Source organism: Petromyzon marinus, chromosome 43 (assembly GCF_048934315.1).
Source record: "Petromyzon marinus isolate PM22_M1 ecotype Great Lakes invasive population chromosome 43, UKy_Petmar_22M1.pri1.0, whole genome shotgun sequence".
In the NCBI taxonomy this organism is placed as follows: Eukaryota; Metazoa; Chordata; class Hyperoartia; order Petromyzontiformes; family Petromyzontidae; genus Petromyzon; species Petromyzon marinus.
Genome location: NC_133709.1, coordinates 13,926,356 through 13,998,444, shown reverse-complemented (window position 1 = coordinate 13,998,444; position 72,089 = coordinate 13,926,356).

Sequence of the window (72,089 nt, the reverse complement as noted above, 5' to 3'; positions counted from 1 at the left end):
TTGTGTTGCCGGTATCGACGTGGCGATGTAGACAGAAGAGAGGCGTTTTACCCTTTCCGGCAATAACGCAGGAGGTGTTAAGACGCCCAAAATGGACTCACCGATTGCAAGGCATCGAGTCTGCATTAGCCGCACATTCACGGATTGGTGTTTGCATCGCCTCTGTGCTGCCGTTCGCCTCCTCGTGTCGTTGTTCTCTGGCCTGACAACTTGTGGGTGGGTCAAGGCCATGACGGAGGACGTCTCTGCTGGAGGCCAATGTCGTTTCAGGGACAAGGCGTGCATCATCAGAGCACGTCGGTTTGGATGCTTGACCACGAGCACGACGTGTGGTCAATGCAGACTCGATGCCTTGCAGTCGGGGTGCCTATTTGGTGTTTGCGCATCTTAACACCTCCTGTGTTACTGCCGGAAAGTGTATGAAGACTTTTATATTTTAATCATCACCATGATGATAATAATTAAATTTTATTGAAGCCGTTGAAGTAAACAGTGGTTTAAAATGAAAGGGACCGTCTGTGACATTCAATATATCACTTCCAGGAGACAGAAGCACCGACACGCATTCACAAGGAGCGAAGCTTCTCCAATGCACACGTGAATGCACATTTGAGCACACTGCACAGAGTTACACACTTCTGCCAACCTTGCACTTGACACACACACACACAGAGCAGCATTATAGGATACAGAGCTACTATTGACCACCGTGGGAATAGTAATAAGAATAATAATAATCAGAGGTACTCGCTGACAGTTGAGACGATGGGGCCACGTCTATTAACTCTCCCTCCTCGCCCCGGCCGCCTCTGTCCACCCAGCAGTGCGCCAAGGCGCGGTGGGGTAAAGTGTGGGTACCGCCGCCTCTTCGAAGTCGGTGTGTCCGTGGTGGGAGAGCCGGACAAAGACATCCCTCGAGAGGTGAGACTCTAGAGAGCTCGCTGTAGGTGGAGGCCGGTGCGTCCACAGTGGAGCGAGCAAGCAATTGCAGGGCTGCGCCTGCAGCAGCTGCTGCTGCGTCATCACACTCAACTTATTAAACTATTTTTTATTCCGCCAGGTAAGGCGCTCTGAGCTGCGTAGCTCTTTTGTCGGAAGCGACTTTGGCCATCACAAATGAGAGCTCACCCACGTGGCTTATCATCGTGTGGACATTGACAGCGGCCACATACTTTGTACTATACTTTGATTCAACGGGTATCGTACAGACAACACCGTACGATTGGGATAATCCGAATCCCGTATGACCAGATGGTCAAATATTCAGCAGGAAGATTGTTGCAACATCAGCTTTGAGAGAAACGTCAATCAAACACCAACACACACACACAGGTGCACACACGGACACCTCATGACGCACCCCATACATTGCCATCTACGCGGCTTGTTCAATCCACTGCTGGATGAACGCCTCTCACGCACCGTGTGGGTGTGGCTGTGTGACCATACCTCGTCACGCCGGCCACGCGTGGATGAATCAACTGCTGGATGAAGGCCTACCCCTAAAATAAAAGTAAAAATAAATAGAAAATAATAAAAGCAAAAAACCCACGACGTTTCGATCGCAACACAAGCCGTCTTCATCAGGCAATGAAGCGATGAAGACCACTTGTGTTGTCATGGAAACGTCGTGGGTTGTTTGCTTTTATTATTTTCAATTGAGAATTTTTATTTTTAAAATTTTTAAAATTTAATTTTAATTTATTGTCATTTTAATCTTATTTTTTAATCTTCGTGACTTTACCGAAAGAACCAAGAATATGAAGATGTGGATGATGATGATGATGTAGATGATGATGATGTGGATGATGATCATGTGAATGATGATGATTAAGTGACTGATGCTGATGTCCTCACCCTGCACGTGTTCCCCACTCCACGTCTTCTTCACCTTCTGCCGCTCAGAGTCTCACCCCAAGCTCGCCTCGCTCTCCCCTCGCTTCTTCTTCTTCACTCTCGAGGCCTCTCGTTCCAACCTCGCCACGCGTCCCCTGAGCCCCCGATCCACGTCGATTTGGGTCGCAGCTGCTGAGCGGAGAGGCCCAAAACGCCGAGCGGCCAACAACTCAGAGCACTGCTCAAGATCCCTCTGCGTGTGTGTGGTTGGGTTCGGCCAAGTGGTCATTGTAGGTCGTGATTCGTGTCGGGGTTAAGCGGTCGCGTTGACCAACCTTCACTCACGGGGTAGTGGACCCCCCGTGAGTGACCAACCGTCACTCACGGGGGGGGGGGGGGGGTGGCACTAGCCCCTCCCCCCTCGTGCCCCCACGAGCCCCTCCCCCCTCGTGCCCCCCACGTGCCTCTCGCGTCTCCAACGTCGTAACGATGACGAGGGACCACGTGCCGAGTTTGAATGTCGCCAAGATGATGATCGTGGTCGTTGTCAAGGTGACACAATGGTCACGTGAGGCCCGTAACGGTCACAGAACTCCAGCACGGCGAGAAGACCAGACGTGTTTGTGTGATTCTGCGTCGTCCCTGCTCTCTTTAACGGGAACAGCGGCGACACTTTCAACAAGCTGAGAATCCCATCGACCGATTATGCCAGGAGAGCTTCTCCAAGGTGAGCGTCGGACTTTTAAAGGGAAATTATCAACATTTTTACCCCAAAAATGTCAATTTCTTCCCGACACACGCACAACACATACGAGACAGGCAGCACAGTAGAATAAGCTCAATGTTTAATTATATTCTAGATTTGAAGTTTTCGTGACTGCAGGGATCCATACTCTTTGGTTCTGTCGAAAAAGTCACGTACTTCAGCAATTGTTCCTTACTGTGGTTGTCCCACCTGATGACGGACGCTTGTGTTGCGCCCGAAACGTCGTGATTTAATTTATTACATTTTATACCTACGTGACTTAAATTATATTGTACTAGCTTTACTACCCCGCTCACTTGTGCAAAATATATCCATTATTGCGCCCCCCCCCCCAAAATACAAAAGTCTATTTTTATACTTATTCCATTGTGTACTGTCTGGAAGTTACCCACATCCCAAATTTCAAGTAGGTTGCATGTCGGGAAGTATGTTAAACATTTTGAACAGACACATATTCACACATTTCCCTTTTATATAGAGAGAGATGAGGTTAAACGATCGTTAAAGTATTTATTCGTCCATATTTGGTCAAAAGACGCCGTGATAATAAATCTACACCACGTCAACAGCACCGCTGCGAAGGGAAACAAATACAATAGATGGGGCTGTTGAAGTCGGGCCATGACAGACGTCCACCTGCACCTATGGAGGCCGCAGTGTCGCTATCGACACGGAGAGTGCCGAGTGGTTGTGTTCTGGTCCAACCTGTTCACCACTGCCGACGCAGTAGCACCACCCGTATGGTTTAATTGCGTGATTGGTCGCTTTAAATAACCAATGTCGCGATAAATAAGCACTCAAAAGGCCCGAAACGCCGAGCGGTCAGCAACTAACAGCAACTTCTAAAGATCACTCTGCGTGTGTGTGGTTGGGTTCGGCCAAGTGGTCATTTTAGGTCGTGATTCGTGTCGGGGTTAAGCGGTCGCGTTGACCACCATCACTCACGGGGTAGTGGACCGCCCCGTGAGCGACCAACCGTCACTCACGGGGGGGGGGGGGGGGCAATGGACCCCCCGTGAGTTACCAACCGTCACTCATCAATTCAAAACCATAAACTTTATTTTTCGTGGAAAAATCCGATGAGCTATGAAGCTCTTTTTGCACAAATGTCCAGTAGAGACGGGTTCAGAAAGTTGCACCAATATAAAAAAACGATACACATGAAAAGTATAAGAGAGGTAAGCAAATCCCGAAAACGAAATTAATTACACTTTTTTTAATTAAACCAGATGAAGCCCACTGAGCTATTGAGTTCTTCAGAAGCAATAGACAGGCCCATATCTGTCTACAGTGGGAAATGTAGAGCCGTGTGATTGTCCGTAGTGTAAAATGTGATCGCTGTGTTCCTCCTTCTTGTTGCAGTTGGCGACCCCCCCGAGGGATCCCGCGGGGCTGTGCCCGGGACCCCCTCCCCGGATGAAGCCCGAGGCACGGCGCGGGTCGCCGTGCCGGAGCTGACGGGAGCCGCGCAGGCGGCGGCGGGGCCACGTCTGAGGGCGGAGCCTCAGGTGAGGGGGAGGAGCCCCGGGTGGTGGGCGGGGCCCGCTGGCGCTAATCACAACGCTGGGAATGCACGGGTGTGGGGAAATTGTTATTGGATCATGATCGGCGACGTTTCGGGCAATGTTCCTTGTGCAGAGCACGTCAACAGTTGTTAGACCCTTTCATAACGTGGACTACAGAGGGTGGCCCAAAAGTCAGGACACGCAAAGTTATTGTATGTTTCTTAAGTAATCACAAAGGGTTATTTAGTTTAATTTTAACAAATGTTAAAACTGATATCCATGACTCTTTTGAAATGCATTTAGCACCTTTTTAAAATTACAGCTACCTTTTTCTGCATGCATAACAACGAACTGAACTCGTTCGTCTTTAGTCAATGGCCCCTTCTTAGAATATTTTGTGAGTTGTGGGTTCCTCTAAAAATCAATAGTCTATATATATTTCTGAGACATTTTATGCAGATCGATTATCTTTTCATGGACTAAAATTGTATTTCTTTTGGTGATAAAACAGTCCCACGTGTGTTGGAATCCCTGTCCGGATGGGAGGAATGATTGTGGATGTGTTGACTGCGTTGCTGTGGCAGGACCCAACCACGACTGTGGCAGCTGGAGCGGAGGGCACCTCGTCGGGTAACGTCACGGTCTTGGCCCCCACCTCGTCCAACGAGGTGCCGGTGGCGGCCGACGAGAGGCATTGCACCCAACCCAGCTGCCTTCCCCACGGCCGGCCTGAACCCTCCCCGGTGACAGCCACAACACGCGAGAACATCGGCGTGTCTGTGCTGCCTGCACCCCAAGGTGAGTGTGCGGCCACGCGACCTCGTGACCTCTCGTTAGGGTGGCAGCCACCAACGCAAGGGCCGCGTTGGAGCCACTGCTGTTGCCCTTCATGAGTAACACGAGGAGCTCAAAACACCCAGCGGTCCACGTGACAGGCACATCACATTTGTCACTAACTTGAGTCTTGCACTTCAATGTGGGGCAAAATGTCTGGTTAAGAGTAGCAGCACGGGTGCTGGATGGGGCCACTGAATCCAGTGCCATGTTTATCTTCAGTGGGAAATGTAGAGCCGTGTGTTTGTCCGCAGTGTAAAATGTGATCGCTGTGCTTCTTATTCTTGTTGCAGTTGGCGACCCCCCCGAGGGATCCCGCGGGGCTGTGCCCGGGACCCCCTCCCCGGATGAAGCCCGAGGCACGGCGCGGGTCGCCGTGCCGGAGCTGACGGGAGCCGCGCAGGCGGCAGCGGGGCCGCGTCTGACGGCGGATCCTCAGGTGAGGGGGAGGAGCCCCGGGTGGCAGGCGGGGCCTGCTGGCGCCGCTCAGCCAATCACAACTCTAGGAGTGCACGGGGGTGGGGGAATTGTTACAAGAAAATGATAGGCAACGTTTCAGGCAATGTCCCTTCTGCAGAGTACATCAGTTTTTTTCCATTTTCATAACGTCGCCTATAGAAGGTTGCCCAAAAGTCAGGACACAGGTATCGTATTTATTTGAACAAGTCACAGAGGATTTGTTATCGATATTAATAATGATAATAGTTAAATTGTTAACTTTAAGAATGATGAGAACGGTGTAATTTCAGTATTAAGTTAAATTGCACTCCTATTATGTGTTTGTGTTGTTCGTTGTTGTAACGTTCTGACCCGTGCCAATTGGACATGTGAAGAATAGCTTTATAGCTCATCGGATTCCTCCAGTATAAATATTCTGACTCTGATAATAACGTGCAATACATATATAAAGTATTATTAAATATAGAAAAACGACGTTTCAGTCAATGCCCCTTCCTCAGAGCACATCACAGTTGGCTCTTCATAACGTCGCCTATAAAGCATGGCCCACAAGTTATGCCACATAGAGCTATCATGTTTATTTCAACAGATAACAGAGCTTTATTTGATTTGTTTAATAAACGTTAAAACTTACATCTATTAACATTAATGCACGATGGACGAATTTATTATTTCTTCAAATTAATTTAGGCCTTTAAAAAAATCAATCACAGCTGCCTTCTTTTGCATATGTAGTGGGTTTGTATGGAGACTGAGTCTTCGTAGGAGGCAACACGTATTTATTTATGACAACAATAACAGTAACACTTAGGTCCCTAACACGGAGGGGTAATGGCCCCTTCTACCCACCACCTAAGGAGGTACGGCCTCTGGGCTAACGTGCTCTAACTACTGGGGCTAACCACTCCTTAGCCCTCCGGCTAGCGGGACCTAGGGGAGGCTGACCCGACACAGCCAAGGTCCTCGGGTCTCGACCGCTGGCCCACACAGACCCGGCCCTGAGAAGGGCGTCGGGTCGGGGGATCCTCAGGGTCCTAGCCTATTGATCACTGGCCTCACTGAGCCCCGGCCCTTATAAGGACGGCGGGGCTTGGGGTCCAGGGTCCTATCTTCAGATGGGCTTCTGGGTCTTCGGCTTGAGGCGAACTGCCTCAGCCGCACTGGGGTCCGGCTTTTATGGGGCTCCCAGGGTCACCCCGCCCCTGGTCACGCCCACCATCTGGAACCTTCTCGAGGGACCTGGATTGTTGCGCAATCCTCCCCAGCCCCCCACCCGGGGACCTGGGGTGTCCCCCTCCGGTTCCCAACCGTCCCCCCCCCCCCCGGGATGCCTGACCCACGAGTCCTACTTAGCACAGGCCGTACTCGCTATTGCCCCCTGTTGGTCGCTGACTGGAAGTACCTGCTCAACCAAAGTGGTGGCGGCGTATGACGTCCAACAATTACCCACCACACATACAAATGACAATCGAACTCGTTCGTCTTTGGTCGATTACCTTTCCATTTTTGAAAAATGTCACCTGAAAAAGCAAAATAGAAATTAATAATAACGTATAAAAGTTGCGTAATTGCCCGTCACGTGACGGGTATTTTCACTGCGTAAACGATCCAGTGTGTCGTGACTTTGTCGATGACGCCATCTCTGCCGCCTTCCTCCGTTTAATCGACGTCTTCTTTCGTCTGCGACTCTTCTGGCTTCATCTGAATGAACTAAAGTTACGGAATGTGACGTACCGAATGTAATTTTCTCTTCTGAGAGTAATATATAACAAACCTGTAAATAAAGAATGACAATTGTAAATCACCTTCATCGTTCTAGCAGCTGTTTGAGTTGCCTTTCTGTCGGGAAGTAAACTAAATGTTGTAGGAATGATTTCGTTCTAAGTCTCGACTTACTGGATTCCCTATTGATGTGAATACTAAAAAAAATAACTATTTATAAACCGGAAGGACGCGTTGGTGTGTTCACCAATTTTCGCTCAAAACGTGAGCAGAAAGTCGCTTTTACCAAAATGAATTTGAACTCGGTGAGAGGGGTGGCCCTAGACCAGCTGCTGTCAGCAACTGGCAACGCCCTCGGCCAACCTCGCAATGGGCGCCGCCACCCCCAAACCCCAAGGGCAGATCCAGGCTGAGGTTTCTGGTAAACTGGGAAACATTTTGCCACGATTTTACATTTAATGTTTAATTAAGCATATTTTTTTAAACAGAGGCAAAATTATTCGGTTTGTCTGTCCGTCCGTCTGTCCAACCAATACATTCTCAGGAATGTTGAGAAATGAATTATAATTCATAGACCCTCTGTACGTTGCACGGGAATCAAAATGACATCGTCGTTATTTTATTTGTATATTTTTTCCTCGAATTGTTGGCGCCCCAGGCGACCGCCTCGTTCGCCTACATGGACGGGTGTCCGCCCCTGTTTAGTTACAATAACTTACTGGATTCTGATTTGATGTTAATTAAAAAATAGTGACCGTTCATTATTGATCGCAAGGGGAGATGTCGGTGTTCACCAATTGTCACAAATGTTCACCGTAAGTGCGAGCAAAAGCCATCAAAGTGAAACTGCACTGAGTTCAAATTAAAAGCGGATTCTGCTTCTTTATTTCAACTACTATTCGACGTTCAAAAAATAAATATTATCACGCACAAATTAACTGAATGGGTTATTTATTATTACTCACTAATAATGGTGTACAAAACGCAAAGATAAAATACAAAAACAGAGGGCAGACGTGGCTCTTATCATAAGAGGCGCTGGTATATTTTGGGATAAAATCTATCGTGCTGGTGACAACAAACTAATAATTAGTTACATTTTTAATCTAAGCCTTTCGTGAAAGTCAAAAGAATTGCATGGGAATCCACGTAGCCAAGCCAGCGTTACCCGCAGCGTGTGTCAGGCGTTTGGCACAGATCATCAAAACTATAAATATAAAGTTGACTTTAAAAATAAATAATAAAACGTTATGTGAGGGTTAATATAAATGAAATAACCCTGTCTTAACTTTTGGGCCAACCTGTATAATTATGTTTATTAAATATATACTGTATGATGAAAGATATAAAATCGACGTTTCAGGTAAGGGGCTTTCTTCAGGGCACATCACATCATGACGTCGTTTGTAAGAGGGTGGCCGAAAAATCAGGACACATCGGGTTATTGTGTTTATTTGAACAAATAACGGAGGGTTATTTCGTTTAATTTTAACAAATGTTAAAAATGAATTTGATTAACATGAATGCACGATTTCTCTTCTGAAATGCATTTAGGAATTCTTTGAAACTACACCTGCCTTCTCTGTAGCATGCATAACAATAAATTGAACTCGTTCATCTTTTGTCAATGGCCGTTCATCATAGAGTATTTTACGAGTTAAAGTGAGATTGGGGTTCCTTTAAAAATACTATATATTGATCTTCTTTGGTTCTTTCGGTAAAGTCACGTAGAATGAGAATAAAATAATAAATTGATAAAATAAAATAACACAATAATATTCTCACGACGTTTCGGCCACAACACAAGCGGCCTTCATCAGGTGAAGGGAGCGAGACTGTCTGGTAGGACTCCAGCGCTGTCCTACCAGACAGTCTCGCTCCCTTCACCTGATGAAGGCCGCTTGTGTTGTGGCCGAAACGTCGTGAGAATATTATTGTGTTATTTTATTTTATCAATTTATTATTTTATTCTCATTCTACGTGACTTTACCGAAAGAACCAAAGAAGATTAATCATTGCAGTCACGAAAGCTTTAAATCGGAACTATATATTGACTTCTGAGACATTTGATTGCCCATCGGTTCATGGACTAAAATTGTATTTCTTTTGGAGATAAAACAGTCCCACGTGTGCTGAGATCCCAGTCCAGATGGGAGGAGTAATTGTGGATGTGTTGATTGCGTTGCTGTGGCAGGAACCAACCACGACTGTGGCGTGCGGAGGAGAGGGCACTTCGTCCGGTAAAGACCTCACGGTCTTGGCCCCCACCTCGTCCGACGAGGTGCTGGTGGCGGCCGACGAGTGGCTCTGCACGCAGCCCAGCTGCCTTCCCCATGGCCGGCCGGAACCCTCCCCGGTGCCAGCCACAAAGAACATCGGCGTGTCTGTGCTGCCTGCACCCCAAGGTGAGTGTGCGATCACGCGACCTCGTGACCTCTCGTTAGGGTGGCAGCCACCAACGCAAGGGCCGCTTTGGAGCCACTGCTGTTGCCGTTCACGAGTAACACGGAGAGCTCAAAACACCCAGCAGCCCACGTGGCAGGCGAATCATGTTTTTCGCGAACTTGAGCCTAACAATGAAATGTGGAGCAAAATCTTTGTGGTTAAGAGTAGCAGCACGGGTGCTGGCTGGGGCCACTGAATATCCACGCCAGCCCCATCGGCAGTGCAGCGCTCTGCGATGACGCCGGCTTCCGCCACCACCGTTCCCTTGTGCAGAGGAGGACGACGGCATTCCGGCGGCACGGCTCTCGCTGTTTGCGCCGGAGCGGCTGAGCCTCAGGTGGGAGAACGACGTGGGCAAGGGTGCCGGCCTGCGCAACCTGGGGAACACCTGCTTCCTCAACGCCACGCTGCAGTGCCTCGCCTACACGCCGCCGCTCGTGAACTACCTGCTGCTGCAAGAGCACTGCAGCACCTGTAAGTACCCCCCTGGCACTCTCGTTTACCCATGGGCTAGGTTATTGTCACGGTTAATTTGGCTGCTATGAATTTCACACTTGATAAGCCACTTCGTTGAGCTATCATTTGTGGTTCAGGTCGCTTCTGAAGAAGCTAATAGCTCAGTGGGCTTTATCTCGTAAGATCAAAAAAAAGTTTAGTTATAATTGTAGATTTTTTTAAAGTGATTTGTTTACCTTACCAATACTTTGTACTCTTATCGTTTTTTGTATTGTGCCCTCGTTCGCAGGCCAACAGAGCGACTTTTGCCTGATGTGTGTCATGGAGCGTCACGTTGTCAGCACGTTCAACAACTCAAAGAGAGTGCTGACACCCAAGGTCATCACTAAAAACATCACGCGTGAGTCCCACAACTACGTTCACACTGTACTCGGAGGAGAAGTTATCCCCGCGATCTTTCACCATCTGTGTTCCAATTCCTTTGCACTGCTCCTTTTGACATGTTGGGGAGCTCTTGAAGGACGTCATCAGATCCTGTATCTGTCACTTTGTCCCCATGTCCATTTCTCTGCAGGCATCGCCAAACACCTGCGCATTGGGAGACAGGAAGATGCCCACGAGTTTCTGCGATACGTGGTAGATGCCATGCAAGCCTCATGCCTCCATGGCCACAGCGAGTGAGTACCACGCGCCAGTCAACTTGCGGCAGTCGTTCTGCAGTTCGGTACCTCACGGCTCCCTCTTGGTTTTCTGCACGATTGTCCTTCGACGTCTGTGAGAAGCTACTCACACTTTTGTGGGAACACCTGGGAGATGCAGAGGACCGGCCCTGCTGGCAACACGGTTCTTTCACCTTGGCCCTGACGTGGGCCGTCTTTTGTTTGTGCATTTCACATTGCCGATAAATACCGGGGGGTCGATATCTCGACGTCGGTGGCCCCGTGACATCATTGCTCGTGTTGACGGGCGGCACGTGGCACGCTGGGCATAACAAAACTGCCGGGCCACAGCACCGCGTGTCGGCTGCCAGCTTGCCCCCAGCTCTGTGGCTGTGCCGTGAAGGTGGCTGCCCTGTGCAGACGCTACCACGTTTGGTTGTTACAGAGCACGCGTTGCAGTGCTGAAGGGAAAGAGTGAATCGACAGCTCGAGCAATGGTGTAACTGTCACACACGCGTGTGCATCCGGTAAAGGTGCTACTTCTGCTGCCGCTGTAACCACCGTGTGGTGTCGTTCTCTGTGACGTGGCAGGCTGGACAGATACACGGAGGCTACCACCCTCATTTACCAGATCTTCGGGGGTTACCTTCGATCACGTGGTGAGTTGTGCACACTCCTCTACAAACTTGTTAACCGTGAGCAGCAAGCGCATCATCACAGTGTAGACGCGCTCGCGTTGCAGCCTTCACACACTCTCACGCACGTGCCACACAGAATAACCTTTTACCAGTTGGTGAAAAGTACCAATTACCTATGTCAGTGGGAAGCGTGCATTTAGATTGACTAAGTAACATGTGACGTCCCTTCCTAATGTGTGCTTGTGTTTTGCAGTGGAGTGCATGCAGTGCTGCAACCACTCCGACACCTATGACACGTGCCTGGACATTGCACTCCATATTAATGTAAGCAATGAGAAAGCCATCGCTTAACAGTTATACACCTACGTACGGTGCGGAATAAGTTAAATGTACATACATCACATACATGAACAACAACCGCCATTCGTCACTAAGCGGCGGTGATGTCACCACGGTGCTTGTGCCAGCCTGAGTGCCTTTTAAGGCCACGTGTAGTGTCGACCGCCCGCTGGCAGGTCACGGGACAGACCATGGGTTGACTGAGATGACTGGCCGATGCACCACCTGTGCCCCCTGCTGTGCCAACATGCATAACACACACATATATAAATCAGCCACTTAACATCCAAACACACTGCCAGTAGCGTGCGTGATCTCTTTTTTTGCGGTTGTACGATTTCATACGAAATGCGGGTTTTCCGAATTGCCATCACAATATAATCCTGCAGATGTTCATGGAATGCTTCTTAGAGTCCTCATTTGCCTTTCACTCTGTCGGCCAACAGAACTCATCAAATCTTGTGGAGGCGTTTGAGGAGTTTTTTAACAAGGAGACGCTGGACGAATACACCTGCAGAATGTGAGTGGGCATCGTGTGTTGACACCCTGGAATCATTTGTAGCTTCAAACGTCTGCTGATTGAATCAAATTCTAATAAAAGATAGTAATAAAAATATAATATAAATACATAAAAAGTAACGTCCAATATATAACGTAAATAAGTAACAATTTTTACGTTAAGAAATGAATAAAAAATTAACGAACAACAAAAAGTGAGTAGACTTATTGTTTAAAAGTTGGGGAACACGTGCGATGTCTGGCGTTGTCGTGCAGGTGCTGTTGCAAGGGGGAAGCGACGAAGACGATGGCTCTCCACCGCCTGCCCAACGTCCTCACCGTCTCCATCAAGCGGTACAACCTCTACGGCGTCAAGATCAACCGGGTAACGATTCTGCCCCTCCACGTCGCTCTAATTAATTTATTTAATTACAGCCCTTGTCAGTTCAACGCTGGAGAAAATGCCTCTCCATGTTGGAATAAGTGCTACGGAAAGACTCGCCCCCCGTCATATGACTGTAGAATTTCCACCACTTGCTCAGGGCTATCAACAGGAGATGAGCACCGTCTTCAACGCTCAAATGAGCGAGACATCACGTCATCACGTTGACGTGTAACTTAGATGGTGCCCATCTCTGCTGCCCACCCCACCACCCCTGCCGTTTCCTCTTCTAACGTTTGTCTCTGTGCGCTGCCTGTAGAACATCACCTACCCGGAGCACCTGGACATGCAACCCTTCACCTCAATGTCTCAGGGCGAGCCCGCAATCTACTCCCTGTACTCGGTGCTGGTGCACAAGGGAGCCGACTCCAACAGCGGCCATTATTATTGCTACAATAAGGTAATTCCATTTGTTACCATCAAACAATAACAACGCACATCTGCAATGCGCCCACAATGTTACAAATGTCCAATAGGGAAGAATAAATAGAAGTCTTGCGTCTGTTCTTGCGTCTTGATGTACTTATGCAACTTCTACTTACAGTATATATACTTTATTTATTTGTATTTAGTGACTTCCTTAGCATTCCTACACTTTGCACTCCAATCGGTGTTGTATTGTTTGTTGTTGTTGTAACTTTCTAACCCGCCCTTACTGGACATCTGTGGAAAAGAGCTTCGTAGATCATCAATTCTTTCAGCACAAATGATGATTCTCATTCTGATGAAATTGGTCCAAGGCCATCGATGCAGTGACATGGTCAGGCAGACCGTTCCGTAACTTCAGCACCATCATAGCAACCGTAGCACCCTCTGCAGCTCTGACGATGGGGTGATGCTCTTTACGAACTTGTTGTCTAGAGTGTATCGTGTGTTGTTATTAATGAACGGAGGAGGTTGGGTGCAGTTGTGTAAACATTGTAACCAAGTGTAGCCGTGCTGTGACTGTGCGCAGATCAGCGATGGACAATGGTGCTGTATGAACGACTCCATCGTGCGGCACGTCGACACCAAGGCTGTTATGAACGAGCAGGCCTACATGCTCTTCTATATTCGGTAAGTCGCCTTCTCTCCCCTTCACTTTAACCTGCACTTACAACCGTCCCCCAGACCAGCTCACTGGAAAGATATTGTCTTGTGCGATTAGCAGTGTCTCCTTTAAAGGCAGGTGTTAACGGTTTGCGACGCGTTGGTGCGTGCATGCAGGTCCCCAGAATTGAACGCGCCGCCAGCGGAGAGCTACTGCCCGCTGGAGCACGTCAAGGCGACGTCCCGCTTGTGCTTCAAGCGGCCCCACTCGGCGAAGGGAGACCCCGGACCCTGTCTGTGTACGGCAGCTCTCCTCACCGGCGCGCAAGGTAAAGGATGGATTTGAAACGTCGCCCCGTGTGCGTGGAAATGCCCAGGGAGAATGTACACCCTGACAGCGCATCGTTTTATATTAAGGGAATGGTGAAGTACAGCGATCTTCTTGTTTATACTTCAGACCGATTTTGTTTCATTCACCCAATGTCGAGCAGTTTGGACTTTAGCGCCATCATCTTCTTTACCTCCAGAAACCCAAGACGTCGAACCGCCCCAACGGGAACAACTGCCGGAGCAACTGCAAGGGCCACGGCAGGAACAGCAGCAGCAGCAGCTACCGGCAACTCCAGGCACGCAACAGCTGCTGCCGCTAGTGCCAGAGCAGCCACCACCACCCCGATCTCACAGCAGCCACTGCCATTCCACCAGCAACCACCGCCGGTCCTGCAGCAGCCACCACCACCACCACCGCCACTCTCGAAGAAGCCGCCGTCAGCACCAGAGCAGCTGCTGCCACCGCGTGTCCCACAGCAGCCAGTCCAACAGCAGCCAGTCCAACAGCAGCCACCGCCACCAGTCCCACCACAGCCACCGCCACTCTGGTCGCACAGCAGCCACCACCGGTGTAACAACTGGCACTCGCCCCACCAATAGAAGTCGGTGCTTAAAATCCATGATCGCGTGTCTAACCTTTTGCTTCCGCTCAAATTCAAAATAATTTTGAGAGACATTTTACGAAGGCACCAGGCAGCGGCTCACCATGGCGTCGCCCGCTCCCCAAAATGTACTCATCGCCAGCTCCACCACCAGCCCCTGCTTGTGTTGCAATCGAAACGTCGTACTCTATTGTTTAGTTTATTTTCTTTCTACGTGACTTTACCGAAAGAACCAAAGAGTAATTCCTGCAGTCATGAAAGCTTCAAATCAAGTTTTAATCCACGAAGACTTGAAAAACCCAGCACGAAAGCACTTAAAATCACGCCAGCCATTCTGGGAAACAGGAGCCAAGATCCATGCAGGCGGCACCAACCCATTATGACTTGGGGTTGCCGTTTATTCCCTGGCCAATCGTCAAGAGAGTTGGCACCAGGAACGTTATTGTAATGGTGACCGTAAAATTAACTGTCTCATTACAAATGAAGACAGAGGTTGTGTCCTCCGCAACGCGAGGCCGGAGTGCGCTCTCAGTGAGGTCGTGCAAGGTATTCCCGTACGGTTCTTGTCTCTGCTAATTAAAAATGGGGGACTTTTATTTCGCGTTGTGTCGGGGATTTAAAAAGTCACCGCTGTTGATAAGTATTTATTTATCGAACTGTGAATACGTCGGCATTTTTTAAACTACATATCTGTTACTTTTTTACGTACGGGGCGTGCACACTTCAATGGACACGCTAACCGTAGCGCCAAGCCGTTACCACGTGAAATGTACGATAAATGATGAACTTCGCCAAGCACTTTATTTCCATCTTCCATGATGCCTCCAGAAACAGCGGTTTCTGAACTCGTGAATGTAGATCGGTGACACTTCGGTCTCCTCGGGGTTTTTATCGTTTGTACAAAAGCAGCTCAAAGTGTGGGAAGGGAAAGCGAGATTAATGTTTTCCAGAGATTTTGTCTACCTCGTTTTGTATTTGCACTTGACATCAATATATATTGTCGTGACAAAACTGGTCTCGCTTCCATTTATTACTTTGCCATCGCAGTGTGTGTGTGTATGTGTCTTTGTGTGTGGGTGTATGTGTGTGTTTCTCTTTGTTTACGTGTGTTTATGTGTGTATGTATGTGTGTATGCAGGTGCGTGTGCTCGCTAACAAGCACTTGCCCAAACAGCTTGTTTTGGCTATACGGGGGATCTTTGTCTTTGTATGTCTGTGTGTTGATGGGTGTGTACGTGTTTGTGTGTGTGAATGCGTGTGTGTGTACGTCTAATTACATTGTTCAGTCGTAGTTTAGTGGTAGTTAATTGAAGGTGGAGGGGTTACCAGCCCCTCGCACCCGTCCAGAGCCCTCATTTAGCAGCTGTGATGGTCACAGACGCCATAAGGGGAAAGGGCCAATTGGAATTGGCCCTCTCCCTCACAGCACCGACCACGATAGCGTTGCCACAGAAATGTTTGTGGGGAAGAGGTCAAGACCACGTTGCTGACCTAATTAAATGTTGAATATAAAAAGTGGATAAAAGGTAATGGTACAGCCCCTGCGGTTGTTCACGCCACTGCCGGCAAATGGGGCCTCCACGAGCGGGAGCTCCAGAGAGCCCCTTCGAGGGTCATTGGCCTACTCCTCCACACTGGCCAGAACGGCTTGGAAGAGAAGGTCGTCAAATATAAAGTTAGATGTACCTGCCGCTTACAACATTTGACCGTAACGCGTTCGGTGGGGACACGCTTCTTGCTGGGCTTAAATGCAGGGCGGCGTGTGAAGAAAAACGGGGCCCAGAGAATGTTGACTCCAGCACTGGGGGGGTGCCGGTACACTGGGACACTGCTGTGGGTGTGGTTACTCAATCGCCCAGCCACGTGGAGGAGTAGCCACTGATATGAAACGCAACGCCATCGTCTCACCTAATCAACCCGTTCACCCGTGAAGCGGTGGCCCGGCCGTTAGCGCACACTGACCACTGCCAGCTAAGTTCGATTCCCGGCCACGGCTAACGTCGGTGCTGAGTGACATCTGAACAAATCTCTGGGCTGCCTCACCTTCACACCAACTCATACTGACCAGCGTGGTGAAGTATGATCGAACACCCCCTCCCCCCCCCCCCATTTAGTGACACAGAGTGGGGGCTCTTACCTCCGCTGTGGATTGACAGAGGGCCGCCGCCTATGCTGAGCCCCACGCCAGTATAGTCGCAGCATCCCTCTGCAATAGCTCTGCAGTGACACCTGAAGGCACACAAACAACACAAGTGGGTGGCCAGGTGCAGGGAGGGTGACGTCCTCATTCAATGAATAAAAAACGGAAAGGAACCCGCCACGGATATTCACCAAGCGGCAATGAGAGCGTCGTGGCGATGCTGCTGCTGTCAGAAACCCGCCGCATGATGCAGTGCGGACACGAGTTGACAATTTCAACCCCACACATCCGTTACTTTTCTTGTCAACACCCTCAGCATTAAATTAACATTGCAGAGTTTTATGGTTCAACATTCAATGATCGTCCTACACTAAGGGGTCATTTAATTATCGTTTTATGAGTCATTCATTTTAACAACGCAAATATGTAATCGCTCCAGCTATTGAGAGAGCTATTTTGGAATTCTGATAAATCCAAGAAAAGTAACTTAATGGCAAATTTTGCATTTTTATAGAAATGGTTTGAAAATTATTTCGCACAGTTAATGATGCAACTACTGGCACAGGGCAACCGCAGCTCGAGTGTGAACGCCTTCACTATGAGAGGGGTCACCCTGCAGGGTTGAGTAGAGATCTCTATCCCACCTTGTATGGCAGGGGTGTCCAAACTACGGCCCGCGGGCCAACTGCGGCCCGCCATCCATTTTTAATTGGCCCGTATCAAAGTTTCTTAATTTAAACACTAGATGGCGCTATTGTCTTGAGCAAGGCAGCGTCTCCACAAAGCAAGCAATCGAAGAAAACATTTGCTCAGGGTCACCAGAAATGCCGGAACTGAAGAGACGCAAGATTGCAAGCGAGTGCAGAAAATTTCAGACTCGGTGGAAAAATGAATTTTTTTTCATAGAAACCAAGGGGAAGTGTGTTTGTTTGATTTGTAATGAGAGTGTTGCCGTGATGAAAGAGTACAATGTACGACGGCATTATGAAACGAAACATCAGACCTTCACGTCCTACACTGGCGCCAAGCGGAGAGAGAAGGTAAAGCAAATGGCAAGCTAGCCTGCTAACGCAGCAGCAGGGTTTTTTTTTCCGTGCTAACAAAGCTCAAGAAAATGCAACAATAGCCAGCAATGAAGTAGCTCAACTCATTGCCATACACGGGAAACCTTTCCCAGACGGTGACTTCATCAAACAGTGCCTCACTAAAGTCGTGGGAATGTGCCTGGAGAAAATGCAGGATTTCAACGATGTTAGTATGTCCAGAAATAAGGTTGTGCGGCGAATTGAAGACTTGTCGGCTAACTTAAAACAGCAAGTGTCAGATAAAGCTTGTGCTTTCGATTTTTACTCGATTGCATGTGATGAGAGCACAGATGCCACGGACACTGCACGGCTGTTAATTTTTTTGCGGGGAGTTGATGATAATTTTTGCATTACGGAGGAACTGCTTGATCTTCGGAGTCTAAAGGGGACAACAACTGGGAAGGACATGTTTTGAAGCTGTGTCAGATTCAATTAACCAGGCTTGACTTAAATGGGACAAGCTGTGTGGAATTACAACGGATGGGGCTCCAGCAATGACAGGCGAGCGCAAAGGAATGGCTTCTATGGTGAGTGCCAAGGTGCAGGAGAGCGGAGGTGAGGCTGTTAAAATGCACTGTATCATCTACCAAGAAGCCCTCTGTGCCAAGATAATCCAGCTTGGCGATGTGATGAACACAGTTGTGAAGAATGTAAAAAAAAATTATGGCCCGAGGGCTTTACCACAGAGAATTGCAAGCGTTCCTCTCTGATGTCGATGCTGAATACGGGGACCTACTCTACCATTCTCAAGTGCGCTTGCTCAGTCGCGGCTCCGTGCTGCAGCGGTTTTATTCCCTGAGATCAAATATCGACAAGTTGTTGAAAGAAAAGGGCAGACCTCTCCATGAGATCAGTGACCCTTTATGGTTGGCAGGCCTGGCTTTTTTAGTTGATCTCACTGATCATCTCAACACCCCGAACAAGAGACTACAAGTCAAAGAGCAGCTGGTACCACAGCTGTATGTGCACATGAAAGCATTCCGTGCGAAGCTCCGTCTCTTCGAGTCACAACTGCGCAACTTCAATGTAGCGCACTTCCCCACGCTGACTGAAATCAATGCGCATTTCCAAATGTCAAGCTCTCTGCAAAAATGGGAGAATATGTGTCTGTGATCACATCTCTCATGACAGAATTCAGTCAGCGCTTCCAAGATTTTTCTGTCATTGAGAAGGAAATCACACTGTTTGCGGCTCCGCTTTCAATGGATGCGAAAGAAGTGGAGGAGAGTCTGCAATTAGAACTGATCGAAATTCAGTGTGATGATTCTCTGAAGAATCAGCATCAGCTTCTCTCCCTACCTGACTTCTACCGGAGTTTGGAAAAGGCCAAGTTTCCTCTGATGAGACGCCATGCAAAACGAATGATGAGTCTGTTCGGCTCAACATACATATGTGAGCAGACATTCTCTCTGTTAACGCTGAACAAAAGCAGGCTGAGAACCAGAACGAACGACAGCCATCTCCGTGACGTCCTTCGCATCTCAACCACCAAACTTACTCCTGACCTGCCAGCTATCCTTCAGACCAAAGCGCAGCATCACTGCTCTCACTGAGCGTAACATTCTTCCCATTACAGGTGAGTTAAAAATATACACGCCGTTTTCATTTGTTAATAAGCCCAATTACTTAATAAATTCAGTCAATTAAAGTTGATGACAATTTTTTTAACAAACGTTAGTTGATGTGTTAACAAGCCCAATAATTTATATGTGTAATAAGCTTGAAATATCCACATCCCCTATTTCTCATCTTGTCTCTCCCTTCATATGGACAATGAAGGGGGATCAGCACCCTAAGAACCAATCTGAGGCTGTCACTGAGAGAATGACCTGCCAAACTTTTTGTAAAAAATAAAAATAAAATCTACTAATGAAGAGCTATGATGGAGGCTTTTTTTCTTCAAACATGTTCAATAATCAAACGTAATTTACCTGCATTTGATTGATTTTGACAATATTAGTGCATGAGAAGTGAGGCAGTATACCTCACGTCTAGTGAGAGGCCCAATCCTTCGTATATTTTTCTGTATGTGGCCATCGGGAAAAAAAGTTTGGACACCCCTGCTGTATAGAGTAGTCAACGCGTGTTTAATACTGAGTACTACTCAGCGCACACGGCGGCAAGGGCGCACTTTATGAATGGAATCGGTCATCATTGACGGATGTTGGGGTCGTTGAGTAAACAGCCAAAGAGGGTGACGAGAAGTGGCACAGATGGGTAGCGCGCCACGCTACGAACAGGCTCCACCCGAGTTCAATTCCTGTCCAGGGCTAACAACGACACGACTGGCGAGCGATGTCAGGGCTGGTTGCCCGCTACCTTCACCGACCAGCATCGAGCACCCGTGGTGGGATATGGTCAAAGAACCACAATGGTGGGAAGGCCTTCATCCAGCAGTGGATTTACCGTGGGCAGTAAAAAATAAAGTGTTGCTTTGTAGCTAATAGCCCCAGGGTCACACAGTTCCACTCGATATTCAGCTCGGGTTGGACCGAACATTCGGGTCAGACGGCCAGTTGAGAGGGTCGCACGCATCTTCAATGGAGCCTCCATCAAGGCATTATTGTATTTCCCGATGGGCCAGAGCAGCAACTGATGCCACCCAAAGGTGACGAAACCTTTGAACGTAGCGGCCGTCACGTAATTCACTTTCATCGACCATATCGAGATGAGCACTGCAGTCAGGATCACGACAGATGTTCTGTGTGCGTGGAGTGGTGGTGTTGTTATTTTTACTATTTTTATTTATTTTAACCACCTAAGTCCCACTGAGCTACATAGCGCTTTTATAAGAAGCGACCTGGCCACAGATGATAGCTCAACAAAGTGGCTTATCGTGTGGTCATTTAGAGCAGCCAAATATTGTAAACACGTCGATTCTCAATGTGGAATGGAAACACCGCAGCACCCGGAGCAAAACTCCACGCGACCCCGGGGAGAGAGACACCGCAGACTCCAAATATACAGCAGCAGCAGGCGTCGGGGTCGGGATCGAACCCACGACCTCCTGCACACCGGGCGAGGTAGTTAACATCTCCTAGCCACCGTGGCGACCCGAAGCCTTCATCCAGCAGTGGACTGCCAACACGGCACGGCATCATTGCGGGTCTACAAAGGTACCTGGTTGGAGGATGTGGAGCCGAGTGGACTTGCCGATGAGCGGTACCGGCAGTGTCAAGATCGGCCTCTGTGGAGGAGGAGGCTCGTGAAGACGCTCCCGGGCAGTTGGAGGCAGTCGCCCTCCAGCAACAACGACGACGACGACGGAGGGGCAAAGGAGCGACGCTCACAACAACGAGCGGAGAGGCGGGCGGCTAAAATGCGGCGAGTTGGCACAGCTGGTGGCGTCTGCCAGCCATCTCGAGTCCGTCAACCCATGGAACCTGCAGGGTTCTGTCCCGTGACCTCCTGTCAGCGAGCATTCGACACTTCGCGTGGCCTAAGAGTGCACCTAGCCTGGCACAAACGCCGTGGGGACGTCACCGTCACTTAGTGGCGAATGGTGACGGCTGTTGTTGTCGATGCCGCTTCTGTGGACTGTCCTACTGTACGTTTACTTCGATGATTTTCCGTGAGGGAGGTGGGACCAGTGATGGACGAGTCCATAGTTGGTGTTTGACAGGGGGCGAGGGAGTTTGACTTGGACGGACCAGTCCATGTTGGGATTTGGTTTAGAGGGGGGGGGGATTTGTTCTCTCCTGGGCCACGTGACCTCGTGGTGTGAATGCCCTCTCTCTCTCTCTGTCTCCACGTGACATGGGGAAGAGGAGGATAGGGAGCCCGGGAACGTGACAGCTGTAGCAGCGACGAGGCTGTCCGCCTGTGCGTGACAGCTGTAGCAGTGACGAGGCTGTCCGCCTGTACGTGACAGCTGTAGCAGCGACGAGGCTGTCCGCCTGTACGTGACAGCTGTAGCCGCGACGAGGCTGTCCGCCTGTACGTGACAGCTGTAGCAGCGACGAGGCTGTCCGCCTTTGGGTCGCTGCTGCTGCGCGAGTCCCAGGCGCGCTACGAGGAGCTGGAGCGCGCCAGCTGCTGTGCCCCCTCTGCCTGGAGATGTCCTCCAAGCCCGTGGTCATCCTGCCCTGCCAGCACAACCCGTGCCGCAAGTGCGCCAACGACGCGTTCCAGGTGCTCACCTGCACGCTCACCTGCACACTCACCTGTACACTCACTCACATGTACACTCACCTGTGACACTCACCTGTGACACTCTCCTGTACACTCACTCACATGTACACTCACCTGTGACACTCACTCACCTGTACACTCACCTGTACACTCACCTGTGTACTCACATGTACACTCACCTGTGACACTCACTCACATGTACACTCACCTGTGACACTCACTCACATGTACACTCACCTGTACACTCACCTGTGACACTCACTCACCTGTACACTCACCTGTACACTCACCTGTGACACTCACATGTGACACTCACTCACATGTACACTCACCTGTACACTCACCTGTGACGCTCACCTGTGACACTCACTCACATGTACACTCACCTGTACGCTCACCTGTACACTGACCTGTACACTCACCTGTGATACTCACTCACCTGTACACTCACCTGCACGCTCACCCGTACACTCACCTCTGACACTCACTCACATGTACACTCACCTGCACGTTCACCTGTACACTCACCTGCACGCTCACCTGTATACTCAACTGTACACTCACCTGTGACACTCACCTGTACACTCACCTGTACACTCACCTGCACTCCCGCCTGAACACTCGCCTCCACGCTCACTCACTTGTACACTCAATCACTTGTACACTCACTCACTTGTACACTCACTCACTTGTACACTCACTTGTACACTCGCCGTTTGTTCGTTCGTGGGTGTTTCTGACGCGGTTTTTTTCGTGTTCGTTTGACGGTACAGGGGAGGGGTAAGGGGTGGGGTGGTGGTGGTTGTGTTTAAAGTTCACAAAACTCGTGCATGTTCTTAAAAGGGGCCGCGCGGCCTCCGATCGATGTTCACAACTTTCCTTCAGTGTCGGGGTCAACTCGGCTACGCATCGTGTATTTAAAATATTGTACTCTCTAACACAATTACGCTCGGATGCTCCTGTATATTGGAAAAGGCGTTCACGAGATATAGATCACAAGTAACTTTGATGATGATGATTTAAACGATCTCTTTATTTTTCAGTTATTGGAAGAAAAACATAAGGGATGTACACCAGCCGCTAATTTTGAAGATGCACGTGACTACGATTCCATTCTGAGATCATGTAGATCATCATCGAGATGATCATGGAGATCACCATCGAGATGATCATGGAGATCACCATCGAGATGACCGTCGATATGATCATGGAGATGATTATGGAGATGACCATCGAGATGATTATGGAGATGCCCTTCCAAAACTGGCGTGTTCTCTCATCTGTGTTTTGTACATAATCTGTTTTGAATAAAAAGTACACACGCGTCCCGCAGAGTCTGTCGTCGTGGTGGTGGCTGACACTGTCGCATCGCAAGGCTCCTGTTGCTCACTCCTCCTTGATGGTCATTCCCAGGCGTGGCAGCACGCTGCTGTTTGGCCGTCACGAGTCGTGGAACCAATTCTGAATTCACGGGCAATTTATTTTTAACACGCGAGGAGAGGACGCCGCTTTCTACTCGGACCAGGCGTCGGCAGCCAAAATAACAAAACGGGCCGTTGTTTTTTTCTAATTTGGTATATTATATTGAAAAATATCTATCTAAATTTCAAGAGCCACCAAGGCACGTGAATACGAGACGGTGGGTCCTTAATAAATAACGTCATGAAACGGTCGCTTAAAGAGCCGCAGGTTTGCCCGACCCCTGACGTAGACGAATATGACCTCGCAACTTCCTTGCATGGAAGAAAACGAGCAATACACGTTCCCAGAAAGGCTTTCAAGAGGGGGACACACGAATGTTGACGGCTAATCCCCCATTACAGGGGGGCAACATCGGAGACTTCTGCACGGTGTAGCCAACGCTCCCCTCGCCAACACGCGGAGACAGGGAAGGGTTCCAGTCAATTGTTTCCACCTTCACACACAGCTCCCTCCTTCACACACAACTCTCTCTCCTCTTCATCCACAGCTCCTTCCTTCATCCACAGCTCTATCCTGCCTAAGGGCCCTTGTAATGACATTGGCGTTAATCGCATGTTTCGGTGGAATTTATCCGAATGAAGTGAAATCCAGACTCTAAAATGTGTGCACACATTTGATGGGTGCAGTCATTGTTAGCTGGGCCAAAGCCATCCACTCGTTAAACTCGAGAACCCGGTTCAATCACACGCAGTGGTTGCAGCCCTCACTCCAACCCAGGGTGTCACCACTCATGCAAGGTGGAAAACTGTTGTCACATCTGGGGTGGAGTACCTATTTTCTACCTCACTGCACTTGATAGAATTCAACATAAAGCAGGGTGATTGATGATCCAGCACTCACTGACTTTCTGTTGGAACTTGCTCACCTGCCCCAAATGGACATCTGTGAAAACGAGCTTCATGGCTCATCGGATTCCTCCAGTCTAAATAAAGATTCTGATTCACTCTGGCTTCTTGCTCACCGGTGGTCAGTCACCTCCATATCACTCTTCTATCTCTCCTATCATGGTTACTATTACCCTGAATTTCACTTGTTAATTCCTCCAATTCCTCCTCCCATGCTGAGAGGTCTTGGTCTACCAGCCCAACTCTTTCATGTTATTCATATCGTGTTCAACCACAATACTGTATGTCACAACAACAACCTCCATTCCCAACGAAGTGGCGGTGACATCACCAGTGGACTTGTGCCAGGCTATATGCACTTTGAGGCCACGCGAAACATTGAAGGCTCCCTGGCAGGAGGTCATAGGACAGACCCAGGTGCCATGGGTTGACTGAGTGAGATGACTGGCAGATGCACCACCTGTGAGCGTCGCTCCTCTGCTTTCCACTATTGTTTGAGGATGACTACTAACTCCAATTGCCCAGTAGCTTCCTTCACATGCCTCCTTCACAGAGGCCGATCTTGCCATCCCTCGACCGCACCTGGGCATCAATCAGCCTCCCATTGTATTTGTACCAGATGGACATTCCTCTAGTACAGCCATGGAAAGCTTCTCAAACTACGTGGTCGAAAATGTGTTAAATAATGTAGGAGATAGAGGATATTCCTGTCGCACTCCAAGGTGAACAGGAAATGGCTCTGACTCCCAGCCATGTAGCATTACCCGGGCCTGCCCACCATCATGAAGGTCCATAATGATTGTGAGCAGAGTCGGAGAATCCGAAAACACGAACAACACAGAGCCCGGCCTATTGATGTTATCATAGGCCTTGATCAGGTGAATAAAGCAGAGATATAGGTTATGTTAGTATTCCCTACACCTCTACCGTAGCAGGCGGACAGAGAATATGGCATCCGTGCAGGACCTCCCTGGCCTGAAACCACATTTGGGCTCTGCAAACCTCTCCTCAGTGTGCCTGGCAAGACGATGTTGAATAATCCTTGTCAGGGCCTTTCCCTGTCATTGTTACAATCTGTGCAGTCCCTTTTCTTAAAGAGGGGGGCCACCAGGGTGTCCTTCCAATCCTGTGCAACCTGTTGTTGTATACGGCCCTTTTTCCACAATTAATATCCATAAGAATATCTATGGATGCATACACATAGATTTATTTTTCCTTTCTTTTGTGACAAACAATTTTTTTTTTAACAATGAATAAAACCCGTAAGCCAGAAACACGAAAAACCAGATGTCGATCATAAACAGGCCATATATATAAAGAAGTAATAAAACTCTCAAGGCGAGGATGTTAACAGCTATCCGCGAAAATCTCCAGATGAACAAGAGTTTGATGGGCCCCTTAGGAAAGGTCTCCCCCGAGGTCAGAACACCAAGAGAGTAGACACGGAGGCACCAACAGGGTAAATCGTATACAATTTTTTTGTTTCTTATTTGCCGGTAAAACAACGAAAAAAATAATTAAAAGGCAACAACAAGAATAAGATAAAATTAGCGGTCCTAACGCTCACTCCAATTAAGAACAGGCCACTAGACACATCAGTGAATCCTTATCCAATTATTAATTCAACATCAAATGATTTTCACCTTTTAATACTCTTACTGTTAAATCACCAACTTGGGAGCGGGAATACCGAGTCACATCAAAGGTTATCGAGAAGGAATGAGGCGAACGAGCAAACTTACGAAAGAGTTAAACAATATCCCAAGCAACCCCGACCACCTTTGTCTCTCTCACAGCGCGGAGAAGCAGGAACCACACCTTATCACAAGGGGCCATCTGGAGCTAGCCAGACGGATTAATGAGAAAACACACAACAGCCAGCGAAAACGTTTTTGAGTTAAAGAAGTGGCTACACATCAGTCACACATAAAATTAAGAATAACGTGTTCACCTTACACGACATTCCATTATAGAACCTTACAGAACCAAGGGATATGGATTCCAACAATCAAGAAACAGACCTCTTAAACTCAGGATGAAAATTATTTTTCTCTTTAATAATGCCATCATAACAATGCGAATCTCGGTAAACCGAGAGGGGTGTCGGGAGGACGTAGTTACAAACACGAGTCTTGGCGAACATGGGACCAAATGGTATTTGAGAAAAATAAAGTCGAAAGTATAAAGAGATAGGTACTCCCGACCACCTTTGTCTCTCCCGCAGAGCGCGAGAGAGGAATTTCACGCCAGGGCAAACAGATCGTTATCGCAGGAACCATCTGCCACACACGGGACTTAATAGTGGCCCCACCCCACCCTGCACACGGGCAGCAAAAGAGCGAGCAAGCTTTAAGTTAAATAAACCGCCATACATTTATACGTGATAAGACACACAGAATGACGAAAATTAATAAACTGAGTAGGAGCCAAGGTAACGGGGTGGATCAGGCTGGTTGAATGTGGAGTCGAAGTGATATTTGAGCGACGTTAACACAAAGTATAGAGAGATGGGAAGATCCCGGCCACGTTTGTCTCTCCCCGCAACACGTGATAAAATGCATACACTCGGAAGAGCATCTTCACTTGGAAACAAATTCGAATACCCCGAACCACAAGCAGAATCATATATGGGTACGGTACAATACGCTGTCAGATGAGAATGTTAAACTTTAAAAACTAACCATCTCTTTGTGCGTCGGGAACGGTACAAAAGGGGGGGAAGCCCCCTCTGGATGGATGGAGTAGACAACCAAGCGCCTTCAAGATGAATCGCAGCGTCTGTTGTCTTGATGTTTATGGCTTGAGGAAAGACCCGAACAGAACCGTGTCAAAAATGACACACACACAAACATACACACTGACACACCAACCCCCCACCACTGACACACAAACATACACACTGACACACGAACCCCCCCACCACTGACACACAAACCCCCCCCCCCCCACCGACACACGGTCAGATCAAAGATAGCTCCGCCTCGGGAGGAGGAGCCAAGAAGGAGAGATTTTTGGCATAAAAAGGAGCCGTTTCAGCATTGAATTCAACTCATCAGCCCTCGGGGCCAGCTCAACAGAAGAAGACTCATCTCAACTCATCTCAGCAGAAGACCCGCTCAACTCGTCTCAACAGAAGACCAGCCATCACCGACGCCGGAGACGCCTCTACAAACTCGCCGAATTGGCGAGTGTCGCCGATTGGCGACCCGCTGCCGCTGTTAGCGGCCAGCGCCACCACGAGCGAATCGTGAGCCTGCAATCTACAACCGCCGACGACGGAGCACCAAGCGTGCCAGCTGCACGCAAACGCACTGCGCGCATTACCAAACCGTTCGCGTAAAACCGTGCCGCTGCGGGCGTGCTTCTACCGCCATCTACCGGACGGTCATCGCAACTACAACAACGTATCAACTCGTTCACCAACGTCCGCCGAGTCCGAACCAACTACTGAAAGAAGAATCAACTGATACGTATGATACACTGCCCCCCACTACACGACAAACCAGACGTCTGCCTGACGCAAAGAATCGATTCCGAACATTGGCCTACTCTTTCACCACTCATACCATTCAACACACACACAGGTCATTAACAAAAGCCTAAAACCTCAAGCCATTGAACCATCCGTGATTGTGGAAACATCGCAACGACCGAGTGAATAATCCGTCGTTTTTAAGAGAGTTCATAATTTTCCTCTTTAATATTGTGTTGGGGCTGTACTTCTAACCGCATAAATTACCAACTGACCCATTAATAAGGATTAATTCTTGGCACCTCACCACGGAGCGCCGCTCGCGGGGGTGAAGAGCGTGTTCAACCGGTTCCCTGTCAGGGGTCTGGCCACAATTACTTAAAAGATTGGCCCGAGATAAGGATATCAAAGGGAAACATCGCCACCTATTGAGTTGCGTTGAGGAAGTCGATTAGAAATACTTGAGTCGTTCGTTAACATTTTTCTTTCTGCATAATCTTGCTGGTATCCATGAATGAAATAACGAATTCAAACGCATATTTGTGCCTTCAAGAATAATACTGGTTGGAGTGCCCTTTCAACGAATAGCGTTGCATAATAATCAGTCATCCTATTAACAACGTGACAATAATTGCATTAAGGCCCGCGCATGATCAATGACCGAATGGTGTGTTGTGTGACAATTCAAGTGACGAAAACATTGCTGCTATTGAGTGGTGTTGATAAGTCAATTTGAAGTATTTCAGTCGAACGCTTTAATTGCATAATCGTTATGAATCAATGAACGAACATCGACGTGGTACTGTGTTGACGATTTCAAGCATAATAACTTCGCATATCAGAATGTGTTAAGGATTGGATACGAATCAAAGACCGAGTGCCGTGTTGTGTAACAATTCAAGTATACGAGTTTGCATATTGTAAGGTTAAGGTTTTGATAGAATAGTTCGCATGTTTTTAATCTCTCTCTCAACAACCGATCGATTGCGTTACGCGTCGGGAATTAACCACAGGTGCTGTTATCAAAGTGAAACAACGCAATAGTGATGGTATCATGTTAACGCTGTGTTGAAATTCCAAAATCTCGAGATTGAGTTTTCATATTATCCAAAAATTAAAGTTAGCTAGAAAATAAAATTGATTAAAGCAGAAGGTTTGTGTGTGATTCTTCCTGAAATTCTGCGTAATATTGTTCTGCGTATGAGATCTGAACCTTGAGGGGACCTATCACCACACATACTCCATAACACACATAATTCATAATGTTCAATCGAGAGTAATCGTATCCTTATCAATAATACGGAATTAAAGAGCAGAGTCGAATCGACTCTCTCTCATTTACGCTCACAACGCCTGCGTCACTGCATACGATTAATCGCGTTGTTCCAATTAATAACCAAACCTCGTCGCCAAGGCTCGACCACATAATCCATAACGACCTGGATTATCATAACCACGCCCACTCGCATAAATTAATGCGATTATCTCTCGAATCAGCATAATTTATGCACATAATTACATCAATTAACATAATTTCGGATAGATTATGCAAATTTCATTTAATTTTCATTATTTTCAACAATTTTCATAACACCTATATATACAATAAAGGGCCTGCCACAAATGAACCATAATGCCTTGCTGATCTCGTCAAGGAGCATAAACAATCACGCGAACTCCGACCATCCTCGCAGCAGCGGCTTTTGGCTGAGCCATCGAACAAAGACGGTCACCGCATCGCGCGGTTTCAGATGCGCTTCTGTGGCCGTCTGGAACGCTCTAGGAAGCCACTGGGAGCTATGTACTTTTAAATCTAGATGACAAAACTAAATTTCTTTAGAACTACTTTTTGTGTTTACTTTGTTGGCTACGTACGCCGCGAAATAAGTTCAACATACATTCGAAGCCCCCTGGGGGTTCGTTATTGGTGCCACAGCATCTGGTGGTACGTGCCAGCGCTGGACTCGGCTTGCCCCCCCTGGCGGCTGCACTTGTGTATCTACTTGACCTCGCTCGAGTTCAAACACTCGCCTTCTCACTCTAAAGCCGGTGCAGTTGTTTCCTTTGACCCCACCGCGTATTCGTTGACAGTTGTGTTCAGTTACACAACGTGACCACGGGGTGGCGCTATATGCTAGAGCCCCGTGCCTCTAATGCACACGTGTGCACACTCACGGTAAAGAGGTACACACGCACCAACACCGACCAACTCTAACATCGATAACGACCGTCGTTCGCCAATAAGTGACAGTAACATTTGAGGCCTTGTGAGGCCTTGTGAATTGTCGAAAGCTTGCTAACAGGAGGTCAGGGGTCAGACCCAGGTGTCATAGGTTGACTGACTGGGGAGACTGGAAGATGCAACACCTGCGCTCCCCACTTGTCAACTTGCTGCATTTTAGTCGCCCGGCACTTGGCTCGTTGTTGTGAGAGTCACTGCTCTGTGCTCCGTTCTTCTTGGAGGGTGGCTGCCTCCAATTGCTCAGGAGCGTCCTTCACGAGTTGCCCCCAAAAGAGGCCGATCTTGACACCGCTAGTACTGGTCATCTGGAAGTCCAATCAGCTCCACATCTTTCTGTACCGCATCAGTCCATCTCTTCTCTAACCCCTGCCTCGCCCATTCTGCCCCTCTATCCAGACGCATAAAAGTTTATTTGGCTTGTGGTGGCTGGGCATGCAGGCTACATGACCCAGCCAAAAGAGCTCACTGGTGGAAATGTCCAGATATTTCAAGGATCTGGGAGCTCCTCACACAATCCAATCTCTGTTTAAACATAGACAGGTCAGCCTAAATATATCAAACTGGCGTAGATGTTCCTTTAATAGGGCTTCATGTTTTTCAATTCTAGAGAAGGGAGGGAATAACTGGCCGAGAAGACCTGGAGCTTCCATCTCTCCCTCCACGTGAAAGCATCAAAGTAATTACACAATCCATGAACTACACGCCCTTCTGGGATTGTATTTCATTGCAGCATTGGTTTAATGTAAGCACATTTTGGACCGGTTTTACATTGAACGTCTCATCGGCAGAGTCGGGCTTGCTCGAAGCAATGCTGAGGATCTGCCATGTGTTTATATGCAAGCGTGACTGGTAATGAGAGACTGAACGTGGAAATCAGTGCAGAGTTTTGCGTGCGTTGAAACCAATCCTGCTGAAATACATGCAATCCCAGAAGGCTGTGTGACTGATGGGATGTAAAAAAAAACCTCATGTGGAGGTACAGATATGGAAAGGAGGCATCTTTGTCTTATTATTTGTCTTGACATTATTTAGGGGACGGTTTAAGAGGCCACGGTTGTTGATGATTTCCTGTTGCTAAGCCCCAGCAATTGTGTAGGACATTGACGCTATGTAACGCTACTGCAACTGTAATGGACTGATACTGCATGGGTCATGTATGGATATTATTGTGCGCTAATGCTATAGATAGATGAACTTTGATTTTGGTAGGACATTACATATTACCACTGATAGGATTAACACTGCTATGGGTTTACTGTGTACTAACACTCCAATATGGTTCCGTATTATGTATGTTTATTGTGCTTCAACGTGCCTGTAGAATGATTGTGTATTAATACAGTACTTGTACGAGGTAAACTCTGATAGGGCTAATGTAAATGCTGCAGGGTTGTTATTAACTGCCATGATATGATGCCCATTCATACTTGCTGCATACACATTGCATAAAGGTTGTACTATAGCAATGTGAAAAACGTGTGAGTTATAGTATAAATACCAGTCATCTCAGTTTGATACATACTCCTTTATAAGGTTGTTGAATGGTAACCGGTAAAGCGGTAAATGCTGTCAGAATCAATTACCACTTCCAAAAGTCAGGAGCCATGAATTGATTCCAGTGGCATATTCACAGGGAACGCTCCGTTTGGTACATGTGAACGTACATGTGGTACATGTGGTACATGTGAACGTACATGTGGTGCATGTGGTACATGTGAATGTACGTGTGGTACATGTGAACGTACATGTGGTACATGTGAACGTACATGTGGTACATGTGAACGTACGTGTGGTACACGTGGTACATGTGGTACATGTGACCGTACAAAACGGAACGGTGGTGGACCAAAGTCACCTCGAGGTGCATTGGTCAAATGTTTCGGTGAACAGGTAAAGGTGCGGCGGCCCTGCACTTGCTCGCTTACTCGGCCGCTGCTGACGACAGGGCCTCCACTGAGAGAGCTCTGGAGGGTATTTTTGCTCCACTCTTGCAGATAGTTTTGGAAGCGGTGGGCACGCCCCAACTTGATCCCATCAAAGGTGATCTGCCCATTGTGGACCCATTGTGGAGGCGCCACTGTGGTGAGAGGGTGCCACGGTGGCTAGGAGATGTTTACTACCTCGCCTGGTATGCAGGAGGTCGTGGGTTTGATCCCGACCGTAACACCTGCTGTATATTTGGAGTTTGCATGTTCTCCCCGTGGTCGCGTGGATTTTTTTTCTGGGTCCTCAGGTTTTTCCCTTAAAATTTAGAAACATGCTTTTCAAGTCATTTGGCCGCTATAAATTTCCACGTGATAAGCCACGTGCGATGTAAGAAACTGGCCCCGTTGCTTCAAATGCCGCGCTGGGAAATGAAATTGGAGACCTCTGGGTTACAAGTTCACTGTGGTAACCGTTACACCACAGCAGCTTCCTTTAATTTTCTGCTCTAAAGGTAAAACTTTTGTGTTGCTGGACATTCTATATGTGTAGTGAACCAGTTTACCAAATATTTTTTACTGCTTTTTAAAGCGGTTACCTGCAACACAAAAGACTTTAAACAACCCTAGCTCTATTCAAGCAGTAGTCTGATTCATAATATCGTATTTCATTTGGCTTTTGTTGAGGTGTCATTTTAAATCATAGTTATGCAATGCCCATTGGTTGTGTACGGGGCCACCTTTACATTTCACTCAATGCTGTATTTTTTAGTGAACGTTGACGTGCCAGGCTGACCAAAAACTATTTTAAAATAAACACATTCATGGGTATCAGTTTGTGTGTGGTGTTATGATCTGTGTTTGCCTATGGGGAGCAGTAGTGTAGCGGTTTGCGCGCTGCGCTACGAACTTGGTGACCCGAGTTCGATTCCCGCACACGGACACCACCAGTGACGATGATCTCAACCGGTCCTGGGCCTCTCCTAGGCCGACTCAGCCTCAAATGACTACCTGGTGTGGTGTGTAAAATATTGCCACTAGGGAAACAAAGGCGGTCGGGCGTGGTGTTGGCCACCCACCCCCTTGTGTGCCGTGCCAGCCTTCATAGATGCTCGCTAACAGCACTTGCCCTAACAGTCTGTTCACGCTATACGGGGCATCTTTGTTTTGTGTATGTCTATGCACGCGGGGACGGGGAAAACAGCGAGTTCGACAATAATTTTTAAATCAGTAGAAATAGTTTTCCATATAACACAACACGAAGCATGAATTATCGCCGTTGTAGAAAATACACCAATTCGTTATGTAGCGAAATGGGACAAAAGTACAATTACAATAAAAATCACAACTATAACCATGAGATTCAAACCATGAGATTCAAATTGTGAGTTCATCGACTTACAAATGGCACCTGACGCTTTGACAGTCGTGGTAACTCCATGTGAAAGCCGACAATGTATTCAGCGAATGCTGTTACACGTGACGACACAGACAGTTTCAGTTTTCAGTTTCATTTATTTGGTATAGCCCTGTGAGCCATTCGGCTCTTGAATCGGGTGCAACCACAACAAACAAAAACATGAACAAGAAAACATCTTAAAGTGACTACGCGCAACAGATATAAATCCAGGAAGAAGCAGCAAAGTCTTCCAGAAAAAGCACCGAATATCAATGCTTAGCGCGACCCCATAAAACGCGGACTCGTGATCGCGTTCTTTGTCCCGTGCTTTCAGGTGAGAACAGGCGGCGGTGCTGGCTGAAGAAACGGACCTGCCACAATTATTTGCTCAGCCAATGAGAGTGGCATATGCCGAGCTAACCAAACCCCACCCCCCACAATTCAATTACCACCATTCGTTGTCAAATAAAAAATAATAATAAAACGTGCCCCCAAATATGATGACAGTGTTTAGCCGGGCGAGTTCTCATGAGACCGGGAGAGAGTCCCAGGCTCCACCTGGAAGAAACCTCACCACGGACATTTTGAGTGAGGGCAGCATCGCGAACACCCGGATTGGGAGCAGCTCCAACCTCGTCTTCCTCCCGCTGCTGAGTACAGCACATAATTATGAAGTTGTAATAAATTATAATGTTTTATTTATTACATTATATCTACCAACTGTATTATTAGCGCTATACTCGAAGCCCTCATATGTTCCTCATACGAAAAAAATCACGCTGTCAGGAACACATCCCCATATATGCAATGGTATAATGACCCCTTTTAGCGCCGATTCCATTAGCGCTCACTTTTCCAAGAACCAATCTTGAGCGCTAAGCGAGGTCTGGCTGTACACAGATGCACGCTGTTGTGGGTATACCATTGAACGTTAGTTGAGTATAATAATGCATTGGATGTGGTTGCACCTCTGATTAACATGGTTGGCTATGGACGGTGTGAAAGAAGTTCAGCATACATAACGTGTTGATTGTTATATAAAAGTGTGTTAATTGAAAGGAACTGGTCTCCACAGACATGTCTAATTTGAATTGAGAGCAATGGAACAATGAGAACCCTGTAGGAAGGCGTTGAGGTTGGCTCACAATGTGCCGGAGACATCCCGGACTCCAGATCCTCATGATACTAATCAGCTGGGCCGCATCAAGCGCACAATGCGAGAACAAGCTTCAGTAACCTTTGCCTGCACAAAAGGAGGACAGATTGGTGGCCAAGCTGTAGAGGTCCCAATTACATTGGCACGCTTTTCATTGCCTCACAAGAGAGAGAGAGTGGCGCTTCTCTCCCATGAGAAGGGCCAGATAATAAATGGCAGGAAAAAATGTGGATGAGTTGGTCAATTCATGATGTGAGTGTATCCACACGTGCCACCGCTAAACTGTGGGCAGACCAACGGTGCATTATGTAAGTTGAACTTCTTTCGCACCCTGTGTAGCCAACCGTGCTAATTGGAGGTGCGGTGGAAAGGGCAACAACCATAATACAAATAGCAAGTTCTAAAGAAGAATGAGTTTTCAATGTAGATGTAAAAGTGCACGGCCCCAGTGGCTTCGGCATTGTGTGGTCCACGTGGGCACGAGCACGATAGCTCGTGCCATTGGGAAGCCGGCCCCATCGCCACGAGAGCCGGGCCTTACGCCATCAAGATGAAGAGCCACCAGTGAACGTGGAGTGGAGAAGCAGCAGAAGAGGAGTAGGTGGTCTCACACAGCTCTCATACGTTGAGAGCGACAAGCTACAGAGGGAGCTTCAGGAGTTCAGAAGCTGGAGTCAAACAGCAGTTGAGCTGTTTAAAGGGGCCGTCCATATATGACGTCACGCACCTGGTGGGGGGGGGGGGGTCAGACATTTGTGACGGTGTGTGACGAGGGGGGGGGGGGTTTGGGAAATGTGACGTCACATCAGAATGCGCAACTTTAAATAAATATAGACAACACGTTCTACTTAATTAAAAATACTTTTTAAGTAATGTTTTCTCCTACAACATCAGAGTGCAGCGGCACATTAAATACGCACCACAATGACAATAGTTTAAAGCGATTTGAAGCACGTTTTATATTTTTTTTGGGGGGGCAGAGCTTTGTGACGTCATATTTGAGGGGGGGGGGTCTGACTTTTCGTGACGCCGTGTGACGAGAGGGGGGGGGGGTCAAAATCGTCCAAAATCGCGTGACGTCATTTATGGACGGCCCCAATGAAGGCCTCTGACGATTATTGCCGTTGTTGAGTGACCAGGAGAGACAAGTGGGACTCGAGGTGAACATCCACGCGGAGGAGAGAAAAAACCGCCTGCAGTGAGCTGCACCAATCACAGTCACGAGCCGTAACACGGGCTAAACAGTGACTTTGTTATAACTACAGGTCCGTGCACTATCATGCTGGCGAAGATATCTATCCGTGTCTCACCTGATGGACAGAGTGAGTGCTGTCACTGTTGACACCCAGGAGGAGATCGTGCGTTCATGCACTTGGGCAGAGTTCGTGCGCTGACAGCACCGCTGCCGCAGGGATGACCGGTGTCACGACGGCATCATCCCTGCGTCGTTCGTCAAGCCCCCAGCTGCCACTGTCGCCTTGTGGCTGCGTCGCCGCGGTATCACGCTGCTAACGTCGATCAGCACCGGAGGAGGAGGAGGAGGCATCGCGCGCAACAGAAGTCGCCTGCTCATCGACTGCCACTAAGGATCCCGGACTCTGTTTAAAGTCCATTCATCGATAAGTACCACGACTTCTCCGTGTCTGCGGTAACAAGGCCCTTGTTAATTTTGAGTCGTGCATTCATCCCCTCTGCTACTTCTTACTATATCGGGTTGTTTTATGTTGACTGCTTTTGCATGCAGACAATTGGACGTGATATGAGTATCTTTGTAACGGTATTATGATGTTGTAGCAAACATTGGTTGCATATTAATGATCGACGTTCTGGCTTTTAAGAAAAAAAGGACTTGCCTCCATTGGAGTCCTGTTTCCATGCGTGTGGTCGCTTGCGATTGCGGGTGTGTGGACTACAAGGGAGGGAATTGTGTGAGGTCCAAGATGGACCAACCATCACAGCCACGTGTCGGGAAGATTCACCGAACTGCTTCGAGGACTTTAGTGGGCAAACAAGGCAACGTATGGCCAGATAGGAGAGTTTCAGCCCTGCAAAATGAAAAGATGCTTGGAATCAATATCGAGATTGGGTTAGACTTTTATTGTGAAATCAGTGGGTACTGAGGACTAAGATGAGGAACGTGTGAGGAACTTGTCAAGTCGGTGCATACCGATTCCAGTCCAGTACCATCGGTAACTTGTCCGTTGCCACAAAACTCCGTCATCGTTATTGAAAAGCGGATGAGAGCATCGCAGATTGTATCGCAGAGTCACGCCGTTTGTCAACACGCTGGCATTGTGGTGATTTCCGTCCCCAATATGCTTATGGAGCACGTTTAGTGAGTTGTCAAGGGGTCTGACTTTGTCACAAATGTCACCGTGACATCCAGCACCGGTCTCCCCACCATCATCTCGCGCCTGCGGCTGAATGTGAAAAAAGAAAGATCGGGAACAAAACTTGAGGTGAACGTGGGGGCTCAGCCAAGTTGATGCCCACGATCAACCTGGTGGTCACTTCGTGCTCGATGAATCGGACCGTCGATGGCTCAGTGACTACTTTTTGAGTGGGGACGCGGAGGGTTAGCAAGATAAAACGTCAGATAAAATGGTCATGCTACCAAGTGTCAGTGTGTAGTATTACCATCCTAGCTCAATCTTGTTTCTAAATAAAATGTGTATAGAAATAAAATTTATTTTCAATGGTTTGATACCTGAATGGACACCCTGTATGTTGACCATAACTCACACATCAGCGGATGTGCCCATGCAGAGACCTACAGACATACTCATATGGAGACCTATTGACACAAATATCCATGATAGACTCACAAAGATACCCATAGACTCACCTAGAGACATTTAGACTCGCACAGAGATCCATAAACTCATGAAGATGCTCACACAGAGACCCATAGACTCACAGAGACACCGATAGACTCACACAGAGACCCATAGGCTCACACAGAGACCCAAAACCTCTCTGCCCCTCTTCAAGTCCAGACTCAAGGCCTTAATTTTACCATCCACGTATGACTGCCTATTTATCTTTATTAAGTAATGAAGTCCACTGTGCACACCATCAGACCTTGTATGATCAGGTTTCTGGCCTTTAAAAGCGTCTTTTTCGGAGTTTAACTCTACTGATCAAATCTGGATTTGAATTAACGATGTCAATTTTTTCCCAGATGATGGTATTAGATGTGTTTAAGGTGACACGAAAACACCTGACAAGTAGATCCACCGTGAGAAGGAGCGACCCTCTCCCTCCTGAAACCCAAAAAGCCGCAAGACTCACCTTACAGCTACAGACCAGTATCCCTCTTGTCCTCCCTCTCCAAGCTAAAGGAACGAGCCATTGCTTGCCAGACTTTCCCCCATTATCGACCCCCAACTGCCTCCCGATCAAGCCGAATTTCGAACTGGTTGTAGGCTGCTGCTGACAATAAATCGTTGCCTTCAAAGATGCCTGGTTTACAGCTTAAGTAGAAAATCGGCGCAGCAACGGTCGATCTCTCTGCTGCCTGTTACACTTGTAAAGACCACTTGGACGCACTTGTCTTGAGATGCTTTTCTTTATTAAGGAGTCACGTGCTCACACTCGGACAGATGGAGACCCCCACTGCAAAAGCCCCGAGTCTCCCGCGCATCTCCCTTTTCTACGGTCCGAGGCCAAACACCCCCAGTCTCGAACCTTCCCTTTGGCCATCACAAATGAGACCTCAACCCAAGTGTCTTATCATCGTGTGGACATTCATAGAAGCCACATCATCTCTGTGCTGCACTTTGATTCAACGTGTTTCTTATAGACAACACCGCACTATGGGGATAATCCGAATCCCGTATGACGAGATGGTCAGATATTCAGCAGGAAGATTGTTGCAACATCAGCTTTGAGAGACACGTCAATCAAACACCAACACACACACACAGGTGCACACACGGACACCTCATGACGCACCCCATACATTGCCATCTACGCGGCTTGTTCAATCCACTGCTGGATGAACGCCTCTCACGCACCGTGTGGGTGTGGCTGTGTGACCATACCTCGTCACGCCGGCCACGCGTGGATAAATCTACTGCTGGATGAGGGCCTACCCCTAAACCGTCTCCCCGGGGGTGGTCAATCCCGGACGCGTTCCCTTCCCTTGGTAGCCACTCGACTCGCCCGTCCTGGCCATCGGCCCACGTGGCCGGGATGCGGCCAGCCCGAGGCCCACTGAACATCCCGCAGCGATGATGATGATGATGTAGATGATGATGATGTAGACGATGATGATGTAGATGATGCAGATGATGATGATGGTGTGGACGATGTAGATGATGATGTTCATGTAGACGATGATAATGTGGATGTGGATAATGATTTGGATGATGATGTTGATGCGGATCATGAATTGGATGATGATGATGATTATGTGGATGATGTCGATGATGTTGTGGATGATGTGGATGATGTAAATGATTATATGGTTGATGATGTAGATGAAGATGATGATGTGGGTGATGATGTGGATAATGTTGTGGATGACGTGACATGATGTGGCTGATGATGTAGATGGTGATAATGATGAGGTGGATAATGTAGATGTGAATGATGCTGATGTGGATGTTGTTGATGATGTGGATGATGGAGATGTGGACGATGATGTGGATGATGATGTGGACGATGAAGATGTAGATGATGATGTGGTTGATGAATATGTGGACGATTATATGGATGATGGTGTAGATGATGATGCTGTGGATGATGATGACGATGATGTGGATGATGATGATGATGTTGATGGCGATGATGATTAAGTGACTGATGCTGATGTCCTCACCCTGCACGTGTTCCCCACTCCACGTCTTCTTCGCCTTCTGCCGCTCAGAGTCTCACCCCAAGCTCGCCTCGCTCTCGCCTCGCTTCTTCTTCTTCACTCTCGAGGCCTCTCGTTCCAACCTCGCCACGCGTCCCCTGAGCCCCCGATCCACGTCGATTTGGGTCGCAGCTGCTGAGTGGAGAGGCCCAAAACGCCGAGCGGCCAACAACTCAGAGCACTGTTCAAGATACCTCTGCGTGTGTGTGGTTGGGTTCGGCCAAGTGGTCATTTTAGGTCGTGATTCGTGTCGGGGTTAAGCGGTCGCGTTGACCAACCGTCACTCACGGGGTAGTGGACCCCCCGTGAGTGACCAACCGTCACTCACGGGGTAGTGGACCCCCCGTGAGTGACCAACCGTCACTCACGGGAAGGGGGGGGCAATGGACCCCCCGTGAGTTACCAACCGTCACTCACCAATTCAAAATCATGAACTTCAATATTCGTGGAAAAATCCGATGAGCTATCAAGCTCTTTTTGTACAAATGTCCAGTAGAGACGGGTTCAGAAAGTTGCACCAATACCCAAAAAACGATACACATGAAAAGTATAAGAGAGGAAAGCAAATCCCGAAAACTAAATTAATTACACTTTTATTTATTAAAATAGATGAAGCCCACTGAGCTATTGAGTTCTTCAGAAGCGATAGACAGGCCCATGTCTGTCTACAGTGGGAAATGTAGAGCCGTGGGTTCATCCGCAGTGTAAAATGTGATCGACGTGCTCCTCCTTCATCTTGTTGCAGTTGGCGACCCCCCCGAGGGATCCCGCGGGGCTGTGCCCGGGACCCCCTCCCCGGATGAAGCCCGAGGCACGGCGCGGGTCGCCGTGCCGGAGCTGACGGGAGCCGCGCAGGCGGCGGCGGGGCCGTGTTTCAGGGCAGAGCCCCAGGTGAGGGGGAGGAGCCACAGGTGGTGGGTGGGGCGGGGCCAACTAGTGCCACTCAGCCAATCACAACGCTGGGAGTACATTGGGGTGGGTATTGGATGATAGGCGACTTTTCAGGCAATGATCCATCTGCAGAGCACATCACAGTTATTTGCCCTTTCATAACGTCGCCGATAGAGGGTGGCCCACAAGTTAGGACACACAGAGTTATTGTATTTATTTATTTAAACAAATCACAGAGGATTATTTTGTTATGGTATTAATAATGATAACAAAAATATGTAAACTTTTAGACTAAATGATTAAAACGTTGCAATTTTAGTGACACGATAAATGGAACTTTTGGGCCAACCTGTATTTTGCACTCCTATCACGTGTTGATATTGTTCGTTGTTGTAACGTTCTTACCTGCCCCAACTGGACATCTATACGAAAGAGCTTTATAGCTCATCGGATTCCTCCAGTCTAAATATATATTCTGATTCCGATAATAATGTGTAATAAATATATAATGTATGATTACATATAAAAAAGCGACGTTTCAAGCAATGGCCTTTCTGCAGAGCACATTAATAGCTGTTGTCCCGTTCATAACGTCGCCTATAGAGGCTGGCCCACAAGTCAGGATACATGGAGTTATTATGTTCATTTGAACAAACAACAGGATTATTTTGTTATAGATAGTAACAATGATAATAGATACACTTTTTACTTCAATAATACATAATTAAAAGTTGTAATGTCAGTGGCACGATAAAGGAAATATCCCTCTGTCCTAACATTTGGGCCACCCTGTATAATAATGTGAAGTAAATATATAATGCATGATTAAATATATAACAGGCACCGTTTCAGGCCATGGCCCATCTGCAGAGCACATCAACAGTTGTTGGTATCTTTCATAACGTGGCCTACAGAGGGTGGCCCACAAGTCAGCACACGCAATTATTATATTTATCTTAACAGATAACGGAGGGATATTTAGTTGAATTTTAACAAATGTTAAAACTTACTCCCATTACCATTTTTAAATATATTTAGGACCTTGTTATTGCCTTCTATTGCCTTCTTTAGCATACGTAACAACGAACTGAACTCGTTCATCTTTAGTCAATGGCACCTTCTTCATAGACTATTTTACGAGTTAAAGTGAGTTTGATGCAGATTTCCCATCGGTTCATGGACTAAAATTGTATTTCTTTTGGTGATAAAACAGTCCCACGTGTGTTGGGATCCCAGTCCAGATGGGAGGAGTAATTGTGGATGTGTTGACTGTGTTGTTGTGGCAGGACCCAACCACGACTGTGGCAGCTGGAGCGGAGGGCACCTCGTCCGGTAACGACCTCACGGTCTTGGCCCCCACCTCGTCCAACGAGGTGCCGGTGGCGGCAGACGAGAGGCATTGCACCCAACCCAGCTGCCTTCCCCATGGCCGGCTGGAACCCTCCCCGGTGTCAGCCACAGAACGCCAAAACATCAGCGTGTCTGTGCTGCCTGCAACCCAAGGTGAGCGTGCAATTACGCAGCCTCGAGGCATCTTGTTAGGGTGGTAGACACCAAAGCAAGGCCGATTTCCAACCACAACTTTTGCCATTCAACAGTAACACGAGGAGCTCAAAACACCTATCGGTCAACGTGACAGGCGCATCACATTTGTCGTGAACTTTAACCTTACACTGAAATCTGGAGAAAAATATTTCTGGTTAAGAGGAGCAGTACGGGTGCTGGCTGGGGCCACTGAATATCCACGCCAGCCCCATCGGCAGTGCAGCGCTCTGCGATGACGCCGGCTTCCGCCACCACCGTTCCCTTTGTGCAGAGGAGGACGACGGCATTCCGGTGGCACGGCTCTCGCTGTTTGCGCCGGAGCGGCTGAGCCTCAGGTGGGAGAACGACGTGGGCAAGGGTGCCGGCCTGCGCAACCTGGGGAACACCTGCTTCCTCAACGCCACGCTGCAGTGCCTCGCCTACACGCCGCCGCTCGTGAACTACCTGCTGCTGCAAGAGCACTGCAGCACCTGTAAGTACCCCCCTGGCACTCTCGTTTACCCATGGGCTAGGTTATTGTCACGGTTAATTTGGCTGCTATGAATTTCACACTTGATAAGCCACTTCGTTGAGCTATCATTCGTGGTCAGATCGCTTCTGAAGAAGCAGCTAATAGCTCAGTCGACTTTGCCTGGTAAAATACAAACATAGATTAGTTTTATTTGTAATTGTTTTAAAGTGTTAACATTATGAGACCTCCTTTGCCAGAAACAAGATATAGGAATAGGTTTTACCCCTTTTAACTGGCACAAAAACTGACACCTTTATTCAAGGCATCATGTTTGCAATAACCACAACACAAGCAGTCAAAATGCAAACAAAAAAGACAACTCTGATAATAATATGCACTGTCCTTGAATTTGATTGGTCCACACCCGAGACAGCTTTTCTTAGAGCCTAGTCTCCATTGGTGTTGGACCAGAAGACGCCAAAAGGCGTACAACTCAATAACAGCGCACTATCAGAGTATTGAGGGCTCGGGGTGAGCATTAACATTATGAGACCTCCTTTGCCAGAAACAAGATATAGGAATAGGTTTTACCCCTTTTAACTGGCACAAAAACTGACACCTTTATTCAAGGCATCATGTTTGCAATAACCACAACACAAGCAGTCAAAATGCAAACAAAAAAGACAAGTCTGATAATAATATGCACTGTCCTTGAATTTGATTGGTCCACACCCGAGACAGCTTTTCTTAGAGCCTAGTCTCAATTGGTGTTGGACCAGAAGACGCCAAAAGGCGTACAACTCAAAAACAGCGCACTATCAGAGTATTGAGGGCTCGGGGTGAGCATTAACATTATGAGACCTCCTTTGCCAGAAACAAGATATAGGAATAGGTTTTACCCTTTTAACTGGCACAAAAACTGACACCTTTATTCAAGGCATCATGTTTGCAATAACCACAACACAAGCAGTCAAAATGCAAACAAAAAAGACAACTCTGCCAGTTAAAAGGGTAAAACCTATTCCTATATCTTGTTTCTGGCATAGGAGGTCTCATAATGTTAATGCTCACCCCGAGCCCTCAATACTCTGATAGTGCGCTGTTTTTGAGTTGTACGCCTTTTGGCGTCTTCTGGTCCAACACCAATGGAGACTAGGCTCTAAGAAAAGCTGTCTCGGGTGTGGACCAATCAAATTCAAGGACAGTGCATATTATTATCAGAGTTGTCTTTTTTGTTTGCATTTTGACTGCTTGTGTTGTGGTTATTGCAAACATGATGTCTTGAATAAAGGTGTCAGTTTTTGTGCCAGTTAAAAGGGTAAAACCTATTCCTATGTTTTAAAGTGGTTTGTTCACCTTTCCTATATTTTCCACTCCTATCGTGTTTTTGTTTTGTTTGTTGTTGTAATGTTCTCACGCCGCACCATTATTGGACATCTGCAAATAAAGAACTTCATAGCTCATCGGATTCCTCAAGCATAAATCAATATTGTTTTTGATAAGCACATGCACACGTGGCCAACGTGTTTAATAGGCTGCACAGATTTAACTTGGGCTTATAAAGCATCTTGTGATACAATTGGTACTTAGACGCTACATTCATTGCGTTTGCTGCTGGTGCCAGGTTTCCTAGCATTTGTTGTTACTCCCCAGCTGGGCTGAGTGCGAGTGGCGTGCGCTGACGGATTGTGCCACCTGTGCCCTCGTTCGCAGGCCAACAGAGCGACTTTTGCCTAATGTGCGTCATGGAGCGTCACGTTGTCAGCACATTCAACAACTCGCAGAGAGTGCTGACACCCAGCGGCATCACTAAAAACATCACGCGTGAGTCCCACAACTACGTTCACACTTGGACTCGAAGGAGAAGCCATCGCCGCGATCTTTCGCCATCTGTGTTCCAAGTCCTTTGCACTGCTCCTTTTGACATGTTGGGGAGCTCTTGAAGGATGTCATCAGATCCTGTACCTGTCACTTTGTCCCCATGTCCATTTCTCTGCAGGCATCGCCAAACACCTGCGCATTGGGAGACAGGAAGATGCCCACGAGTTTCTGCGATACGTGGTAGATGCCATGCAAGCCTCATGCCTCCATGGCCACAGCGAGTGAGTACCGCGCGCCAGTCAACTTGCGGCAGTCGTTCTGCAGTTCGGTACCTCACGGCTCCCTCTTGGTTTTCTGCACGATTGTCCTTCGACGTCTGTGAGAAGCTACTCACACTTTTGTGGGAACACCTGGGAGATGCAGAGGACCGGCCCTGCTGGCACCACGGTTCTTTCACCTTGGCCCTTACGTGGGCCGTCTTTTGTTTGCGCATTTCACGTTGCCGATAAATACCGGGGGGTCGATATCTCGACGTCGGTGGCCCCGTGACATCATTGCTCGTGTTGACGGGCGGCACGTGGCACGCTGGGCATTACAAAACTGCCGGGCAACAGCACCGCGTGTCGGCTGCCAGCTTGCCCCCAGCTCTGTGGCTGTGCCGTGAATGTGGCTGCCCTGTGCAGACGCTACCACGTTTGGTTGCTACAGAGCACGCGTTGCAGTGCTAAAGGGAAAGAGTGAATCGACAGCTCCGGCAATGGTGTAACTCTCACACACGTGTGTGCATCCGGTAAAGGTGCTACTGCTGCTGCCGCTGTAACCACCGTGTGGTGTCGTTCTCTGTGACGTGGCAGGCTGGACAGATACACGGAGGCTACCACCCTCATTTACCAGATCTTCGGGGGTTACCTTCGATCACGTGGTGAGTTGTGCGCACTCCTCTACAAACTTGTTAACCGCGAGCAGCAAGCGCATCATCAGTGTAGACGCGCTCGCGTTGCAGCGTTTACACACTCTCACGCACGTGCCACACGGAATAACCTTTTACCAGTTGGTGAAAAGTACCAATTACCTATGTCAGTGGGAAGCGTGCATTTAGTTTGACTAAGTAACATGTGACGTCCCTTCCTAATGTGTGCTTGTGTTTTGCAGTGGAGTGCATGCAGTGCTGCAACCACTCCGACACCTATGACACGTGCCTGGGCATTGCACTCCATATTAATGTAAGCAATGAGAAAGCCATCGCTTAACAGTTATACATCTACGTACGGTGCGGAATTAGTTAAATGTACATACATCACGTACATGAACAACAACCGCCATTCGCCACTAAGTGGCGGTGATGTCACCACGGTGCTTGTGCCAGCCTGAGTGCCTTTTAAGGCCACGTGTAGTGTCGAACGCCCACTGGCAGGTCACGGGACAGACCATGGGTTGACTGAGATGACTGGCCGATGCACCACCTGTGCCCCCTGCTGTGCCAACATGCATAACACACACATACATAAATCAGCCACTTAACATCCAAACACACTGCCAGTAGCGTGCATGATCTCTTTTTTTGCGTTTGTACGATTTCATACGAAAGAAATGAATAAAAAATAACGAACAACAAAAAGTGAGTAGACTTATTGTTTAAAAGTTGGGGAACACGTGCGATGGCTGGCGTTGTTGTCGTGCAGGTGCTGTTGCAAGGGGGAAGCGACGAAGACGATGGCTCTCCACCGCCTGCCCAACGTCCTCACCGTCTCCATCAAGCGGTACAACCTCTACGGCGTGAAGATCAACCGGGTAACGATTCTGCCCCTCCACATCGCTCTAATTAATTTATTTTATTACAGCCCTTGTCAGTTCAACGCTGGAGAAAATGCCTCTCCATGTTGGAATAAGTGCTACGGAAAGACTCGCCCCCCGTCATATGACTGTAGAATTTCCACCACTTGCCCAGGGATATCAACAGGAGATGAGCACCGTCTTCAACGCTCAAATGAGCGAGACATCACGTCATCACGTTGACGTGTAACTTAGATGGTGCCCATCTCTGCTGCCCACCCCACCACCCCTGCCGTTTCCTCTTCTAACGTTTGTCTCTGTGCGCTGCCTGTAGAACATCACCTACCCGGAGCACCTGGACATGCAACCCTTCACCTCAACGTCTCAGGGCGAGCCCGCAATCTACTCCCTGTACTCGGTGCTGGTGCACAAGGGAGCCGACTCCAACAGCGGCCATTATTATTGCTACAATAAGGTAATTACATTTGTTACCATCAAACAATAACAATGCACATCTGCAATGCGCCCATAATGTTACAAATGTCCAATAGGGAAGAATAAATAGAAGACTTGTGTCTGTTCTTGCGTCTTGATGTACTTATGCAACTTCTACTTACAGTATATATATATACTTTATTTATTTGTATTTAGTGACTTCCTTAGCATTCCTACACTTTGCACTCCAATCGGTGTTGTATTGTTTGTTGTTGTTGTAATTTTCTGACCCGCCCCTACTGGACATCTGTTGAAAAGAGCTTCGTAGATCATCAAATTCTTTCAGCACAAATAATTATTCTGATTCCGATGAAATTGGTCCAAGGCCAGCGATGCAGTGACATGACTTCAGCACCATCATAGCAACCGTAGCACCTTCTGCAGCTCTGACGACGGAGTGATGCTCTTTACGAACTTGTTGTCTAGAGTGTATCGTGTCTTGTTATTAATGAACGGAGGAGGTTGGGTGCAGTTGTGTAAACATTGTAACTAAGTGTAGCCGTGCTGTGACTGTGCGCAGATCAGCGATGGACAATGGTGCTGTATGAACGACTCCATCGTGCGGCACGTCGACACCAAGGCTGTTATGAACGAGCAGGCCTACATGCTCTTCTATATTCGGTAAGTCGCCTTCTCTCCCCTTCACTTTAACCTGCACTTACAACCGTCCCCCAGACCAGCTCACTGGAAAGATATTGTCTTGTGCGAGCAGCAGTGTCTCCTTTGAAGGCAGGTGTTAACGGTTTGCGACGCGTTGGTGCGTGCATGCAGGTCCCCAGAATTGAACGCGCCGCCAGCGGACAGCTACCGCCCGCTGGAGCACGTCAAGGCGACGTTCCGCTTGTGCCTCAAGCGGCCCCACTCGGCGAAGGGAGACCCCGGACCCTGTCTGTGTACGGCAGCTCTCCTCACCGGCGCGCAAGGTAAAGGATGGATTTGAAACGTCGCCCCGTGTGCGTGGAAATGCCCGGGGAGAATGTACACCCTGACAGCGTATCGTTTTATATTAAGGGAATGGTGAAGTACAGCGATCTTCTTGTTTATACTTCAGACCGGTTTTGTTTCATTCACCCAATGTCGAGCGGTTTGGACTTTAGCGCCATCATCTTCTTTACCTCCAGAAACCCAAGACGTCGAACCGCCCCAACGGGAACAACTGCCGGAGCAACTGCAAGGGCCACGGCAGGAACAGCAGCAGCAGAAGCTACCGGCAACGCCAGACACACAACAGCCGCTGCCGCTAGTCCCAGAGCAGCCACCACCACCACCCCGATCTCACAGCAGCCGCTGCCATTCCACCAGCAACCACCGCCGGTCCTGCAGCAACCACCACCACCACCACCACCGCCGGTCTCGAAGAAGACACCATCAGCACCACAGCAGCTGCTGCCACCGCGTGTCCCACAGCAGCCAGTCCAACAGCAGCCAGTCCAACAGCAGCCAGTCCAACAGCAGCCACCGCCACCAGTCCCACCACAGCCACCACCACTCTGGTCGCACAGCAGCCACCACCGGTGTAACAACTGGCACTCGCCCCACCAATAGAAGTCGGTGCTTAAAATCCATGATCAAGTGTCTAACCTCTTGCTTCCTCTCAAATTCAAAATAATTTTGAGAGACATTTTACGAAGGCACCAGGCAGCGGCTCACCATGGCGTCGCCCGCTCCCCAAAATGTACTCATCGCCAGCTCCACCACCAGCCCCTGAAATCACTTGAACATCATTGGAATCACCTTGGACTCGACATTCTCACTCGAAGACCACATTCAACACAATAAAGAGCTGCAATCACTAGCTCAGGGCCTCATGGCACGCCCGTCCAATGCTGACACCCGTCCAATGAGATGGAAAACATCTCAAGCAACTCCGACCTCACAATCCACGAAAAAATAAAATAAATTTAATAATAGAATACTATGTTTCGATTGCAACACAAGCAATCGTCATCAAGTAGAAAACAAACCGAGTGAACTTAGAAATGCAATGCAATCCAACACTGAGAGACACAGAGAGAGACACACACAACATATGTTGTGTGTGTCTCTCTCTGTGTCTCTGTGTTGTCTCTCTCTGTGTGTGTCTGTCTGTGTGTCCCCGTGTCTGTGTTTTATCTCTCTCTCTCAAATGTAGCAATCTTTGAAAGAACGTAATCAACCAGGTAAAGTACTGACTGTTGTGTTAGTCGACTCTCTGTGTTGGATTGCATTGTATTTACAAGTTCACTAGGTTTTGTTCTACCTGATGACCATTGCTTGTGTTGCAATTGAAACGTCGTACTCTATTGTTTAGTTTATTTTCTTTCTACGTGACTTTACCGAAAGAACCAAAGAGTAATTCCTGCAGTCATGAACGCTTCAAATCAAGTTTTAATCCACGAAGACTTGAAAAACCCAGAACGAAAGCACTAAAATCACGCCAGCCATTCTGGGAAACAGGAGCCAAGATCCATGCAGGCGGCACCAACCCATTATGGCTTGGGGTTGCCGTTTATTCCCTGGCCAATCGTCAAGAGAGTTGGCACCAGGAACGTTATTGTGATGGTGACCGTAAAATTAACTGTCTCATTACAAATGAAGACAGAGGTTGTGTCCTCCGCAACGCGAGGCCGGAGTGCGGTCTCAGTGAGGTCGTGCAAGGTATTCCCGTACGGTTCTTATCTCTGTTCATTTAAAATGCGGGGCTTTTATTTAGCGTTGTGTCGGGGATTTAAAAAGCCACCGCTGTTGCAAAGTATTTATTTATTTATCGAACTGTGAATACGTCGGCATTTTTTAAACTACATATCTGTTACTTTTTTACGTACGGGGCGTGCACATTTCAATGGACACGCTAACCGTAGCGCCAAGCCGTTACCACGTGAAATGTACGATAAATGATTAACTTCGCCAAGCACTTTATTTCCATCTTCCATGATGCCTCCAGAAACAGCGGTTTCTGAACTCGTGAATGTAGATCGGTGACACTTCGGTCTCCTCGGGGTTTTTATCGTTTGTACAAAAGCAGCTCAAAGTGTGGGAAGGGAAAGCGAGATTAATGTTTTCCAGAGATTTTGTCTACCTCGTTTTGTATTTGCACTTGACATCAATATATACTTGTCGTGACAAAACTGGTCTCGCTTCCATTTCTTACTTTTCCATCGCAGTGTGTGTGTCTTTGTGTGTGGGTGTATGTGTGTGTTTCTCTTTGTTTACGTGTGTTTATGTATGTATGTGTGTATGCAGGTGCGTGTGCTCGCTAACGGCACTTGTCCAAACAGCTTGTTTTGGCTATACGGGGGATCTTTGTCTTTGTATGTCTGTGTGTTGATGGGTGTGTACGTGTTTGTGTGTGTGAATGCGTGTGTGTGTATGTCTAATTACATTTTTCGGTCGTAGTGTAGTGGTAGTTAATTGAAGGTGGAGGGGTTACCAGCCCCTCGCACCCGTCCAGAGCCCTCATTTAGCCACTGTGATGGTCACAGACGCCATAAGGGGAAAGGGCCAATTGGAATTGGCCCTCTCCCTCACAGCACCGACCACGACAGCGTTGCCACAGAAGTACACTTGTATACACGTGCACTTGTTGTATTTCTCAGAAATGTTTGAGGGCCAGAGGTCAAGACCACGTTGCTGACCTAATTAAATGTTGAATATAAAAAGTGGATAAAAGGTAATGGTACAGCCCCTGCGGTTGTTCACGCCACTGCCGGCAAATGGGGCCTCCACGAGCGGGAGCTCCAGAGAGCGCCAGTGAGGGTCATTGGCCTACTCCTCCACATTGGTCAGGACGGCTTTGAAGAGGAGGTCGTCAAATATAAAGTTAGATTTACCTGCCGCTTACAACATTTGACCGTAACGCGTTCGGTGGGGACACGCTTCTTGCTGGGCTCAAATCCAGGGCGGCGTGTGAAGAAAAACGGGGCCCAGAGAATGTTGACTCCAGCACTGGGGGGGTGCCGGTACACTGGGACACTGCTGTGGGTGTGGTTACTCAATCGCCCAGCCACGTGGAGGAGTAGCCACTGATGTGAAACGCAACGCCATCGTCTCACCTAATCAACCCGTTCACCCGTGATGCGGTGGCCCGGCCGTTAGCGCACACTGACCACTGCCAGCTAAGTTCGATTCCCGGCCACGGCTAACGTCGGTGCTGAGTGACATCTGAACAAATCTCTGGGCTGCCTCACCTTCACACCAACTCATACTGACCAGCGTGGTGAAGTATGATCAAACACCCCCCCCATTTACTGTCACAGAGTGGGGGGCTCTTACCTCCGCTGTGGATTGACAGAGGGCCGCCGTCTATGCTGAGCCCCACGCCAGTATAATCGCAGCATCCCTCTGCAACAGCTCTGCAGTGACACCTGAAGGCACACAAACAACACAAGTGGGTGGCCAGGTGCAGTGAGGGTGACGTCCTCATTCAATGAATAAAAAACGAAAAGGAACCCGCCACGGATATTCACCAAGCGGCAATGAGAGCGTCGTGGCGATGCTGCTGCTGTCAGAAACCCGCCGCACGATGCAGTGTGGACACGAGTTGACAATTTCAACCCCACACATCCGCTACTTTTCTTGTCAACACCCTCAGCATTAAATTAACATTGCAGAGTTTTATACTTCAACATTCAATGATTTTTCTACACTTAAGGGGTCATTAATTAGCGTTCAATTGAAAAACGCAAAAATGTAAAACATCATTACTCAATCGCTACAGCTATTGAGAGAGCTATTGTTGAATTCTGCTAAATCCAAGAAAAGTAACTTAATGGCAAATTCTGCATTTTTATAGAAATGATTTGAAAATGATTTCGCACAGTTAATGATGCAACTACTGGCACAGGGCAACCGCAGCTCGAGTGTGAACGCCTTCACTATGAGAGGGGTCACCCTGCAGGGTTGAGTAGAGATCTCTATCCCACCCTGTATAGAGTAGTCAACGCGTGATTCTAGATTTAAAGCTTTTGTGACTGCTAGGATCCATACTCTTTGGTTCTATTGGGTAAAGTCACGTAGGTGAAAATAAAATAACAAAAATTCACGACGTTTCGGCCACAACACAAGCGGCCTTCATCAGAAATTTGTTCATGAGGCAATTCAGATCTACAAACACGGACACAATTTCAATCGAGAGGATGGTTTCAAATTAAGCAACCATTGGAAAGATGTTCTAAATCGAACTAAACATTAAACTAATTTCAATGGTACAGTATATTTTTTCAAGTAGTGGTAACCCAAACTTTCGCAGCTCTTATAAATTCCCCCTTTTCACACCATCCCCCCTCCCCCCTTCCCCCGCGCCAAACTGCGAGTCCACCGGCACGTACACCACCTCTTTTCTAAAATCCGCCAATCAAATGCTAATTTTTATGCTAATTTCTTTGTCAGAACACCTTGTTTGCTCGCACACAGGTCCGATGTCTGAGCGTGGTTGTGTTTCGCTAAATTTTCCTGTTTGATGAGTACTAGGTGCCTCGGTGAATGTATATGCTCTAACTTTAACACAGCTATTTCTGTGACCAGTTACAAGCTAATCACTCAGCTATTTCAATGCTAAATTCGATACTAATTCCTTTGTCAAGGGGTGCCTCTGTGGATGTGTATACTTTAACTTAGCTATTTCAATGAGCCATTTCAATGCTAAATTATATGCTAATTCCTTTGTCAAGGCGCTTGGTCTTTTTCTTCTCACACAGCTTAAAGGTCGTGATCTAAGCGTGGCTTCTTCCACTCCAGCGCTGTCCTCCAGACAGTCTCGTCCTTTCACCTGATGAAGGCCGCTTGTGTTGTGGCCGAAACGTCGTGATTTTTTTTGTTATTTTATTTTCACCTACGTAGCTGTCACGTTCCCGGGCTTCCTATCCTCCTCTTCCCCATGTCACGTGGAGACAGACAGAGAGAGAGAGGGCATTCACACCACAAAGTCACGTGGCCCAGGAGAGAACAAATCCCCCCCCCCCCCTCTAAACCAACTCCCAACATGGACTGGTCCGTCCAAGTCAAACTCCCTCGCCCCTGTCGCCACTAAGTGGCGGTGACGTCCCCACGGCGTTTGTGCCAGGCTAGGTGCACTCTTAGGCCACGCGAAGTGTCGAATGCTCGCTGACAGGAGGTCACGGGACAGAACCCTGCAGGTGCCATGGGTTGACGGACTCGAAATGGCTGGCAGACGCCACCAGCTGTGCCAACTCGCCGCATTTTAGCCGCCCGCCTCTCCGCTCGTTATTGTGAGCGTCGCTCCTTTGCCCCTCCGTCGTCGTGGTCATTGTTGCTGAAGGGCGACTGCCTCCAACTGCCCGGGAGCGTCCCTCACGAGCCTCCTCCTCCTCCACAGAGGCCGATCTTGACACTGCCGGTACCGCTCATCGGCAAGTCCACTCGGCTCCACATCCTCCAACCAGGTACCTTTGTAGACCCGCAATGATGCCGTGCCGTGTTGGCAGTCCACTGCTGGATGAAGGCTTCGGGTCGCCACGGTGGCTAGGAGATGTTAACTACCTCGCCCGGTGTGCAGGAGGTCGTGGGTTCGATCCCGACCCCGACGCCTGCTGCTGCTGTATATTTGGAGTCTGCGGTGTCTCTCTCCCCGGGGTCGCGTGGATTTTTGCTCCGGGTGCTGCGGTGTTTCCATTGCACATTGAGAATCGACGTGTTTCGAATATTTGGCTGCTCTAAATGTCCACACGATAAGCCACTTTGTTGAGCTATCATCTGTGGCCAGGTCGCTTCTTATAAAAGCGCTATGTAGCTCAGTGGGACTTAGGTGGTGAAAATAAATAAAAATAGTAAAAATAACAACACCACCACTCCACGCACACAGAACATCTGTCGTGATCCTGACTGCAGTGCTCATCTCGATATGGTCGATGAAAGTGAATTACGTGACGGCCGCTACGTTCAAAGGTTTCGTCACCTTTGGGTGGCATCAGTTGCTGCTCTGGCCCATCGGGAACTACAATAATGCCTTGATGGAGGCTCCATTGAAGATGCGTGCGACCCTCTCAACTGGCCGTCTGACCCGAATGTTCGGTCCAACCCGAGCTGAATATCGAGTGGAACTGTGTGACCCTGGGGCTATTAGCTACAAAGCAACACTTTATTTTTTTACTGCCCACGGTCAATCCACTGCTGGATGAAGGCCTCCCCACCATTGTGGTTCTTTGACCATATCCCACCACGGGTGCTCGATGCTGGTCGGTGAAGGTAGCGGGCAACCAGCCCTGACATCGCTCGCCAGTCGTGTCGTTGTTAGCCCTGGACAGGAATTGAACTCGGGTGGAGCCGGTTCTTAGCGTGGCGCGCTACCCATCTGTGCCACTTCTCGTCACCCTCTTTGGCTGTTTATTCAACGACCCCAACATCCGTCAATGATGACCGATTCCATTCATAAAGTGCGCTCTTGCCGCCGTGTGCGTTGAGTAGTACTCAGTATTAAACACGCGTTGACTACTCTATACATCAGGGGTGTCCAAACTTTTTTTCCCGAGGGCCACATACAGAAAAATATACGAAGGATTGGGCCACTCACTAGACGTGAGGTATACTGCCTCACTTCTCATGCACTAATATTGTCAAAATCAATCAAATGCAGGTAAATTACGTTTGATTATTGAACATGTTTGAAGAAAAAAAGCCTCCATCATAGCTCTTCATTAGTAGATTTTAATTTTATTTTTTACAAAAAGGTTGGCAGGTCATTCTCTCAGTGACAGCCTCAGATTGGTTCTTAGGGTGCTGATCCCCCTTCATTGTCCATATGAAGGAAGAGACAAGAAGACAAATAGGGGATGTGGATATTTCAAGCTTATTACACAAATAAATTATTGGGCTTGTTAGCACATCAACTAACGTTTGTTAAAAAAATTGTCATCAACTTTAATTAACTGAATTTATTAAGTAATTGGGCTTATTAACAAATGAAAACTGTGTATATTTTTAACTCACCTGTAATGGGAAGAATGTTACGCTCAGTGGGAGCAGTGATGCTGCGCTTTGGTGTGAAGGATAGCTGGCAGGTCAGGAGTAAGTTTGGTGGTTGAGATGCGAAGGACGTCACGGAGATGGCTGTTGGTCGTTCTGGTTCTCAGCCTGCTTTTGTTCAGCGTTAACAGAGAGAATGTCTGCTCACATATGTATGTTGAGCCGAACAGACACATCATTCGTTTTGCATGGTGTCTCATCAGAGGAAACTTGGCCTTTTCCAAACTCCGGTAGAAGTCAGGTAGGGAGAGAAGCTGATGCTGATTCTTCAGAGAATCATCACACTGAATTTCGATCAGTTCTAATTGCAGACTCTCCTCCACTTCTTTCGCATCCATTGAAAACGGAGCCGCAAACAGTGTGATTTCCTTCTCAATGACAGAACAATCTTGGAAGCGCTGACTGAATTCTGTCATGAGAGATGTGATCACAGACACATTCTCCCATTTTTGCAGAGAGCTTGGCATTTGGAAATGCGCATTGATTTCGGTCAGCGTGGGGAAGTGCGCTACATTGAAGTTGCGCAGTTGTGACTCGAAGAGACGGAGCTTCGCACGGAATGCTTTCATGTGCACATACAGCTGTGGTACCAGCTGCTCTTTGCCTTGTAGTCTCTTGTTCGGGGTGTTGAGATGATCAGTGAGATCAACTAAAAAAGCCAGGCCTGCCAACCATAAAGGGTCACTGATCTCATGGAGAGGTCTGCCCTTTTCTTTCAACAACTTGTCGATATTTGATCTCAGGGAATAAAACCGCTGCAGCACGGAGCCGCGACTGAGCCAGCGCACTTGAGAATGGTAGAGTAGGTCCCCGTATTCAGCATCGACATCAGAGAGGAACGCTTGCAATTCTCTGTGGTAAAGCCCTCGGGCCATAATTTTTTTGACATTTTTCACAATTGTGTTCATCACATCGCCAAGCTGGATTATCTTGGCACAGAGGGCTTCTTGGTAGATGATACAGTGCATTTTAACAGCCTCACCTCCGCTCTCCTGCACCTTGGCACCCACCATAGAAGCCATTCCTTTGCGCTCGCCTGTCATTGCTGGAGCCCCATCCGTTGTAATTCCACACAGCTTGTCCCATTTAAGTCCAGCCTGGTTAATTTAATCTGACACAGCTTCAAAACATGTCCTTCCCAGTTGTTGTCCCCTTTAGACTCCGAAGAGCAAGCAGTTCTTCCGTAATGCAAAAATTCTCATCAACTCCCCGCAAAAAAATTAACAGCCGTGCAGTGTCCGTGGCATCTGTGCTCTCATCACATGCAATCGAGTAAAAATCGAAAGCACAAGCTGTATCTGACACTTGCTGTTTTAAGTTAGCCGACAAGTCTTCAATTCGCCGCACAACCTTATTTCTGGACATACTAACGTCGTTGAAATCCTGCATTTTCTCCAGGCACATTCCCACGACTTTAGTGAGGCACTGTTTGATGAAGTCACCGTCTGAGAAAGGTTTCCCGTGTAGGGCAATGAGTTGAGCTACTTCATTGCTGGCTATTGTTGCATTTTCTTGAGCTTTGTTAGCACGGAAAAAAACCCTGCTGCTGCGTTAGCAGGCTAGCTTGCCATTTGCTTTACCTTCTCTCTCCGCTCGGCGCCAGTGTAGGACGTGAAGGTCTGATGTTTCGTTTCATAATGCCGTCGTACATTGTACTCTTTCATCACGGCAACACTCTCATTATAAATCAAACAAACACACTTCCCCTTGGTTTCTATGAAAAAAAATTCATTTTTCCACCGAGTCTGAAATTTTCTGCACTCGCTTGCAATCTTGCGTCTCTTCAGTTCCGGCATTTCTGGTGACCCTGAGCAAATGTTTTCTTCGATTGCTTGCTTTGTGGAGACGCTGCCTTGCTCAAGACAATACCGCCATCTAGTGTTTCAATTAAGAAATGCAATACAGTGGGCCATAGTCCATTATATTTTAAACTTTGATACGGGCCAATTAAAAATGGATGGCGCAGTTGGCCCGCGGGCCGTAGTTTGGACACCCCTGCTATACAGGGCGGGATAGAGATCTCTACTCAACCCTGCAGGGTGACCCCTCTCATAGTGAAGGCGTTCACACTCGAGCCGCGGTTGCCCTGTGCCAGTAGTTGCATCATTAACTGTGCGAAATAATTTTCAAACCATTTCTATAAAAATGCAGAATTTGCCATTAAGTTACTTTTCTTGGATTTAGCAGAATTCCAAAATAGCTCTCTCAATAGCTGTAGCGATTACATATTTGCGTTGTTAAAATGAATGACTCATAAAACGATAATTAAATGACCCCTTAGTGTAGGACGATCATTGAATGTTGAACTATAAAACTCTGCAATGTTAATTTAATGCTGAGGGTGTTGACAAGAAAAGTAACGGATGTGTGGGGTTGAAATTGTCAACTCGTGTCCGCACTGCATCGTGCGGCTGGTTTCTGACATCAGCAGCATCGCCACGACGCTCTCATTGCCGCTTGGTGAATATCCGTGGCGGGTTCCTTTTCGTTTTTTATTCATTGAATGAGGACGTCACCCTCCCTGCACCTGGCCACCCACTTGTGTTGTTTGTGTGCCTTCAGGTGTCACTGCAGAGCTGTTGCAGAGGGATGCTGCGACTATACTGGCGTGGGGCTCAGCATAGACGTCAGCCCTCTGTCAATCCACAGCGGAGGTAGGAGCCCCCCACTCTGTGTCACTAAATGGGGGGGGGGGGAGGGGGTGTTCGATCATACTTCACCACGCTGGTCAGTATGAGTTGGTGTGAAGGTGAGGCAGCCCAGAGATTTGTTCAGATGTCACTCAGCACCGACGTTAGCCGTGGCCGGGAATCGAACTTAGCTGGCAGTGGTCAGTGTGCGCTAACGGCCGGGCCACCGCTTCACGGGTGAACGGGTTGATTAGGTGAGACGATGGCGTTGCGTTTCATATCAGTGGCTACTCCTCCACGTGGCTGGGCGATTGAGTAACCACACCCACAGCAGTGTCCCAGTGTACCGGCACCCTCCCCAGTGCTGGAGTCAACATTCTCTGGGCCCCGTTTTTCTTCACACGCTGCCTTGCATTTGAGCCCAGCAAGAAGCGTGTCCCCACCGAACACGTTACGGTCAAATGTTGTAAGCGGCAGGTAAATCTAACTCTATATTTGACGACCTTCTCTTCCAAGCCGTTCTGGCCAGTGTGGAGGAGTAGGCCAATGACCCTCGAAGGGGCTCTCTGGAGCTCCCGCTCGTGGAGGCCCCATTTGCCGGCAGTGGCGTGAACAACCGCAGGGGCTGTACCATTACCTTTTATCCACTTTTTATATTCAACATTTAATTAATTAGGCCAGCAACGTGGTCTTGACCTCTTCCCCACAAACATTTCTGTGGCAACGCTGTCGTGGTCGGTGCTGTGAGGGAGAGGGCCAATTCCAATTGGCCCTTTCCCCTTATGGCGTCTGTGACCATCACAGCGGCTAAATGAGGGCTCTGGACGGGTGCGAGGGGCTGGTAACCCCTCCACCTTCAATTAACTACCACTAAACTACGACCGAACAATGTAATTAGATATACACACACACGCATTCACACACACAAACACGTACACACCCATCAACACACAGACATACAAAGACAAAGATCCCCCGTATAGCCAAAACAAGCTGTTTGGGCAAGTGCTGTTAGCGAGCACATGCACCTGCATACACACATACATACACACATAAACACACGTAAACAAAGAGAAACACACACATACACCCACACACAAAGACACATACACACACACACTGCGATGGCAAAGTAAGAAATGGAAGCGAGACCAGTTTTGTCACGACAAGTATATATTGATGTCAAGTGCAAATACAAAACGAGGTAGACAAAATCTCTGGAAAACATTAATCTGGCTTTCCCTTCCCACACTTTGAGCTGCTTTTGTACAAACGATAAAAACCCCGAGGAGACCGAAGTGTCACCGATCTACATTCACGAGTTCAGAAACCGCTGTTTCTGGAGGCATCATGGAAGATGGAAATAAAGTGCTTGGCGAAGTTCATCATTTAGCCGTACATTTCACGTGGTAACGGCTTGGCGCTACGGTTAGCGTGTCCATTGAAATGTGCACGCCCCGTACGTAAAAAAGTAACAAATATGTAGTTTACAAAATGCCGACGTATTCACAGTTCCATAAATAAGTAAATACTTTGCAACAGCGGTGACTTTTTAAATCCCCGACACAACGCAAAATAAATGCCCCGCATTTTAAATGAACAGAGACAAGAACCTATATAAATACACCGTTTAAAAATAAATAAATTTATGCAAACCGACACACCTGATGACGACCGTTTGTGTTATGATCGAAACGTCGTGAGAATTTTTATTGTTTTATATATATTTTATTGTTTCCCTTCAACGTGACTTTACCGAAAGAACTAAGAATATGAATTACTGCAGTCACGAAAGCTTTAAATCTAAATTTAGAGACAAGAACCGTACGGGAATACCTTGCACGACCTCACTGAGACCGCACTCCGGCCTCGCGTTGCGGAGGACACAACCTCTGTCTTCATTTGTAATGAGACAGTTAATTTAACGGTCACCATCACAATAACGTTCCTGGTGCCAACTCTCTTGACGATTGGCCAGGGAATAAACGGCAACCCCAAGCCATAATGGGTTGGTGCCGCCTGCATGGATGTTGGCTCCTGTTTCCCAGAATGGCTGGCGTGATTTTAAGCGCTTTCGTGCTGGGTTTTTCAAGTCTACGTGGATTAAAACTTGATTTGAAGCTTTCATGACTGCAGGAATTACTCTTTGGTTCTTTCGGTAAAGTCACGTAGAAAGAAAATAAACTAAATAATAGTGTACAACGTTTCGATTGCAACACAAGCAGGGGCTGGTGGTGGAGCCGGCGACGAGTACATTTTGGGGAGCGGGCGACGCCATGGTGAGCCGCTGCCTGGTGCCTTCGTAAAATGTCTCTCAAAATTATTTTGAATTTGAGAGGAAGCAAGAGGTTAGACACGCGATCATGGATTTTAAGCACCGACTTCTATTGGTGGGGCGAGTGCCAGTTGTTACATCGGTGGTGGCTGCTGTGCGACCAGAGTGGCGGTGGCTGTGGTGGGACTGGTGGCGGTGGCTGTGGTGGGACTGGTGGCGGTGGCTGCTGCTGGACTGGCTGCTGTTGGACTGGCTGCTGTTGGACTGGCTGCTGTGGGACACGCGGTGGCAGCAGCTGCTGTGTCGCTGACAGCGGCTTCTTCGAGAGCGGCGGTGGTGGTGGTGGCTGCTGCAGGACCGGTGGTGGTTGCTGGTGGAATGGCAGCGGCTGCTGTGAGATCAGAGTGGTGGTGGTGGCTGCTCTGGGACTAGCGGCAGCGGCTGTTGTGTGTCTGGTGTTGCCGGTAGCTGCTTCTGCTGCTGCTGTTCCTGCCGTGGCCCTTGCAGTTGCTCCGGCAGTTGTTCCTGTTGGGGCGGTTCGACGTCTTGGGTTTCTGCAGGTAAAGAAGATGATGGCGCTAAAGTCCAAACCGCTCGACATTGGGTGAATGAAACAAAACCGGTCTGAAGTATAAACAAGAAGATCGCTGTACTTCACCATTCCCTTAATATTAAACGATGCGCTGTCAGGGTGTACATTCTCCCTAGGCATTTCCACGCACACGGGGCGACGGTTCAAATCCATCCTTTACCTTGCGTGCCGGTGAGGAGAGCTGCCGTACACAGACAGGGTCCGGGGTCTCCCTTCGCCGAGTGGGGCCGCTTGAGGCACAAGCGGGACGTCGCCTTGACGTGCTCCAGCGGGCAGTAGCTGTCCGCTGGCGGCGCGTTCAATTCTGGGGACCTGCATGCACGCACCAACGCGTCGCAAACCGTTAACACCTGCCTTCAAAGGAGACACTGCTGCTCGCACAAGACAATATCTTTCCAGTGAGCTGGTCTGGGGGACGGTTGTAAGTGCAGGTTAAAGTGAAGGGGAGAGAAGGCGACTTAACCGAATATAGAAGAGCATGTAGGCCTGCTCGTTCATAACAGCCTTGGTGTCCACGTGCCGCACGATGGAGTCGTTCATACAGCACCATTGTCCATCGCTGATCTGCGCACAGTCACAGCACGGCTACACTTGGTTACAATGCTTACACAACTGCACCCAACCTCCTCCGTTCATTACTAACAACACACGATACACTCTAGACAACAAGTTCGTAAAGAGCATCACCCCATCGTCAGAGCTGCAGAAGGTGCTACGGTTGCTATGATGGTGCTGAAGTTACAGAACGGTCTGCCTGACCATGTCACTGCATCGATGACCTTGGACCAATTTGATCAGAATCAGAATCATTATTTGTGCTGAAAGAATTCGATGATCTACGAAGCTCTTTTCAACAGATGTCCAGTAGGGGCGGGTCAGAAAGTTACAACAACAACAAAAAATACAACACCGATTGGAGTGCAAAGTGTAGGAATGCTAAGGAAGTCACTAAATACAAATAAATAAAGTATATATACTGTAAGTAGAAGTTGCATAAGTACATCAAGACGCAAGAACAGACGCAAGACTTCTATTTATTCTTCCCTATTGGACATTTGTAACATTATGGGCGCATTGCAGATGTGCGTTGTTATTGTTTGATGGTAACAAATGCAATTACCTTATTGTAGCAATAATAATGGCCCCTGTTGGAGTCGGCTCCCTTGTGCACCAGCACCGAGTACAGGGAGTAGATTGCGGGCTCGCCCTGAGACGTTGAGGTGAAGGGTTGCATGTCCAGGTGCTCCGGGTAGGTGATGTTCTACAGGCAGCGCACAGAGACAAACGTTAGAAGAGGAAACGGCAGGGGTGGTGGGGTGGGCAGCAGAGATGGGCACCATCTAAGTTACACGTCAACGTGATGACGTGATGTCTCGCTCATTTGAGCGTTGAAGACGGTGCTCATCTCCTGTTTATAGCCCTGAGCAAGTGGTGGAAATTCTACAGTCATATGACGGGGGGCAAGTCTTTCCGTAGCACTTATTCCAACATGGAGAGGCATTTTGTCCAGCGTTGAACTGACAATGGCTGTAATAAAATAAATTCATTAGAGCGACGTGGAGGGGCAGAATCGTTACCCGGTTGATCTTGACGCCGTAGAGGTTGTACCGCTTGATGGAGACGGTGAGGACGTTGGGCAGGCGGTGGAGAGCCATCGTCTTCGTCGCTTCCCCCTTGCAACAGCACCTGCACGACAACAACGCCAGCCATCGCACGTGTTCCCCAACTTTTAAACAATAAGTCTACTCACTTTTTGTTGTTCGTTATTTTTTATTCATTTCTTAACGTAAAAATTGTTACTTATTTACGTTATATATTGGACGTTATTTTTTATGTATTACTTATATTTTTATTACTATCTTTTATTAGAATTTGGTTCAATCATCAGACTTTTGAAGCTACAAATGATTCCAGGGTGTCACCACACGATGCCCACTCACATTCTGCAGGTGTATTCGTCCAGCGTCTCCTTGTTAAAAAACTCCTCAAACGCCTCCACAAGATCTGATGAGTTCTGTTGGCCGACAGAGTGAAAGGCAAATGAGGACTCTAAGAAGCATTCCATGAACATCTGCAGAATTATATTGTGATGGCAATTCGGAAAACCCGCATTTCGTATGAAATTGTACAACCGCAAAAAAAGAGATCACGCACGCTACTGGCAGTGTGTTTGGATGTTAAGTGGCTGATTTATGTATGTGTGTTATGTATGTTTATCACAGCAGGGGGCACAGGTGGTGCATCGGCCAGTCATCTCAGTCAACCCATGGTCTGTCCCGTGACCTGCCAGCGGGCGTTCGACACTACACGTGGCCTTAAAAGGCACTCAGGCTGGCACAAGCACCGTGGTGACGTCACCGCCACTTATTGGCGAATGGCGGTTGTTGTTCATGTATGTGATGTATGTACATTTAACTTATTCCGCACCGTACGTAGATGTATAACTCTTAAGCGATGGCTTTCTCATTGCTTACATTAATATGGAGTGCAATGTCCAGGCACGTGTCATAGGTGTCGGAGTGGTTGCAGCACTGCATGCACTCCACTGCAAAACACAAGCACACATTAGGAAGGGACATCACATGTTAATTAGTCAAACTAAATGCACGCTTCCCACTGACATAGGTAATTGGTACTTTTCACCAACTAATAAAAGGTTTTTCCGTGTGGCACGTGCGTGAGAGTGTGCAAACGCTGCAACGCGAGCGCGTCTACACTGTGATGATGCGCTTGCTGCTCGCGGTTAACAAGTTGGTAGAGGAGTGCGCACAACTCACCACGTGATCGAAGGTAACCCCCGAAGATCTGGTAAATGAGGGTGGTAGCCTCCGTGTATCTGTCCAGCCTGCCACGTCACAGAGAACGACACCACACGGTGGTTACAGCGGCAGTAGCAGTAGCACCTTTACCGGATGCACACGCGTGTGTGAGAGTTACACCATTGCCCGAGCTGTCGATTCACTCTTTCCCTTCAGCACTGCAACGCGTGCTCTGTAGCAACCAAACGTGGTAGCGTCTGCACAGGGCAGCCACATTCACGGCACAGCCGCAGAGCTGGGGGCAAGCTGGCAGCCGACACGCGGTGCTGTTGCCCGGCAGTTTTGTAATGCCCAGCGTGCCACGTGCCGTCCGTCAACACGAGCAATGATGTCACGGGGCCACCGCACGTCGAGACATCGACCCCCCGATATTTATCGGCAATGTGAAATGCGCAAACAAAAGATGGCCCACGTCAGGGCCAAGGTGAAAGAACCGTGGTGCCAGCAGGGCCGGTCCTCTGCATCTCCCAGGTGTTCACACAAAAGTGTGAGTAGCTTCTCACAGACGTCGAAGGACAATCGTGCAGAAAACCAAGAGGGAGCCGTGAGGTACCGAACTGCAGAACGACTGCCGCAAGTTGACTGGCGCGCGGTACTCACTCGCTGTGGCCATGGAGGCATGAGGCTTGCATGGCATCTACCACGTATCGCAGAAACTCGTGGGCATCTTCCTGTCTCCCAATGCGCAGATGTTTGGCGATGCCTGCAGAGAAATGGACATGGGGACAAAGTGACAGGTACAGGATCTGATGACATCCTTCAAGAGCTCCCCAACATGTCAAAAGGAGCAGTGCAAAAGACTTGGAACACAGATGGCGAAAGATCGCGGGGATAACTTCTCCTCCGAGTGCAAGTGTGAACGTAGTTGTGGGACTCACGCGTGATGTTTTTAGTGATGACCTTGGGTGTCAGCACTCTCTTTGAGTTGTTGAACGTGTTGACGACGTGACGCTCCATGACGCACATCAGGCAAAAGTCGCTCTGTTGGCCTGCGAACGAGGGCACAATACAAAAAAAGATAAGAGTACAAAGTATTGGTAAGGTAAACAAATCACTTTAAAAAAATCTACATTTAAAACTAAACTTTTTTTTTTTACCAGATAAAGCCCACTGAGCTATTAGCTTCTTCAGAAGCGACCTGGACCACAAATGCTAGCTCAACGAAGTGGCTTATCACGTGGGAAATTTATCGCAGCAAAATAACTGACAATAACCTAGCCCATGGGTAAACGAGAGTGCCAGGGGGGTACTTACAGGTGCTGCAGTGCTCTTGCAGCAGCAGGTAGTTCACGAGCGGCGGCGTGTAGGCGAGGCACTGCAGCGTGGCGTTGAGGAAGCAGGTGTTCCCCAGGTTGCGCAGGCCGGCACCCTTGCCCACGTCGTTCTCCCACCTGAGGCTCAGCCGCTCCGGCGCAAACAGCGAGAGCCGTGCCGCCGGAATGCCGTCGTCCTCCTCTGCACAAAGGGAACGGTGGTGGCGGAAGCCGGCGTCATCGCAGAGCGCTGCACTGCCGATGGGGCTGGCGTGGATATTCAGTGGCCCCAGCCAGCACCCGTGCTGCTACTCTTAACCACAAAGATTTTGCTCCACATTTCATTGTTAGGCTCAAGTTCGCGAAAAACATGATTCGCCTTTCACTTTGGCTACTGGGTGTTTTGAGCTTTCCGTGTTACTCGTGAAGGGCAACAGCAGTGGCTCCAAAGCGGCCCTTGCGTTGGTGGCTGCCACCCTAACGAGAGGTCACAACGTCGTGTGATCGCACGCTCACCTTGGGGTGCAGGCACAGACACGCCGATGTTCTTTGTGGCTGGCACCGGGGAGGGTTCCGGCAGGCCATGGGGAAGGCAGCTGGGTTGCGTGCAGAGCCTCTCGTCGGCCACCACCAGCACCTCGTCGGACGAGGTGGGGGCCAAGACCGTGAGGTCTTTACCGGACGAAGTGCCCTCTCCTCCGCACACCACAGTGGTGGTTGGTTCCTGCCACAGCAACGCAGTCAACACATCCACAATTACTCCTCCCATCTGGACTGGGATCTCAACACACGTGGGACTGTTTTATCACCAAAAGAAATACAATTTTAGTCCATGAACCGATGGGCAATCAAATGTCTCAGAAGTAAAAATATACAGTATTTTAAAAGGAACCCCAATCTCACTTTAACTCGTAAAATATTCTATGATGAACGGCCATTGACAAAAGATGAACGAGTTCAATTTGTTGTTATGCATGCTGGAGAGAAGGCAGCTATAGTTTCAAAGAAGTCCTAAATGCATTTCAGAAGAGAAATCGTGCATTCATGTTAATTGCATTCATTTTTAACATTTGTTAAAATTAAACGAAATAACCCTCCGTTATTTGTTCAAATAAACACAATAACCCGATGTGTCCTGATTTTTCGGCCACCCTCTTACAAACGACGTCATGATGTGATGTGCCCTGAAGAAAGCCCCTTGCCTGAAACGTCGATTTTATATCTTTCATCATACAGTACATATTTAATAAACATAATTATACAGGTTGGCCCAAAAGTTAAGACAGGGTTATTTCATTTATATTAACCCTCACATAACGTTTTCATTATTTATTTTTCAAGTAAACTTTATATTTATAGTTTTGATGATCTGTGCCGAACGCCTGACACACGCTGCGGGTAACGCTGGCTTGGCTACGTGGATTCCCATGCAATTCTTTTGATTTTCACGAAAGGCTTAGATTAAAAATGTAACTAATTATTAGTTTGTTGTTACCACAACGATACATTTTCTCCAAAAATATACCAGCGCCTCTTATGATAAGAGCCACGTCTGCCCTCTGTTTTTGTATTTTATCTTTGCGTTTTGTGCACCATTATTAGTAAGTAATAATAAATAACCCATTCAGTTAAGTTGTGCGTGATAATATTTATTTTTTGAACGTCGAATAGAAATAAAGAAGCAGAATCCGCTTTTAATTTGAACTCCGTGCAGTTTCCCTTTGATGGCTTTTGCTCGCACTTACGGTGAACATTTGTGACAATTGGTGAAGACCGACATCTCCCCTTGCGATCAATAATGAACGGTCACTATTTTTTAATTCACATCAAATCAGAATCCAGTAAGTTATTGTAACTAAACAGGGGCGGACACCCGTCCATGTAGGTGAACGAGGCGGTCGCCTGGGGCGCCAACAATTCGAGGAAATAATATACAAATAAAATAACGACGATGTCATTTTGATTCCCGTACAACGTACAGAGGGCCTATGAATTATAATTAATTTCTCAACATTCCTGAGAATGTATTGGTTGGACAGACGGACGGACAGACAAACCGAATAATTTTGTCTCTGTTTAAAAAATACGCTTAATTAAACATTAAATGTAAAATCGTGGCAAAATGTTTCCCAGTTTACCAGAAACCTCAGCCTGGATCTGCCCTTGGGGTTTGGGGGTGGCGGCGCCTATTGCGAGGTTGGCCGAGGGCGCTGCCAGTTGCTGGCAGCAGCTGCTCTAGGGCCACCCCTCTCACTGAGTTCAAATTCATTTTGGTAAAAGCGACTTTCTGCTCACGTTTTGAGCGAAAATTGGTGAACACACCGACGCGTCCTTCCAGTTTATAGTTTATTTTTTAGTATTCACATCAATAGGGAATCCAGTAAGTCGATACGTAGAACGAAATCATTCCTACAACATTTAGTTTACTTTCTTCCCGACAGAAAAGCAACTCAAACAGCTGCTAGAACGATGAAGGTGATTTACAATTGTCATTCTTTATTTACAGGTTTGTTATATATTACTCTCAGAAGAGAAAATTACATTCGGTACGTCACATTCCGTAACTTTAGTTCATTCAGATGAAGCCAGAAGAGTCGCAGACGAAAGAAGACGTCGATTAAACGGAGGAAGGCGGCAGAGATGGCGTCATCGACAAAGTCACGACACACTGGATCGTTTACGACGTGAAAATACCCGTCACGTGACGGGCAATTACGCAACTTTTATACGTTATTATTAATTTCTATTTTGCTTTTTCAGGTGACATTTTTCAAAAATGGAAAGGTAATTGACTAAAGACGAACGAGTTCGATTGTCATTTGTATGTGTGGTGGGTAATTGTTGGGCGTAATACGCCGCCACCACTTTGGTTGAGCAGGTACTTTCAGTCAGGGGCCAACAGGGGGCAATAGCGAGTACGGCCTGTGCTAAGCAGGACTCCTGGGTCAGGCATCCCGGGGGGGGAGGGGGGGGGACGGTTGGGAACCGGAGGGGGACACCGGTCCCCGGGTGGGGGGCTGGGGAGGATTGCGCAACAATCCAGGTCCCTCGAGAAGGTTCCAGATGGTGGGTGTGACCAGGGGCGGGGTGACCCTGGGAGCCCCATAAAAGCCGGACCCCAGTGCGGCTGAGGCAGTTCGCCTCAAGCCGAAGACCCAGAAGCCCACCTGAAGATAGGACCCTGGACCCCAAGCCCCGCCGTCCTTATAAGGGCCGGGGCTCAGTGAGGCCAGTGATCAATAGGCTAGGACCCTGAGGATCCCCCGACCCGATGCCCTTCTCAGGGCCGGGTCTGTGTGGGCCAGCGGTCGAGACCCGAGGACCTTGGCTGGGTCGGGTCAGCCTCCCCTAGGTCCCGCTAGCCGGAGGGCTAAGGAGTGGTTAGCCCCAGTAGTTAGGACACGTTAGCCCGGAGGCCGTACCTCCTTAGGTGGTGGGTAGAAGGGGCCATTACCCCTCCGTGTTAGGGACCTAGTGTTACTGTTATTGTTGTCATAAATAAATACGTGTTGCCTCCTACGAAGACTCAGTCTCCATACAAACCCACTACATATGCAATAGAAGGCAGCTGTGATTGATTTTTTTAAAGGCCTAAATTAATTTGAAGAAATAATAAATTCGTCCATCGTGCATTAATGTTAATAGATGTAAGTTTTAACGTTTATTAAACAAATCAAATAAAGCTCTGTTATCTGTTGAAATAAACATGATAGCTCTATGTGGCATGACTTGTGGGCCACGCTTTATAGGCGACGTTATGAAGAGCCAACTGTGATGTGCTCTGAGGAAGGGGCATTGACTGAAACGTCGTTTTTCTATATTTAATAATACTTTGTATATGTATTGCACGTTATTATCAGAGTCAGAATATTTATACTGGAGGAATCCGATGAGCTATAAAGCTATTTTTCACATGTCCAATTGGCACGCGTCAGAAGGTTACAACAACGAACAACACAAACACATAATAGGAGTGCAATTTAACTTAATACTGAAATTACACCGTTCTCATTATTCTTAAAGTGAACAATTTAACTATTATCATTATTAATATCGATAACAAATCCTCTGTGACTTGTTCAAATAAATACGATACCTGTGTCCTGACTTTTGGGCAACCTTCTATAGGCGACGTTATGAAAATAGAAAAAACTGATGTACTCTGCAGAAGGGACATTGCCTGAAACGTCGCCTATCATTTTCCTGTAACAATTCCCACAACCCCGTGCACTGCTAGAGTTGTGATTGGCTGAGCGGCGCCAGCAGGCCCCGCCCGCCACCCGGGGCTCCTCCCCCTCACCTGAGGCTCCGCCCTCAGACGCGGCCCGGCTATCGCCGCCTGCGCGGCTCCCGTCAGCTCCGGCACGGCGACCCGCGCCGTGCCTCGGGCTTCATCCGGGGAGGGGGTCCCGGGCACAGCCCCGCGGGATCCCTCGGGGGGGTCGCCAACTGCAACAAGAAGCACAGCGATCACATTTTACACTGCGGATAAACACACGGCTCTACATTTCCCACTGAAGATAAACATGGCACTGGATTCAGTGGCCCCATCCAGCACCCGTGCTGCTACTCTTAACCAGACATTTTGCCCCACATTGAAGTGTAAGGCTCAAGTTCGCGACAAATATGATGTGCCTGTCACGTGGGCCGCTGGGTGTTTTGAGCTCCCCGTGTTACTCGTGAAGGGCAACAGCAGTGGCTCCAACGCGGCCCTTGCGTTGGTGGCTGCCACCCTAACGAGAGGTCACGAGGTCACGTGGTCGCACGCTCACCTTGGGGTGCAGGCAGCACAGACACGCCGATGTTCTCGCGTGCTGTGGCTGTCACCGGGGAGGGTTCAGGCCGGCCATGGGGAAGGCAGCTGGGTTGGGTGCAATGCCTCTCGTCGGCCGCCACCGGCACCTCGTTGGACGAGGTGGGGGCCAAGACCGTGAGGTCGTTACCGGACGAGGTGCCCTCCGCTCCAGCTGCCACAGTCGTGGTTGGGTCCTGCCACAGCAACGCAGTCAACACATCCACAATTACTCCTCCCATCCGGACAGGGATCCCAACACACGTTGGACTGTTTTATCACCAAAAGAAATACAATTTTAGTCCATGAACCGATAATCGATCTGCATAAAATGTCTCAGAAATATATATAGACTATTGATTTTTAGAGGAACCCACAACTCACAAAATATTCTAAGACGGGGCCATTGACTAAAGACGAACGAGTTCAGTTCGTTGTTATGCATGCAGAAAAAGGTAGGTGTAATTTTAAAAAGGTGCTAAATGCATTTCAAAAGAGTCATGGATATCAGTTTTAACATTTGTTAAAATTAAACTAAATAACCCTTTGTGATTACTTAAGAAACATACAATAACTTTGCGTGTCCTGACTTTTGGGCCACCCTCTGTAGTCCACGTTATGAAAGGGTCTAACAACTGTTGACGTGCTCTGCACAAGGAACATTGCCCGAAACGTCGCCGATCATGATCCAATAACAATTTCCCCACACCCGTGCATTCCCAGCGTTGTGATTAGCGCCAGCGGGCCCCGCCCACCACCCGGGGCTCCTCCCCCTCACCTGAGGCTCCGCCCTCAGATGCGGCCCCGCTATCGCCTCCTGCGCGGCTCCCGTCAGCTCCGGCACGGCGACCCGCGCCGTGCCTCGGGCTTCATCCGGGGAGGGGGTCCCGGGCACAGCCCCGCGGGATCCCTCGGGGGGGTCGCCCACTGCAAGAAGAAAGAGGAGCACGTCGATCACATTTTACACTACGGATAAACACACGGCTCTATATTTCCCACTGTAGACAGACATGGGCCTGCCTATCGCTTCTGACGAACTAAATAGCTCAGTGGGCTTCACCTGGTTTAATAAAAAAAGGAGTAGTTTATTTAGTTTACGGGATTTTCTTACCTTTCTTATACCTTTCTCGTGTCGGTATTGGTGTAACTTTCTGAACCCGTCTCTACTGGACATTTGTTTAAAAGAGATTCATAGCTCATCGGATTTATCCACGATGAATAAAGTTCATGATCTTGAATTGATGAGTGACGGTTGGTAACTCACGGGGGGTCCATTGCCCCCCCCCCCGTGAGTGACGGTTGGTCACTCACGGGGGGTCCATTGCCCCCCCCCCCCCGTGAGTGACGGTTGGTCACTCACGGGGGGTCCACTACCCCGTGAGTGATGGTGCTCAACGCGACTGCTTAACCCCAACACGAATCACGACCTAAAATGACCACTTGGCCGAACCCAACCACACACACGCAGAGCGATCTTTAGAAGTTGCTGTTAGTTGCTGGCCGCTTGGCGTTTCGGGCCTCTTGAGTGACTATCATGATATTGGTTATTTAAAGCGACCAATCACGCAATTAAACCATACGGGTGGTGCTGCTGCGTCGGCAGTGGTGAACAGGTTGGACCAGAACACAACCACTCGGCACTCTCCGTGTCGATAGCGACACTGCGGCCTCCATAGGTGCAGGTGGACGTCTGTCATGGCCCGACTTCAACAGCCCCATCTATTGTATTTGTTTCCCTTCGCAGCGGTGCTGTTGACGTGGTGTAGATTTATTTGCACGGCGTCTTTTGACCAAATATGGACGAATAAACACATTCACGACCGTGTTCCCTCATCTCTCTCTATATAAAAGGGAAATTTGTGAATGTGTCTGTTCGAAATGTTTAATATACTTCCCAACATGCAACAAACTAAAAATTTGGCATGTGGGTAGTTTCCAGATTGTACACAATACAATACTTTACCGCCTGTCTCATATGTGTTGTGAGTGTGTGCGTGTGCAGGGAAAAAATCCACATTTTTGAGGTAAAAATCTGGATAATTTCCCTTTAAAAGTCCGACGCTCACCTTGGAGAAGCGCTCCTGGCATAATCGGTCGATGGGATTCTCAGCTTGTTGAAAGTGTCGCCGCTGTTCACGTTAAAGAGAGCAGGGACGACGCAGAATCACACAAACACGTCTGGTCTTCTCGCCGTGCTGGAGTTCTGTGACCGTTACGGGCCTCACGTGACCATTGCGTCACCTTGACAACGACCACGATCATCATCTTGGCGACATTCAAACTCGGCACGTGGTCCCTCGTCATCGTTACGACGTTGGAGACGCGAGAGGCACGTGGGGGGCACGAGGGGGGAGGGGCTCGTGGGGGCACGAGGGGGGAGGGGCTAGTGCCACCCCCCCCCCCCCCCGTGAGTGACGGTTGGTCACTCACGGGGGGTCCACTACCCCGTGAGTGACGGTTGGTCAACGCGACCGCTTAACCCCGACACGAATCACGACCTAAAATGACCACTTGGCCGAACCCAACCACACACACGCAGAGGGATCTTGAGCAGTGCTCTGAGTTGTTGGCCGCTCGGCGTTTTGGGCCTCTCCGCTCAGCAGCTGCGACCCAAATCGACGTGGATCGGGGGCTCAGGGGACGCGTGGCGAGGTTGGAACGAGAGGCCTCGAGAGTGAAGAAGAAGAAGCGAGGCGAGAGCGAGGCGAGCTTGGGGTGAGACTCTGAGCGGCAGAAGGCGAAGAAGACGTGGAGTGGGGAACACGTGCAGGGTGAGGACATCAGCATCAGTCACTTAATCATCATAGCCATCAACATGATCATCATCCACATCATCATCAGCATCATCATCGTCCACATCTACATCATCCACATCATCATTATCATCATCAACATCATCAGCCACGTCATCCACAACATTATTCACATCATCCTCATCGTCCACATCATTATCATACACATCATCTGCATTCACATCATCATCAACATCCACATCATCCACATCATCATCCACATCATCATCAACATCGCCATCCACATGATCATCGACATCATCATCCACATCATCATCGTCCACATCATCATCAACATCATGATCCACATCATCATCATCGTTATTATCCACATCTACATCATCCACATCTTCATATTCTTGGTTCTTTCGGTAAAGTCACGAAGATGAAAACATAAGAATAAAATGACAATAAATTAAATTTTACAAATTTAAAAATACAAATTCTAAATTGAAAATAATAAAAGCAAAAAACCCACGACGTTTCCATGACAACACAAGTGGTCTTCATCGCTTCATTTAGGGGTAGGCCCTCATCCAGCAGTTGATTCATCCACGCGTGGCCGGCGTGACGAGGTATGGTCACACAGCCACACCCACACGGTGCGTGAGAGGCGTTCATCCAGCAGTGGATTGAACAAGCCGCGTAGATGGCAATGTATGGGGTACGTCATGCAGGTGTCCGTGTGTGCACCTGTGTGTGTGTGTGC